Consider the following 65,954-nt stretch of genomic DNA (forward strand, 5'->3'; position numbering starts at 1 on the left):
TTCACCTTGCGCCCTGGTAAAGCACCTTCCCCGTGCCCAAGGCCTGAACAGATAACAAATTCTCATCAAATAGCAGTAACAATGGTTATCATGGCAGAGTTTGTGACAGAAGCTAGATTTGAAGCAATTGAAGGAACCCTAAGGACATTGTTAAGATGTAAAGATGAGGTTTGAGTGGGAAATTGAACCTTACCTGTGTGAGTGATGGGAAGGTTTTGGCCATTACCAACAGTTAGATGGTCCTGTCCAGTGTAAGGCTTTGGAAGGACAGTGCATTGAGGCTGGATGTGACATGATCCGTAGCAGCACTGTCAGCTAACCATGGTTGCTCTTGAGTGATTACAGCATTTGAAGTTGTTGCCATAGCAGCTAATTTTGTGGGAGGATGCTTCCCTTGGTATGCATAGTCCATGCGATGATAGCAGTCAATGGCTGTATGGCCATTCTTTCCACAAATCTGACATGAAGGTCTGTCATTCTTCAACCTTGAAACTGTGAAGATGAGGTAAATTGATTGGCCTGATTCTGATTTGAAGAGTATGGTGAGTATTGCTGCTGTGGATAGGCATTGAAACCTCTACCACCACCATTACCTCTTCCCCTATTGTTATTCCTTCCTCTACCTCTATTATTGTAATGATTATAACCACCATTGCCACCAGATCTAGGTGTAGTATTCACAGCCATAGCAAGGTTTCTTTAACATCATTTGAGTCATTCAAAGATTCTTCTTCTGAACCAAGCAAAGTGGTGAGTCATCAAAACTCACTGTGTACTCCTTGTACGTATGGCAGACCTGAATGCATTGTAATCTTTGGGAAGACCTTTGATGGCTATGTGGAGCAACTCTTCATCATCAAGAATTATTCCAACTGCCATCAACTTATCCCTCACAACTTTGATCTTCTGAAGATACACATCAACAGAATCACAGCCTTTCCTAATATTGTGAAGTTCTCCTTTCAGATTCATAATGTGTGATCTTGAGATTGAAGAAAAACGATTTTCAAGAACCTTCCAAACCTCTATTGCAGAGTGACATCCTACAGTGAGAGCAAGAATTGTAGGTGTCAATGTAGAACTAACAAGGTAAGAAGTGCTTTCTCTTTTGACTTCCAGATTGAGTAATCTGGATTGATGATTCCAGTGACAGATCCTGAAAGATCCTTGAGGAACTTCTCTGGAATTGATTGAGTTTCATCGAGTAACTCTAATAAAGAGTAAGTATCAAGCACCATTGAGATTTGATATTTCCACACTATATAGTTGGAACTATCAAGCTTTACTGTCATCATGTTGACATGTTTGACAGTAACAGAAGAGGTTGATTGATCAGATTGATTGAGGAAGTGGAAGTAGATCCCATGGACGCCATTGTTGGAGATGATGATGGCATTGTTGTAGAAGCCATTTGTTCAGTAGAAGCCATCTGTGGCTCTGATACCTTTCTCTTTCGGCTGACACAACTTTTCCCAACTCATCCAGGCCACCCTCTTCTCCTCCTTCTTCTGTCCCCACCAAAACTGACTTACCATGCTAGTTAACTCATCACAAATTGCATTCGGAAGCTTGAAGCAGCTCATAGTGTAGGTAGGGACAGCTTGTGCCACTGCCTTTATGAGAACTTCTTTTCCCGCTGCCGAGAGTAACTTCTCTTTCCATCCAGCCAGCTTCTTGGCCACCTTCGCTTTTAGTTACAAATCAAAAGATAATATTTATACTAAATAAGAATTTTACCTTCAATACTAAAGTTTTTTTTTAGCAGACTCCAATACTAAAGTTAAAAGAAATAAAAAGAAGAAGGCCCAAAAATTAATAATAAAAAGGTTCAAGCGTTAGAAAGGGAGTCAAAGAAAAGGTGCGCGGTTACTTTAGTATATGGTAGTGACGGCAATGACAAAAAGAAAAAAAAAAAATCATGTCTTATAAGCAATCATGTATCAAGTAATTAACTTATGCACACACACAAAAGATAGATTGGTTAGAAAGGATCTATACAGTCCAAAATGGTCACTTTGTCATGTTCAATCAATTTCAATATGAATTTGTTGACTTGTTATTTGTACAATAAAGTAGGCACTGTGCTGTTTCCCTAAAAAAGTGGGCACTGTGCTATTCCACTAAAATTGCGCTAAAAAGTCTCACCGATGTTTGTATGATTGTGTGGGTGGCTGCGGTGCAATGTATCCAATTCAAGCCACTAGTTTCCATACAAATTTGAATACGACAGTCAAGCAAGCAGTATCATTCCTATCTTTGTTTTTTTATCAAACGAAAAATATAGGAAAAAAAAAAAAAAGAGAAGAGAGAAATGTTACTTTCATATTATTTTCACAACAAATCTTAAATAACACGTTATTATTAATTATTATTAATAGGCAAAAAAAAAAAATTGTTTCAATTGTGAATTCAAATTAGAACCAGTGAAAACTTTACACCTAAGATTTTTTGTAAAAATGTTGTGAATATAACATTTCTCAAATAAGAACTAGTGATAACTTTCACACCAGTTGAGTTGGCAAGTTTTTATTAGTTCTCATCTAGGTTAACCACAAAATTACTTTTTTACTTACCACTATGAATTTGCCACATCATATGTAAAAAGTTTTGTCAAATTTGTTGTTATCTATAAATTTTCTCAAAAAAATCTAAATGATTCTACAAGTTTAGTAAAAACAAGAATGCAAAATTTTAATTAGTTATTTTGCATATGAAAAATACAAAATAATAGAGTTTATGTAATATTTAAATACTTTTTTCAAAATGTCATATTTAAATATATAAAATACCTCATGAACCCAAGTGCATCAAGATGTAGATCCCATACCAAACAACTGGAAAAAATATATATACAGATCCATCAAAATCAAAAGACGTAGTTAATTGGCATGGTTTGGGAAGTTAAAGGCCAAATAGAAACTGTACATAAACAGCGACACTTTTACCATTATCAGTTGTGCTATGCTTAAAAAAAAAGAATTTTTTTTTTTTTTTTTAATCAAGGTTACACCTCTTTGGTTGATGAGAAAGAATCTAATGGATTGACATACTTATTGTATGCGAGTCCAACATCTCTGTTGTCCACATAATACGAGTAGTATTTTAGAGTTGGCACATAAACGTGGTTTCGGACAAAAACATCTTTTGGGCCAGGTTCTAGCCCAAGGATTTCTCCGGAGATCCATAAGGCTTGGGCACCAAGAATCTATTGGTTCAGGATTCGGCTCAGAACTTAAGGGCTCCACTTTATCCCCTCTACTGCTGCACAAAAGAAAACATATAGGAGAAATAGAATGAATCTTATGGGGAGCAGAGGAAGAGACACTTGAGAATTTGTTCATAGATTCAACAACATCAAAAATCATATGGGCTCTCTCACCTTGGCCATCAATTTCTTTGAAATAAATTTCAATTCATCTTAAACTAGGTTGAATTGATTATCCAACCAGAGGATAGCCTAAGAATTCCAAAAAAAAAATATATATATATATATATATATATAGAGGCAATGAATTTCACCATATTCTTAGCAATCTATTGTGGCACTATTTGGAAGATAAGGAAAAATATCTTCTTCTTTTTGGTAAAAATCATGAACATTCAACACACCTTATTATCACACTGAGACTTACATGGATATCTGAAATAAAACTAGTGTAAAGAAAAATTTTGTAAGATTCAATTATAAAATGGTCATTCAATTGGAAAATAAAGTTGCCACTCTAATGTTAAAAATTATTTAATATATTTTTGCTTTTAGAGCTTTGACCATCTAGAGACTGTTGCTGGAAATCTCTTGAAAATGTGTTGATTGTAATGTGCAAAGTTTATTGGATTTGCAGGCACCTATAGAATTCAGTTCCTGTTCAAATCAAATGACGTGACCATGATCTAGATTCAATGGCTCAGACAAGAAAAGTTAAGCAAAATACAATCTGTAACAATTTTTGTACACGATATAGAATTTGAAAGGAAAAAATTATAGCATATCCCAAAGAATCATGAAATATCCACTGGTTCTAATCGTTGAGGAGTATTCTGACAAATGGGACATTTAGCATTCAAGCAAAGCCATTCATCAATGCATTTAGCATGGAAGCAACCCTAGCATTTAGGTATAATCGTTAAGAGTCTCCTTAGCCTAGTATTCAAATAGTCTATATATTGGGCAAGTGTTGTCATTGAGCTTGGGCAGATGCCAGTTCTCACCAAGAACTATTTTTAGGTAAGACTTTTGTTGATTCATCGAGGGTCACAATAATTTTGGGTTGTGGGTTGAATCCTGGGATTGAATGGTGTCTTCTAGCATTATAGGACTTGACCTTGCCATAAAGGAAACATAGTTTGCCCTAGCAAGCACATACTTGCCTGTACTCCAACACCTATGGTAAATATTAGTAATAGCATAGCGTGCGCTCCTTGAATTTCCTAAACATACCACATTCATTTTTACTAAGGCATCAAATTATACTTCTTTTTTAGTGCGACCGACCAAAGACTACAAAGAGTCACAGACTACAAGAGGAGCAATATCCTTAGGTACATATTTCATCCATACCTGAAGATCCTCAATAAATTTAGCCTTCTTGGCTAGACAATGAGCAACAGAGTTGCCAAGTCTTTTTACATGGGAAAAAGAAGCAAAACGAAAATCAGATGCTAGCAGTAGAGTATCATCCAACGCATGACCATATGCAGAGTTAAACGTGTCTTCTTAAAGAAGTGCTCGGATAATGAGCTTAGCATCACCCTCAGAGATAGCTTCAAAAATGCTGATTTCTTTAACAAATAGGACTGCTCTCCCACTCGCTAAAGCTTCCACTTTCCTCCACAGAGAAAGGTAATGAGATTCATTGGGACAAAGCACTAATGACAGGACCATTATAGTCCAAGATAACCACCCCAATGCCCAATACATTGATGTAAATAAAAATAGCCCCATCAAAGTTAACATTGTAGATCGACACTAATGACAGGACCATTATAGTCCAGGATAACCACCCCAATGCCCGATACATTGATGTAACTAAAAATAGCCCCATCAAAGTTAACATTGTAGATCGGATTGTTTGGAGGGTGCCACCCAATTGCACTCTATATGGGAATAGAAGAAAAAAAAGAGAGGGGGGGGGGGGGGGGGAGAGTTTTTATTTTTTTTTTTTTAAAGCATTGTCAATAAGAAAAGTATTGGAAGTTGTTCAATTATGAGGCACATTAAGAGTTTTCTTTGTAGTAAACTAAAAATAGTTCTACTAAATAAATCATATTATTTACATCTCTCTTTCATTATTTTTAGTATCTCTTATTTTATTTTTGTAGCTTCATATTTGACTTCTTTATATATATATATATATATATATCATACGATAACTCATTGAAAGAAAATCTAGAATATTTTTAGTTTCAAAATTTATACTACAAACAAAAAAGTATATATTATAACTTTCTATACCACAAATTTTTACTACTTATTTTTCGACATCTTGATGTTGCTCAACCAAAAAGACTTGTACAATAGCAACTTTCATTAGACTTCATCCTTGATTACATGAAATGGTTACAAATGACATTGAAAATAATTACATTGAAACTTTTGTTATTACAAGTAAACTTTTGTAGATATTACATGGAATTAGCAATACCTAAAATACCTTTCACTTTTCCACGTAAATCAACCAACTAACATATCACTTGGTTTGCATTTAAAATTGAGTTGATTACTTGATTGAATTGACGAGCAAGTTGGATTTAAGTTGTCTCTTATATCTGCTACTAATGATAGGAAAGGCTTAGAAGGCATTTGTAAACATTCAACTTCTCCTACAAGCATTTCTACAACTTTGTTCATTGAACAACGATCACTAGGCTTCATCTGTATGCACCACAATGCGACTATGATCATCTTTTTAACTATTTTCTTCTCCTCTATGGCATCTTCCATTGTTATGTCATTTCCTCCGCTAACATGTTCATAGACCCAAGTTGGAAAGTAAATTTGGCTTGAATGATCTGCTAATGCATTAAAGTTCTTTCTTCTGCTTGTCATTTCCAATAATAACATGCCAAAATTATAAACATCAGCTTTATAGGAAACACCCCCAAAGTTTTTATAGAATAACTCTAGATCCATATATCCTAATGTTCCTCTTGCAGCAATCAAAGATATTATACTATCATTTGCAAGATAAAGTTTCACAAGCTTGAAATCAGAAATTTTTGGAGCATCAAGAAGAATGTTATGGGGCTTTATACCAAAATGCAAAATTTATGGGATTCTTCCTTCTAGAGAAAAAATATATTTTTCAAGAGAACTATTGAGCATAAATTCACATATAAGGGCACGCTTTGGTCCCTTGGCACAGAAGCCAATGAGTTGCACCACATTCATGTGGTGAATCCTTCCAATTGTGGCAACTGCACTGATAAAATCTTGCCCATTAGCTTTGGACTTATCTAACATCTTTATAACTACAAGATGGCCACTTTGAAGCTTCCCTTTATATACAGAGCCATAGCCTCCTTCTCCCAGTTTGTCCTTAAAACCTTTGGTCATCTTCCAAATTTCTAAGAAAGAATAACTAATTGGCATGAAGTTATTTTGGCTTTGTAGAAATTCCTCAATAGTGTCATTTGTTGATAAATGCCTCATACACCACTTATTTATCAAAAAGGTAACCACCAATAGAGTACCCATGCCCACTTTTCCTATAAGGTATAAAAATACTGTACATGGACAACAGAAAAAGCTATGAGAAAACAAATTTCTTATTGCATTGCTTTCAGCTATTTTAATTTTTAGTTGAAAATATGGTTGAACTAACAACCAAGTGCCTTCCTAATCCAAGTAATTAAGAACAATATATGTTGCTTCCATTTAAATGTCACTAAAATTTAATTACATCTTGTTTAACAATACTCATGCACGGTTTTTAGGAATGATTTGCTAAAAAAAAGTTGAAGAAGATCAAAGGAGATTCAGGTTCTTACCGATGTTTGGTAGTATGTACAAATGATAATATCCTGCAACCAAAAAGAAAGGTTGAAATTACATTTTTCTAATTAAAGATAAATTACTAATTAAGACCATCACACACCATTGGTGTGTTAATCACTCCACAAGTATAAATGCTTATAGGTTGTGGGTTGTGGGGAACAAGGGTCAAGATTCAAGTTTCTAGGAGGAAACTTCACACACATACACACTTAGATTAAACTAGAGTAGAATTTATATCTTGTAAAAAAATATAAAAAAAATAAAAGGATAAATTACTGATTAGGGAAACCATTTCCCTTTCGAAGCTCGCGCTTAGCACGGGAAACCATTTCCCTTTCGAAGCTCGCACTTAGCACGCTATCAGACGGGCTTCCCTCGTCTCTTAGGATCAACTAACTCATGTGCAAATGCCGTTCACATGGAACCTTTCCCCTCTTCGACCTTCAAAGTTCTCATTTGAATATTAGGTGACCTGAAAAACTTGAGAAGTCTAGGCATAATAAGAAACCTCTAAGTTGTTATCAACGGCAACCACGGGCCCAAGACCAAACACCGTCGACCCACAAAGCAAACCCACCCCCATCAAGAAAGCCACAAACCCACAATAATCTAATTAACTCGTGCCCACAAAACCTAGACCAGTCCAAATTTTGTGTAGATCTTAAGAAATTCGATTATCTTACTTTTCATTTTCTTAAGCCTAAAAAATCAACCGATCGATTGCCCAAAGTACATGGTTATTCATCTACTAGTGTCATCTTCACATCAGGCCCAATTACTCAATGCAATTCTATGTCATTTTTCATTCTGCATTATCTTTACCCCTTCAAACAACTTTTTTGAGATAGAAAACTCACCTTGCGGGAATGATATACATATAGGCATTCAAGATACCACCTTTCTGCATTTCACAAAGAAGAGAATAATTATAACATCAGAGTTTGGAGCTTTATAATTAATTTTGTCATCATACAAAAACTACAACAAATATATATATTTGCATGTCTATAGTACATTGGAATGGATGGAGAATGCAACAAAAAGCTATCTTCTAATTAAAAATTCAATAATTTTTACTTTTCATTTCCTCAAACCTAAATGATTGAGATCAGCCAATTGTCCAAGTACATGGTTATTCCTTTACTTGTGTCATAATTGTAATATTTCATTTTGAGATAGAAACCTCACCTGTTAAAAGGTGATATAGACTTATAATCCATCCTGCAGTTTTGACAAAGAAAAGAATAACATCATTACTGTTTCAAACTTTAAAATTAATTTAGTCTTTATGCTGAAACTACCCTAGCATGTCTTTTACATTGGAATGGATGTGGTATGCATCAAGAAGCTTTCTTCTTCAGAAATTAGATAATTTTTACTTTCATTTCCTCAAGCCAAATAAAAGATTGTGATCATCCAGTTGTCCAAATAAATAAGTTATTCCTCACGTACAATTACTCGTGCAATTCTATATCATAGTCGATTCTATATATATTATCCCTCAAAGTTCAAACTACTTTTTTGAGATAGAAACCACATCCAAGAAAAAAATATATAGTTTTTCACCCAATCCTGCATTTTTTTACAAAGAAAAGAATAACATCGGCATTTGAAACCTTGAAATTAAATCTATTAAATTTCAATAACATCACCAAGAAGTTTCTTCTTATAGCTAGAAGTTCGATATTGCGAGAGGAAGATAATGGTCAACATGTAAGGTATTTAATTAGAGAATGGAAAGTGCTATGCAATTTCTCACTATATTTACCCACCAATCTTGCCGCTGTAGCATTGGACAAGGTTCAAGTTATCAAAGTAGCAACTGCGCCCTCTTCCGCATTGACTTTCACAAAAAAGTCGATCCATGAAAGCTCAAAACCATATACCAATTTGTTGTGGACTTCTGTACAGGAAATATCTGGATTATCACTTCCTGGCCACGATGTCATAACCATCTGCTCTAATTTGCACGAGTCCTCCACATCCTTAGCTCTTATTGTACCAATTGTAACATATTTATACCTCTTGGAATGAGAAATTGAAGAGTTGGAAGAATACTCTCCATTGTCATTGCAAGTAGAAGTATCCAAATAGAATGGAGTATTCACTGGTTTTTCACAGCTCAAGAAAACCACAATCCGTGCATTGTAGTTTTGCCGGTAATAGTCATACGACAGAGAACTCCATTGAGAACTAAAATCATATCGATAAAAAAAATAACTCAGTGCAGAGAAGTAATTGTCCTTCTGTATACCTGAGTCCACCACCCGGATTGTGTAGTTATTGTAATTGATTTCCTGTACATAGTATTTTCCTTCAAATAAGTAACATTGTTCGATTGTTCTCACAAGACAGTTCATACCTTAGGTTGCAACAGGCTTCTGGATCGCTCGTCAATCGAAATGGATTGCTTATGTTCTGGATATTGCCACAGGAAGAGGGGCACACTGATGAATATTATTCTCAGTACTGCAAGTTTTATGGACAAATACAAGAACAATAAGGGCCGTGAGTCCTGCAGTGAAAGATAATTCTCTCACCATTATGAGAGAGTTTGAAATTTTTCATCTGGTACAACTAGCACAGTGGTTTGTTGACAAAGATGACTTGTTTTTCAGGTCTTTCAGAGTATCATCAATAAAATAGTAGTAAAATAAAATTGAGGAAAGTGATTAAAGAAAAAAATATATAGAGTTTTCTCGTTTTCACATAGAGAAACCAAAAATATATAGAGTTTTCTCGTTTCACATAGAGTTTTCAGGTCTTTGGATTCTATTCTTTGTCTTGTTTGTTTAGTAAGTTCTACTACATTCCTTTCATCGAAAAAATGAAGAAAAAAAGTTCAACTACATTCCTTGTTAGGCATGAGAGACGAACAAGATGTGGACTCCAATGCCATGTTTTGAGTATTATACCCCCAAGAAATGAAAGACCCTTTTTTTTTAATCACTGAAAAACAAACAGTAAATATATTCAACCCTGTTTCCACTATGACCTGCATCACATAGCCATGAGAGTTCAAACAACAGAGAGCTTTAACCAAAAAAAAAATACTCGTCCCACTATGTGTGTATTGAAAAAAAAAAGAGAAATGTTAATCATTGGCATCCAATAACTGTGGTCCTTGTAGAAGCAACAAACGAGCTTTGACCAAAAAAAAACATTTTTTGAATTTAAAGTTCTAATGAGGGTCCCTCCATAATTGATGGTCATGAGCCTACCAGCAATTTTATAACCAAACTCTTCTTCTTCTTCTTTTTCTTTAACTTCCTGATAAAAGACTTAGAATGAGTTTTTCATTCGGCTCCATTATGCAAGATGAATAAATTTTTTCTTTATGTCAAATGTGAACTAAATTACAAAAACAAAATAAAATAAAATATATTTCTGCCCATAACATCTATGTCAACTTTTCTCTTTAATTGCATTCATGCTCATCTTGTATCAATTGAGTATAGATTATAATTGTACAGCAGTATCTGAAAACATATTTGGGGCACCCTAAAGTGCTCCCATTATTTATAAATATACAAGCCAAAATTGTGAAAATCTTAAAATATACTTACCCAATTGATGTGGATATATGAAAGCATTCTCAATTGGTTCCTACTCTATATTTTTTACTTTTCTAAGTAATTATGGAGAATGGAAAATATAGATGAGGATCTTATAACTTTGTGTAAAACCTCAAGTCCACTACATAAGGAGTCCATAGTTAGTTCTCTACATTTTCTTCTCTCTCTCTTTCTTTTTTTATAGAAATTCAAATCCTCTTGTCCATTCTGGTGCAGGCTTTCAGCCTGGCTGAGCCTTTTGTAACTCCTATGGGTCCGATCTTACCTCCCCACCCTCTTTTATGCAGGTCCCCCTAGGTTCCTTCTCTTTCTTCAATAAATTTTATCTCTACTTAGCCCAAAAAAAAATTGTTGGACATAGAGTCAAGACAATCTATAGGTACTTTAGACTAGTGGTAATCTATGTGGGTTATTGAGTTATAGTAAAGTTTTTGTCATTGAATAAGAGATTTAGGATTCAAATCCTTTCTTACACTAAAAACCAATTAGTATCTTAACCTAATAATAAAATGCAATCAAATTCCATCTAAAATAAAGGGACTAGTGGTAATCTATATTCTCATTATGGAGTGTGTCCCGATCTGCATTCACAATAAAAAATCAAATGCATGCATGCAAAGTAAAGGTGAAATGTACAAATTTAGAAAATTTTCAATAGAAACCAAATCAAGAAAATTACATTATTGTTGACTTATCAATATTTTTTTCAGAATTCTTGAAAAGCGTAAATATGTATACAAAATTAGCTTACAACCTTTGTGGTGGGTTCTTTTTTCCCCATCAATCATAATTTTAATAATTTGTAAAATTTATTGTCTATAATATTGCTATTTAGAAAAATATAGATTCTAGTACTAAAGCAAAATATTCACTCATATGACTCAACATTTGTGGCCAAAACATTCACTCATTTCTCCTATCACTAACCCAAAATTTTACTTCTATTGAAACTACCAGTAATCTCCACAAGAACACGTACCTTCTCTAAAATGATGGAAACGAATTGAATCTCTAAGAATTATCTCTCTTTTTTCTACTCTCGACAAGAACTTAATCATTGTATGACAATCTTGACAAACTCTCAAGTTCTTCATAACCCTCACTGGTGCTGATGCTGGCAGACTGAGAATCCCATAAGTCACAGCTAACTTTTCACTGTGGTAGTTCATCACTGTGCTGGCATTGAGTTTTGGTTCAGAGATACTAGAAATAGGCCTCTCTTGACCTTCTATATAACCTAATTTCTCTATCCTCTTCATCATCTCTTCTAAGCGTGCATATATCACTTGACTCATTGGGTGAGATCGATCACCCACCACAAAGCAATGAACTTCGTTCCCTACCTCGATCCAACTTAAACCAGGTTCCTTCTTAACTCCTCGATCTTTCATCAATTCCCTAATTTTTGTCGCAGGTAAATTTATCCCGGCATCATTGTAGATGTTGTAAAGAAGCACATAAGATGCAGATCCCTGAGGTTCAAGCCCAATTACTCTCTCTGCAACACGTTTTCCTGTAACACTGTCCTTATAAACCCTGCAAGCGCTCAATAAGGCTCGCCACATCACTGGATCTTCCTCAAAGCCTGAGTTCAGAATGAATTTTTCAGCATCAGCCAACTTTCCCGCACGACCCAGGAGGTCAACAATGCAGGCACAGTGCCTTACATTAACTGCCATGCAGTAATCTTTCTTCATGCTTTCAAAGAATCTGCCATGGACAAGGATAGTGAAATGACAGTCATACAAGTTAAAAACCAAATGTGCGCACAACTATTTTAAAAAAAAATTCCCAAAAAAAAAAATCCCCCCCCCCCACCAAAAAAATTGAAATTTTCCTCTATATATATATATTAGTCGCTAGCCCGTGCAATGCACGGGAAAGTTTTGCAAAAGATATATATTATATAAAGGCAAATCACAATTTACCCACCTGTGGTTTGGTCGAAATTTAAGTTATCTACCTATGGTTTGAAATTTGACACTTTACTCACCTGAGGTTAATTCAGTTAAATTTCTATAACCCTCTTCTGTTAGAAACAGAGCTAAATATGTAATTTTGCTCCACTTTTATGTCTCTCTTCTCCAAAAACACAAAAAATATAAAAATACAAGATTAAATAAGATCAAAAACTATTCATCAAAACACTTTCATCATGGAATTTCAAACCACAAGTAGGCAACTTAAATTTTAGTCAAATCTCAGGTGGGTAAAGTATCAAATTTTAAACCACAAGTAAGCAACTTAAATTTCAGCCAAATCATAGGTGGGTAAGTTGTAATTTGCCCATTACATTATAATACATATTTAAATGATATGCAAGTACAAAATTTACAATAATCGCATTTCTCATGTTGAAACTCATTCAATAATACTTTCTCAAAAAAAAAAAAAACCTCATGCAATAATAAAAACACTAAATAAGAAATGTTGTATTAAAAAAAATGACAAAAACCACAAAACCAAAAATACAAACCCACTTTTGAGAAAGCCAAGAACCATTTGAAGAACTGGAACAATTAGAACATATGTCAGCTAACCCGTTCGATGCACAGTAAAATTGCTGATAAGGAAACATAAAGTAACATTGGGTTATTTTCTTATTCAATACAAATCTAAAGATATATTAGGTTATTTTCTTTTTCAGTTGAATATGTAATTTTTTTCCTTGTAGTTTTAGAGATTGTTAATAGAACCTATGGTTTAGGGGCTTTAAGTACCGTTGGGGTGTATAAAGGGACTTGTGAAGTTTCTATTTTGATATTCACCTAGATGTCAGGCTAAACTCTTCTTCTTCATAGATTCTATTATTAAACTTATGTTTTGCAGTAAATTACATTATACCCTTGTACACTTCACTGGAGGAACAATTCAGTTCAATCTGATGGTTGTATCCCAATTTGAGAAATGAAAGGCGTCATGTAAGCTTCGGCTTTGGCTTTGTACCCAATAACCACAATCTTAAGAAATTTTTTTTTTTTTTTTTTTAAATGGCTTCCATTAAAATTAAAGTGAACCAATCACATAAATTCAGAGTGGCAGCGGCAAACACAATATTAAAATAAAATAAAATAAAATAAAATAGAAAATTAGCCAAAGGAATCACAAATTATAACAAATATATATATATATATATATTTTTATGTTTTTGCATTTGAAGAAGCTTTATTGAAGAAAAAAGTTGGAATCTTGAAGAAACAAATCTCTCTCATTCTAATCTTTAGAGAAACTAATAAGTAAAACAGTAAGTGGATATAAGCTTTCAAAATTAATTATTTCATTTCAAAATGTAGAACTTATTCAAATTTCTTTCATCATGAAAACACCATGAATAAAACCTAATATCTTTTCCTAACTCTTCCTCAAAATATTTGTTTAATTGCTAAAATGAGAAAATTTCACTACATCCCAAAAAACTTTGGAAGTTAATCAAGATCGATTTCGTCTACTTTCTTAATGTATCATAGCGTCCAAATGTGGTATATAACCTCTAAGCTAAATAGAAACAAAAGAAGATAAGATTAGATGAGCATAAGGAATCAAAGTATATAGGGGAAATTGCACTTTACCCGCCTGTGGTTTGGCCCGTTTTAACAATGCCCACCCGTGGTTTAAAAGTTGTCACTTAACCTACCTGTGGTTTGGCCCGTTTTAACAATGCCTATCTGCGGTTTAAAAGTTGTCACTTAACCTACCTGAGGTGGCCTCCGTTAGACCCCCGTTACCCACCTCTGCCCTTTCTGTTAAAAAATCTCCTTTACTATATAAGCCAAAATTAGAACTGAATTAGAACCCTAAAAAAAATGGAACAAGCTCTCTCCCTCTCTCTACCTTAGAACCCCCAAAAATCCCCAAATTCATAATCCCTTTCACTCTTTACTTTGATTGCCAAAGTGAAATCCCCGAAAAATGAATAGCATATAACAAAAACTGGACCAATTCCAAGAATTGTTTCGTTTTGAGTCTCAGAAAAGCCGATAAACGCAGAATCCTCCGACCTTATCTCCAACACATCCACACGGTATCCAACGAAATCGAACAGCTAAAGCCTTGAGATTTGAGGCTGTACATGAACATCAAAGACCAGCAAGGCAACGGAGAGTGGAGATCTGTTCCTTTCACGCATCCTTCGACTTTCAAAACCATCTCCATGGAAGAAGATCTCAAAAACAAGGTAAAGTCCGACCTCGAATCTTTCCTCAAAGGCAAACAGTATTACCATCATCTAGGCCGTGTTTGGAGGCGCAGCTTTCTCTTGTACGGTCCTTCGTGGACAGGGAAATCGAGCTTCGTGGCAGCCATGGCTAACTTCTTGTCCTACGATGTTTACGACATCGATGTCTCCAAGGTCTCGAAAGATTCGGATCGGGTTTTGAACAGAGTTGGTCCAGCTGCAGCCGTCGCCAACACAGCAGTACTCCATCTATTGAAGCTCCTAGACCGGCTCAAAGTGGCGCCATTTTGAACAGAGTTGGGTTCGCTGCTGGATCTGTGGCTGTAGCAGTATTAACTCATTAACCCACAAATCCATTAAACCCAAAAAATTTGAACAAATTGCTGGGTTTATTTTGTGATTGTTCTATGAAGAATTATGTAGTAAATTTTTGGATTTAGTAGTGGAAGGCTAGCGAATCTGTGGGTGTATGTTCACATGGATTTGTGGCTTTATTTGTGACTGTAGGTGTATTGGTTTTCTTTTATTTTATGTGAAGAAGAAGAAGAAGAAGAAAGGGAGAAAAGAGAAGAGAGACATAAAATATAATGAAAAAGACATATTTACCCCTATATTTAACGGAGAAAAGAGAGACGTGGGTAACGGGAGTCTAACGAAGGCCACCTCAAGTGGGTTAAGTGACAACTTTTAAACCACAGGTGAGCATTGTTAAAACGGGCCAAACCACAGGTGGGTAAAGTGCAATTTTCCCAAGTATATATTAAGGCCTTTTATCTAACACCTAGCATATATAATCATTTGTTGTTACATTTGATCAAGATAAATAGCAGTTTGTTCTTCCTGACATAATCGTTTTGGAAGGAAAAAAAAAAAAAATAGAAAACTCAAAGCATGACAAAGATGCAATGGAAAAATTATGCATAAGCATTGTTAAAAGCATATAGTATGCGCAACAATTAATTAATTGAATTTTTAATAATAAAATGAAGTATATTTTTCTAAAGATTATCTAAAGCATATATTGCAGCCCTTAAATTGTAGTCCAGTGTTGAGCAGCAATGAATCCTCCATCATAAGCATGCATTACGTAAGACTGAGTAATAAATATAGAAGCAAAAATACTTCAAAAAGAAAAGTAAGTTCTATTCACTATAGATTAATTTGAAAATGCATATTATACCACATTCATTGTTCATCAAGCAGATGTAGCTCAGAATTTATTTTAAGCACATAAATTCTAGCTAAAATCCTAAACTTATGTAATCAATTATTTTCATAAAACTACACCTCAATATAGATTCAACCTATACAAAAGTCACACAGCATTGATCTCATTTAAAAAATTCTCTTGTGACCAGCAAATCCAATTGTGTGTGAATGTATACATATGAAGTTATGGATTTCCACTCAATTACAACTTAATTAAGATTCAACCTTTACAAAGTTACAGTGTTGTTAATTTAATAATTTCTCTTCTTACCATTAAATTCAATTGTGTGAATCTATACATCCAAAGTCATGGATCATCATAAGAGCAACTAAGTTCTAGATGTTAATTATGAGGAAGGTGCATTTCACATATTAAAAATATCAAAATTAAAATTCACTTAAGATACCAACAACAAAAGTAAGAAAGAAGTGTACAATCAAAACCATTCAAACCTCACAACCATTAGTAAGTAGTTAATGCTTCCATAGCCCAAAATCCAAACAACCACAAACAAAAGCAAATATGAAAAGTATGTACCAGCATAAATCTGACACAATAACCCATCTGCTACACTTGGTTATGAGTGATTTTATACCATGAAGGAAACGACCACAAAAAGAAAAATAATACATAGGACTCAAATTCAATTCATCTCCTTTTCATCCATTTTCAAAGCAACCAAACAGAAATTGATGCCGCAAATTTTCATAGAATCTTGCATTTGTAACCAAAAAACACAAGATTGAGAAGATAAACCACAATTCAAAATATTAAACATAAGTCAGATAATCGTGTAGGTTGCAAATCTTTCGAAAGATTTAACTTTTAGCACCAAAATAAACCCAAAAAAGAAAAAAGGAAACCAAAATTTCAGATATTAGAACTTCCAAAGGGCCAAACAAATTTAATAATCAAACTCAAAAATTATTGAAACTAATCCAAAAAATATGTATGGCTGCAAAACAGAGGAAAAAAAAAGAGATAAGAGCAGCTACCCTTAGAAGAATAATCCATAGTCATTGATTGCAAATCAGCCAATCAATTTCAGATATTAAAGAGTGACATGTTCCACGGGAAAGAAGTCCATGGTTGCACCAGGAGACATAATAGTATCATGGGCTGATAATGACAATGCACTCATGTCTTACCCTGCATAAGAGTGCATAGAGCAATATCTACTGTTAGATAGATTGCCAAAACAGGGAACAATGACTACAAAAATTGTTAAAATATAAATTGAACATACTCAATGCTAAAGTATGATTCAAACTACACCAGTTTGCAATTTAACATAAACGAAGCTTGGGTCTCACTTTGTAGTTAAGATATATTGGTGGATTTAGTGAAGTTTAGATACAAAATAACTTTAGGAAAGAATAGAAAACTAAGATTTTTTCCCGTGATGGAAAGTTTTGTCCAGGCATTTCCTCGAACACTTAAAGTTTTGTCCAGGCATTTCCTCGAACACTTAGAGGGAGCAGATAACACAAACCTCCAATGTAAATCTCCAACATTTAAAAAAAGGAAAGAAAAAAAAACGGTTAGTTTCAAATTTGGAAGTTGAAAGACAATTTCTTCAAAAGACAAAATTAGAATAAGCCTGGAGTTTTGTCTACAGTCGTTAGCACTAAAGTTGGCACTATAGTCTAATCACATATTTTCACTCAATTTTCAACAAAGTAGGACATAATGTGATCCTTTCTACGCTTACAACAGAGTAGCACAAAATACGAAGAATTTGAATGTAACTTTCAGATTAAACTTGGATTTTGGATAATCAAATGCAGTAGTTTCAAAATATTTACCTTTTCATCAAGGGGATAAAACGGAGATAACCTTCTCCCTTCTCACTATCTTTCTATTCTAAATCAGGATGTAGGGGTTGAAACTTGAAAGTGTATATGTACGATCAAAGAATACCTTTACCAGTTGCTGTTGTGGGATGCCGGCCTGAACCGGGGTGCTTACTTTGACCGTAGTAGTGCCTAGATTTATCATTGTCTTTCTTTCTCTCCCTACGCCTTATGTATGTTTTCTTCTGGTTTTGGCTGTTTTTTTTGTTTTAATATACATTTTACGAGAAACGGTGTTAAATACTGAATCTTAAATCAGCAAAACCTAAAGTCACAATTGTTTGGTGTTGTTTTAAAGTAAAAGTGGCAGTAATTTACGTAGCCATGTGACGCAATGAGGAGTAGTCAAACAAAAAGTCAAACATTTCGCTTTTATATTATACTAGTCGCTAACCCACGCAATGCACGAGAAAGTTCTTAGAAATGCTAAATTTTATTTTATCAAATTAAATGGTTTTTTTGTCAATTCAATGAGAAAATGAATGTCACTATTAATGGTGATTTCAGAAAGATCTTATTAAAAGCCAAATACAATAATTTAATTTGTATCCAAAAGACTAAATAATGTTTTTAGATGGTTGAGAGAAATTTAGTTAAGATAAATGAACATTTTCGCTACGGTTTTTTTTTTTTTTTTTTTTTTATAAGTAAAGAAAATTTTATTCAAAGACATAATAATGCAATTCGTCCTACTTTTGGAATTTGGGGGGGGGGGGGTTTGGGAAAGAGCATCAAAGGTAACATATAGATTTTTTCTCCTAAAAGTTTGATGGCTATTTCATATTATGATTTTTTTTAATATATAAATTATTATGAGATGCTATATCACCGAAATGCTACAGCGGCTATAGATTTTAGAGTAATGCACATTGATGCTTTTATAGGTCAAGTTATTGTACTACCTAGAGTGGTTGCTATTTTGTGTTTAAATATTGATTTTCTTATTTATCATTCTTTTGCTTCTGTTTCACTCATCAAAGTCTTGGAGTACATTGCTGATAGTTTCTGTGCCTTTACCATTGTAGATAATTTTATGTAAATTCTAGTTCTATTAAATAAGCTTTCTATGTGTTTAATTACTTTGGATCATCTAATGAAGCGACATACTTTTCATGCCCTTTTTACCTTTCCTGTAAACACCAAGTATCCTACTAAAGCTGATGAGCTCTAGCTCAAGACACATTTTCCCTTGTAAAATTGAGGTGGGAGGTCAAATCATAAGTTCAAGAACCACCAGGGTACGTGGGTAATTACCAATACAAAATTGTTTACTTGTTAAAAAACCATTCAATCTATCATTCAGTATTGAGAGTTATTTATTTTGCTAAGTGTCTATTGTGAATTTATTTTCATTGAGGGCAATTGCTAAATTTCAAAGGAGGAAGCTGGAGTTGATTATATGTTATAACAATAATATTGTGAAAGCTCTCAAATTTCGGGTAGTTAGTCACAGAAGGTCACCTGTAAAGCTATATGACTGATAGCATCTTTGACTCTGTGCATTATTTGTCACAATCAGGCAAACACACCATCTATCTGTGAGTTTGATTTGAAGTGTTAGTATTTGAATTCTACCCTTTTTTGTTCTGAACAATTTTCAACTATATCAAAATAGGTAAGTTTCACATTTTTCAATGTTATACACTTATAATTGCTGATGTCAATGCAAACATGCACGATCAACATTATGAAAAGATGTTTAGATGTTTGAATCTTCTGCAAAACATGTTCAAAACTCTATTGCAATTTTCCCAGTTCATTGGAGATGGTCATTTACTTGCTTGGTTAATATGACAGCTCTGCACCTTTTATTATTGGTTTGTACTCCATTTTTATCTCCTTGATATGTATCTCTTTTGTTTTACTATTTTGTAATATGAGAAGGATAAGAAATTGACCCATGTACAATTCAAAGCAAAATTAGAGAGGATGCTACTCATCTGCTTTTGAAAGGCCTCCTATGTTAAATAGACGAGGATTCCAACTCCATTTGGGAACAAGGCAGATAAAAACATGTTTCTCCAGGAAACAAAACCCACAAAACCAAACTTTCTCCCCCACAGCACCGAGTTTCCTGGGCTCATTCAACCTAGAATCCCTCCACCATATTGCCACCAACTATACCATTACATAACCTGCCACAACATGCTCAACCTTGTCATCAAAACTTTTCATTGGACTCTGTAGCTTATACAAAACTGGTCCAGTTCTCTACCAAATCTGGTCTCTTATTTATGGCAAGGCTGCTCATGGCCACATGATTAAAACTGCTTTCAGATCATGCCTGTTTTTGCTAAACAATCTTCTCCATATGTATTGCAAATGTGGTGAGATAAATAGCGCCCGTCAGATGTTTGATAGAATGCCAAAGCACAATGTTATTTCATATAATTCTCTTCTTTCTGGTTATTCCAGATGGGTCTTTTTGTTAAGGCCATGGAGGTGTTTAATGAAGCAAGAGTTGTTGGTTTGAAACTTGATAAGTTCACCTTTGCTGGTGCTTTAAATCTATGGGGTCAAACTGGGGATCTTCTGTTGGGTAAGCTGATTCATGGTTTGGTTATTGTTAGTGGGTTGGGTGATAAAGCTTTTTTAACCAATTCACTTATAAATATGTACTCAAAATGTGGTCAGGTCAATAGGGCGGCACTTTTGTTTGAGTGTTCTAATGACATGGATGAAGTTTCTTGGAATTCCTTGATTGCTGGTTATGTTAGAATTGGTGCCAATGAGGAAATGGTGAAACTTGTTGGAAAAATGCACCAATTAGGATTGAAGTTGAATACTTATGCACTGGGAAGTGTACTGAAGGCATGTGGCACAAATTATAAGGATTCAAATCAACATGGAAATGCACTTCATGCCTTCTCAGTCAAACTTGGATTGGATTTGGATGATGTGGTTGCAACTGCATTACTTGATATGTATGCAAAGACTGGGGATTTGGTTGATGCAATCCAATTTTCAAACTGATGTCCGACCAAAGCATCTTCATCTATAATGCCATGATCTCTGGATTCCTCCATGGTGAGTTAGTGATGAATATGCAAATGAAGCTTTTGATCTTTTCTCTAAGATGCAAAAGAAAGGAATGAAACCCTCAAAGTTTACGTTCTCTAGCATGCTTAAAGCTTGTAATGCTGTTGAAGCATTTGATTATGGAAAGCAAATTCATGCTCAAATTTGCAAGTGGAACCTACAGTCAGATGAGTTCATTGGAAGTGCACTTACTGATTTGTACTTTTTGTCAGGTTCAGTTGAGGATGGGGCTAAATGTTTTGCTGTAACTCCTAAGCTGGATATCGTCTCATGGACATCCATCATCTCAGGTTATATTCAAAATGGGCATTTTGGAAGTGCATTGGCTTTGTTCTATGAACTTCTCTCATTTGGAATGAAACCTGATGAGTTCATAATATCAAGTATGATGGGTGCTTGTTCTAATTTGGCATCCCAAGATCTGGACAGCAGATTCAGGGATATGCAATAAAAACTAGCATTGGCAAATTTACTATTATTCAAAATTCACAATTTGCATGTATGCAAAGTCTGGAGACATTGATTCTTCTCATCTGACCTTTGAAGAGATGGAAAATCCAGATGTGGTGTCCTGGTCCGTGATGATTAGTAGCAATGCGCAACATGGGTGTGCAAGAAAAGCATTGAGTCTTTTGAGTTGATGAAGGGTTATGGAATTGCATCCAACCACATTACGTTCCTTGGAGTTTTAATGGCCTATAGTCATGGAGGTCTTGTTAAAGAAGGACTCCGGTATGTTAATAAATCCTTTTACATTTCATAAATGTGTGATTTTTTTTTTGATTTTTTTTGTTTGTTTGGAGAGAGGGGGGGGGGGGGGGGATGGTATCCTTCATCCTCAGATTTTATTTATTTATTTTCCATGAGTTGTTTTCTGAAACTAGGACTTGATGAAGAAAGTAATTTTAATAAGTTGTGAATTGAATTTGATTGGTGCATAAGGGTAAATTGTACACTAGGGAGAAGTAAATGCAGATGTACTCCTTTTTATCAATTTATTATTCAACATCAATAATATTTTAGATAGAATATGAAGTTTATTTGTTATACCGTGAATTAATTGCTTCCACAACCTGCNCAAATTCCAAAAGTAGGACGAATTGCAAGCTTGGTTGATCCATGTTACCTGTGACTTTGGGTCTTCCCAACTGATTTAAAAAACAGAAAAGGAAAAATATATAAAGAAGTTGAAAGCCAAAGAAACAAGCATATAATCCTATACGGCAATCCCCCCCAATTTTGAAATTTGCCTCTATATATATATATATATATATAGACTAGTCAATAACCCATTGCACGGGAAAGTTTTACAAAAGATAAATATTATATTAGAGCAAATCACAATTTACCCACCTGTGTTTTGGTCAATATTTAAGTCGCTTACCAGTGGTTTGAAATTTAACATTTTACCCACCTAAGATGTTGTTTTAAAGTAAAAGTGGTAGTAATTTACGTAGTCATGTGGCGCAATAAGAAGTGGTCAACAAAAAGTCAAACATTTCTCTTTTATATTATACTACTCACTAACCAGCCATGCGATGCACAAGAAAGTTATTAGAGAAGCTAAATTTTAATTTATCAAATTAAATGGTTTTTTTGTCAATTCAGTGAGAAAATGAATGTCACTATTAATGGTGATTTCAGAAAGATCTTATTAAAAGCCAATACAATAATTAAATCTGTATCCAAATGACTAAATAATGTTTTTCGATGGTTGAGAGAAATTTAATTAAGATAAACGAACCTTTTCGCTATGGATTTTAAGGAATAAGTTACATAAATTGTTAACTACAGCACTAATATTCAAAGGAATACACATAATTCATTAGAATGAAAAGGATTTGAGCTCAAACATCACTAGCAACCAAATAAATGAAATCTTCACTCAGTATTAACAGTAAAATTCTTATTAATCTAGTGCAATATAGAACAAATGTAGATTTTATAGAAATATCCTATAATACACATACAATATATCTTACTCTCATATTCATGTGTTAAAGCTTTAAAATTCAATCAAGATGCATCAACTACATATTATTCCAATGTTTTGAAAAAACAGGACTTTATATTGATTGAATCAAGATGCATCAACTCCATATTATTTCAATGTGTAATGCCATCACTGAGCAATTTCTTTGTGAAAAATTCAAATCATGAGTATGAGTTCGAGGATAATCCGATAATAGCCTAAACAAACTGTTTTGTGTGCCTAAAAACAATAAGCAAATATATTTCATCAATATCAAAACAAATAAACACCAAAAAAGATAGAATTCTTTTTTCAAACCGAATAAACAGCCTTTTGGAATTGCAGTAGACAAAAGAAAAAGTAACAGAAAAAGGCTTCTAGAAACTAATTATAAATCAAAACCTTAATCAAAAATTTAAAACCAAATCTAACCCATAAGAAAATGGTAATTATATTATAAAGAAAGAGAGATAAACATTGGGTTATTGCCTAAACAGAACCTTGTCTTGTAGGCTGTGAAGCACCGACGCGGCTCTAGAGGAGCCGCACCAGAGTCAGACTCGGCCGGACGCGACGACGCGGCAGGGACGCCGCTGACTGTGAGACTATGCCGCGTCGGGCCGCGTCCTGCTCATATCGGCCGATTCGGCCAAATCCGAAATTTCCAGTTCAGGCCGAAATTAAAAAAAAAAAAAAAAAAAGGTGCGAAACGCACCGTTTGATCTAACCTAAAAATACATCAGACACTCACGCACTCTCACTTGTCCAAAACCCACCCTTTCAGTCCGTCCCTCATCTCTCTTTCTCTCTGTGCTCTCCGCGCGCGACTCTGCCTCCGGCCTTTCCCTCTCTGCCGTGTTCTCTCCTTCAGGTGTGCTCTCTCTTTTCTTTACTTCCCTTTTTTTCTCTATTTCTCTCTTCTCTGTGCTGTGTTTGTTGTGTTTGTGTGCTTGTTTTTTAACCCAATTTCATCCCTCTCTGTTGTGTTTGATTGTGAATCTGAGTTTGCTATTCTACTTATTATGAAATTTTAGCAGTGACTTGTTGCACTTGTTAGTAAATAATGATAGGTGTGCTGATGATTGTTTAGATACTCATTTTGTGTGTATTTTGGAAATGATTGTGGGATTTGTGTGTATTGTTAATTTGTTATTCTACTTATAAATTATGTAAAAAACAAGTGCATTTTCTTAATTTTTTTGTAACTTTTATCTTAGGCTTGTAGGCTGACTGACTGACTGGGTGAGGACTTGAAGTTTTGTTATTATAATTATTAATATGGCTGCTGTGGACCTGTGGTTTACAAATTTTATCAGTTAGGATAAGAATCTTATCTTATCCTAATTGATAAAATTTGTAAATTAGTTAGAAGTGATTTGTGAACATGTGAATTTGTTATTTGTGAATCTTAGTTTCTTATTAATCTTAGTTCTATTTAGTTAATAGTTATTAATTATTACTTATTGTGATTTGTGAATTTGTGAAATTGGGTTTGATTTATTATTAATTTATTTAGTTAATAGTTATTATTTGTAGGTTAAATTGAATCTATTGAATTTGCAATGGACGAAGTTACTAGCACAAAAACTTCACCTTCATCTAATCAAGAAGTAAATGATGAATCTTCTCTTTGGCAGTATGTGACTAAAGTAGAAAAACCACCCGGTGCTTCTGTTAAATCAGGTGGAAACACATACTTTAAGTGCAACTATTGTGATGTAGTTTTTATGGGATCCTATTCTAGGGTTAAGGCTCATTTATTATCAATTTCTGGCAAAGGTATTAGAGCATGCCCTAAGGCGAAGAGCCATATGCAGGAAATGCAGCGAATGCATGATCAAGTTGAGAATGATAAGAAAGAGAGAGAACGGAGAAGTGAAATTCCCTTACCCCCACCTCCCCCAGGCCGTGGGCTTGCTCCTATTTCTCCATTTCGAAGACAAGAAGGGACTGATAGTATAAATCCGGTTGATAGTAAGAGGAGGAAGGTGGATTCTCCTTTGGAGAGAGCATTCCAGAATAGTGCTAGACATGATTTGGATAGCAGAATTGCTAGGATGTTTTCCACCGGTGGGTTTTCGTTTAACTTTGCAAGGAACCCATATTATTGTAGTTCCTATGCATATGCTGCTACCCATAACATTCCGGGTTATCTTCCTCCTGGATACAATGCCTTGAGAACAACACTTTTGCAAAAAGAAAGAGCCAATGTTGAAAGGCTTTTGAAACCAATTAAGGACTCTTGGCTTGAAAATGGTGTAAGTATAGTTTCTGATGGATGGTCAGATCCACAAAGGAGGCCTCTTATTAATATTATGGCTGTATCAGATGGGGGTCCAGTGTTTATAAAGGCAGTTGATGGGTCAGGTGAGTTCAAAGACAAACATTATATTGCTGGGGTGTTGAAGGATGCTATAAAAGAGATTGGACATGAAAAAGTTGTCCAAGTCATCACTGATAATGCTATTGTGATGAAATCTGATGGAGCTCTTATTGAAGGTGAGTATCCTAAAATATTTTGGACACCTTGTGTTGTCCATACTCTCAATTTAGCCTTGAAGAATATTTGCGCAGCAAAAAACACTGAAAGAATGAAGTTACATATGAGGAATGTAATTGGATTACACATATTGGTGATGATGCATCTTTCATACGTGTTTTTATCATGAACCATTCAATGAGGTTGGCAATGTTTAATGAATTTTATCCACTAAAATTGCTCCAAGTTGCTGATACTAGATTTGCTTCGATTGTTGTAATGCTGAAAAGATTGAAGTTGATAAAAAGATGCCTTCAAGCTATGGCTATTAGTGACCAATGGGCTTCTTATAAAGAGGATGATGTTGAAAAAGCTCAAAAGGTGAAAGATATGATTCTAAGTGATCTTTGGTGGGATAAGGTTGATTATATTCTTGAATTCACAGGGCCCATTTATGATATGCTACGAATAGCCGACACAGATAAGTTTTGTCTTCATCTTGTGTATGAGATGTGGGATTCAATGATAGAGAAGGTGAAGGCAATAATATATCGGCACGAAGACTTGGAAGATGATCAGTATAGCTCATTTTGGGCTGTGGTGTATGATATACTCATTGATCGATGGACCAAAAATTGTACACCAATACATTGCTTGGCTCATTCCTTAAATCCTAAGTAAGTACATTTATTTTCTATTTTCCTTAGTTCACCCTTTTAGTAAAACACACGTTTCATCTATATTTGTTTTTTAATCTTTAACTAGGTATTACTCCATTGAATGGCTTTCGGGGAATCCAAAACGCATTCCTCCACGTCGGGATCATGAAATTTCTATGGAAAGGAGCAAGTGTTTGGATCGATACTTTCAAGATGAGAGTGAATTAAAGCTGGTGGTGAAGTCTGAGTTTGCTACATTTTCAGGAGAGAGGTTTCCTTCACTAGATGCCTTGACAGATAGGTGGGCCTTACAACCTTTGGTTTGGTGGCAATATCATGGCTCCGCATTTCCAACTCTTCAAACCCTTGCCCTTAAACTTCTTGGACAACCTTGTTCATCCTCATGCGCTAAGAGAAATTGGAGCACATACAAATTCATGCATTCCTTAAAAAGAAACAAAATGACTCCTGCACGTGCTGAGGATTTGGTATATGTGCATTCTAATCTTCGACTCTTGTCAAGGCGCAATGAGGAGTACGTCCATACAGCAACAAAGATGTGGGATATTGCAGGAGACTCTTGGAATGCGAGCGACATACAGGGAGGAGCTGGAATTCTTGAGAATGCAGCCCTTACACTTGATGAGCCAGAGTTGGAGGCCATGGTTATTGGGAATGCTAACACTAGTGCTACTACTAGTGAAAGTGAAGTTCGAAATGGAGCTCGAAGTGAAGCTATTGATATTGAGGATGATGATGTTGGTGTTTGATTGTCTTGTTGATTGTCTTGTTGATTATCTTTTATTTTGTTTTAGTTTCGAACTTGTGAGTTGTAGTCTAATTTCCAAACATTATGGAATGTTTTAGTTTTAATCTTATGGGTTGTATTGAATTTATGAACATCTTGTTTTAATTATTATCTACTATTGCTCTTAAACTTGGTATATGTTTATATAATGTGAAAAAGTGTGCTTAGCAATATATTAAAAATATAAATAAATATATTTTTAATAATTTTTTAATTGCCGAGTCGCGCCGCACCCGCACCCACCTTTTTCAAAAATTGCCGAGTCCCGCACCTGCACCCGCACCCGAGTCCCGAAAAGCCTATCAAATGTAATGCGATAGTAATATACACATGAATTATTCACCTGATTTTTCCTAATAAATGAAAAATAAATTCTAAACTTAAATTGCCACTATGAAAATTCTTAAATTATGCAATCAAAAAACCTTTGCATTTAATTCCCAATTCAAACATAATTTACATTTTTTTGTGCATTCTAGTTGAAAATTTGATTAAACTTGTTTTAAAATGGGAATCCGGTACCTTAAGTATTCAACAAATTTCTTTTATTTTATAAACATACACGAATTTTGAGCCTCCTTTAAAGATACATGTTTTCTTCTAAATGAAAATCCAAATGAAAAAGTTTTTATTCCCCTAGAACATGAAATTTATTCCTCCAGTGAGTCGTTTAATATTATAGTTGAAAACTCCCTAAATCCTGCATATTATAGTCTATTGTCAACTGTACAGAGATATATTCTCCTACAGATCAAGGATATGATGAAAAGGGCAAACTATTATCAAGTTTAAGGGAAAAGAAAATGAATGTCATAACAATCTTATGCAAAACTAAAACGCACATTTTTTCTTAAAGAAAAAATAGTGGTATGAGCCTAAGGGACAGTCATGCATAATTTTACATGATAAGCTACAACTTGAAAAGGCAAAAAATAACCCTCTTACTAATTAGCCAAAAAGGTCAAATTACCATGTTTTAACTTAATTTTTCCTGAGAGAAAAATCAGTTAACATGCATCCTAAAATAACCATTCCTAAGTCCTAACAAATCCAATAAGTAGGAATGCTTCAACATTAAATTATTCAAATCTAAAAGGGAAATCAAATTAGACACAGACTGAGGATGATGAAACATGGGAGTCAAGCTTGAATTCAGGCCAATTAGCCTCTACATACTCAATAATAGAACATGTGTTTTGTTTACCCAAAGTTTTAGGCCATTGTCCATGATGAAGCATTCTGGACTCTAAATATATTTTGTAACTTCTCCTTAAGTCAGAGTTTGTGTTCAATATTGATCTTCAATAGCTTACTATTGAGTTCCTTTATCTAATAATAGTTTATGATTTTTTTTAAATCTATATTCCATTAAATAGAGTAGTAATAGGGAGAACCAATAGTATAATAGAGACTGTGTTTTAAAAAAAAAAACAGGTACATTATACCTTTGTATGTAACGCGTGGTTGAAAAAGGAAGAAAACTTTTTTGTAATTTATTAACCCTGATTAGACTGTGTATATACTGTAGGAAGGAGAATAAGTGTCCATTTATTAGATCTTCATAATGGACACTGTACAGCATTCAATCAAATTCTGGAATAAGAACAAAGCAGCCGGGTATTTTATTTTAAAGGTGCTGTCTAACACAAAACAGATTGGGTTGCCGGGCTGTTTGGTTTTTCCTTTGTAGATAATGTACTGTAGTTGTTTTCCTTTCTTTCTGATTACCAAAATTAGTATCGTTTCTAAGAAAAGTTTGAACTTTGTGCAATTGAAGAATAGCTTAATTTTATCATTCTGAGTATGATACAAATTATAAGCAGCAAAAAAACTTTTTAAGTTAACTGAAAGGGAAAACTATTATGCTTACTTTTAAACACCAAGAATTATGTGCTTCGGCAATAGTTTGATAAGGATTGTGTGTTTTAAATGGCTTTAAATACATTGTAATCTCAAAGGTTTTCAAACAAAAATGCATGCTAACAACTTCTATCCTTTTAAGATTCATTACAACAATATGGGCAACTCACAATGGAGAGAAAGAGAGAGATTTTACCTGTCAAAGTCTCTGTTTCAACTGCTCTATAAAATAATATCCATTGGATTAATAATAATGCCACAGTCCCTGCACAATAAACCATATGTTCCAACCGTTTATAAGAAATACTTTATCTTCTCCCAATGAGTTATTGAAAAAATAGACTCTTAAGCAACAAACTTTTATTTTGTCTAACAACTTTACTACATTAAATATACTTTCTAAAAATTTTAAAAATGGGAAATAGTCTAACAACAGAAGAGTCTTTTTTTTTTCTCTTTTTTCTTTAATTTAGCAAGCAAACAGAACAATGAACCAATATAGATTCCATAATCAAAACTATCTACATCACACTAATAGTACAAACACCATTCAGAATTTAATTATATACATTACGCCAACTATTCCTTCGCACTTACTTTGTAAGGTCAGCTATGCATTCTCCACTCAAAACAGAACACCTTGTAATGGTGATTACATTATTGTAAGAAAAGTTTAAAATGATTTGTAACACAAGTTTTAACAGTTTAAAGGATTCCTTGGTTCCTCTTCCTCTTTTGTCGATCTGCAATAGTCAATGAATAGTTTTTTTGTTCTTCATAGTTGCAGATTTAGCTGTGTGTTGTACATCACATGCATCATCTACTTTTTGAAATTTAACAGAATCAGCATCTTCTTCACTTGGTAAGTTGTTGACAAAATCTTTGTAGCATCACTCATATAAAACTGTTAATAGAATATGATGTAAAATGTATTATGAAATGTATAAGTAACATTAAAAATGTTTAACATTATTATTTAAATGTAATATAAAAGTACTCACATCAGTTATTTTATCAAAGTTTAATTGAATATGAAACTTTATATCCAACTAAACTGAAAATACTCAAAGAAAATATGAAATTAAAACCAAAATAAGAATATCAAAATACTATGTTCTTCTTAAACCCCTATCATTCACTTCACTGAACCCACAACTCGTTCTCAATGATAAATTTCAAATTTGCAAAGAAAATAAAAAAATTTAATCTCAATGCACAAACCTACCATGAAATAAATTATAATCAAATCAGATCCACTTCTCAGTTTCCCAACCCCTCTCATTCACAAAGCCTGAAATTGTCTTCTAATATCATATACCAAATGGCTAGAACCAAGTATTATTCTTATTGTCGTTGTCGGTTTTGAAAGATAATGAGAAGCGACAACAATATGGTCAGGTTTCACATTTAATCTCCCCCTCCCCACTAAGTTATAGATTTTGTTAACTTACAATTATTTGTTGACTGGCTTTCTGCTGGAATATTTCTGGAGGATCTGAATAATAGTAATTTCCTGTTACCATGCAAACTCCTTGTGTTTGAAATTCTTGTTGATCCTATTATTTGAAAAGTAATTGGATAGATGTCATTTTCTGGATAACACAAAAAAGGAAAGGAAAAACTTGCATGGAATTAAACCTTTACATTCACATACACAGTTCATTTCAAAATTTACATTCAAGAACACCAAGCGACCTCTAAATCAAACCCAAATTCATTCTCAATGAAAATTTTCAAATTTGCAAAGAAATTCCCAAACTCTAATGTCAATGCACAAACCCACCATAAATGAATCATAAAAAAACCATACCTATTTTTTAGTTTTCCCTAAACTTTCAAATACACAATCTCAAAGACTATTATAATTCAATTATATTTGTATACATATTAAGCGATTATAAATTGGATCAAATGTAAACTTGAAATCCCTAATGGAACCCAATAAAAATTATAATCTAAAACTTCCTTTCAAATTTTGAATTTATCTCTATATCAAAGGCTCACAGATCAGTACCTACACAGAAACCTAAAAATAAAATAAAATAAAATTCAAATTTACAAAGGGAAGGAAATCCCTTCGAAAAACTAAGCAGAGAAACAGATCAAAATTTACAACGGGGTTGTGATAAATTTTTTGACTTATTTTTTAGCTCAACTACATATTCTTTTTTATTATAAAGCTATTAGCAACATGACAATAGATAAACAAACCATTAACCTAAAAAGGTTTTAGTTCCATTGATTTCAATGTTAATTCAAACCATAAAATATTCAATGCCAAAAAACATTGTCATTCTACAAAGAAAAAATTTGTAAACAAAAGAGCCCAAGCTTTGGTGAAGCTCTTGTGAACTATACAACCCTTCCCCCATCAGGCATGCAATTGATTCCATACCAATGTGTTTATGCTTTCTCACTCTATTGCTTATTAGGACAATCAGATTTCTAATTACTACTGATGAAACAAAGTATTGATACAAACAAAACAATTGGTGAAGAATAAAGAGACAAATTGAAACTGCTAAATACACAAAGTTAACAATTGGAATAAGATCCTTTATTTGCAAAATTGATATAACTAATATAGTGATAATTGCCATAAGAGTTCCCCATCATGTCTACTTACTTTTCCAACATCAAAATCAATACAGAGCAATTATAATCATCCTTAACATTCAAACTCTCTCATGTACCCCCAAAATCAAACAACAAAAATGATAAGAATTCTTAAGATAATTTAGGACAACATCAAATTAATCTAAACCAAATTAGTCATTGGGGAATTTAAACAAACATATAGACAAAAAAGCACAAAGATGTCAATAACAATGAACTAAGACAAAACCTTTAAACCCACATTACTAATTTCTCACACACAGATACTTTCATGAAAAACAAAAAGTGGATGAAGTTACCAAGTATTATCCAAAATTACAGAATAAAGAGATTCCAGTGGGCACCGTTCAAGTCACTGTTACAATATAGAGAATATAGTTAATCTAAATCAAATTATTCACTGGGGAATTTCAACAAACATATAGAGAACAAAAATAAAGATGTCAATAACAATGAAATCTTTGAACAAAAACAAAGAGACACCAAAATTACGCAAACATTCACCCAGAAGGAGAAGAATTTTAAGAAAGAAAATCTCAAGCACTACAACTGCAAAAGGAAAAACAAAAGAGCTCAGTTTTACCGGCATTGGGTTCGCTGGCTGACGGTGGCGGCAGGCATCGCAGAGGAAAAGGGCATGAGAAGGAAAAAATTTGAAGAGAAGTAAGATAGATACAGACAAAGTGGTTACCCACTGAAACGGTGTGGTTTTCTTTTCTTTTCTTTTTTTTTACCAGTGCGAGGGTGAGGTTAAAAATAATTGATTTGGCCTTTTTTTTTTTTTTTTAATATATAAGAAGGTTTGTTTGCTGATTTGTCACAGTTGTTTTAAACAAGTGTTTGTGGTTCTTTTTTTTCTTTTTTTTTGAAAATGGTACTAAGGATATTAAAAGGTTTTACGTAAACAGCCAAAGAAAAGTCTAGGTTTTTAAATGTAAACGTGATGGTAATTTATGTAACCACATGGCATAATGAGGAGTGATCAACAAAAATTAAACATTTTGCTTTTATATTATATATATATATATGTAATTATTTTAATGTTTTCAAAATTTAGTATACAAAAATAAAAGTCCCTGAACATTTGAATTAGTCCAATGATACTCTTAAAAAAAATATTTTGTCTACTAGTTATAGACACATAACTTTGTTTTTTACAATTTTATTTTTTATTATAAAATATGATCTTATATCTGTTAAATATTTCATAAATTTTGACACCAAACGTATTTGGATCTATTTTTTTCAACCTGTTATGTGACAATTAATAAGCCATTGACTTTTTTAAAAAATCTTATCATTAAAACTATACATGAAATGTCTCTTTAGTTGCCACATAATGAATTAGAATAAGATAGTTTCAAATATGTTTAGAGTATAACTTATTCCTCAAATTGCAAAAAGAAGAATTCTGAATATGCAAGACTCAACTGATCGAGAATCGTATTCTGTAGAATTTTAATCAAGCCCAAAGCCCGCAAAAACGTTTAGCGTTTGTGCTCAACACTACTAAGTATAAAAGGAAAACTCTAAATACGTTTCAGAAGTTCTAAAGAAGACTAACAAGTTACTCCTAGAAGATTTGTGAGGCTTTGTAACCTTCTAACTCAAAAAAAACATCTACCGAAAGGAAGATCCATTTAAAAGAACCGATGGAGATAAATTGTTGCATACAGATCAACAATTGCTAATGATCTAAAATTTTGAGTGGGATTTCAGAGTCACAAATGTGGGTGTTTGTGTTCAACAAATTCAAATAAAAGAGTCCGTAAATTCGGAGTTACGTGTAATCACGTAAGTAAGTACTACAAGAGATAGCATTAGATTTAGGGAAAATTTTATTGTAAACATTTCATTCTATTTAGTGAATTTTTTGTCTTGATGATAGTTTCAATTAAATCCTCCCTAGGTTTTTTACCTTGAAATTGGATGATTTCATTGATTTTCCTAAGTCATCATATCGCTTGCCTTTTTTACATTCCACACTTAGTGATATGATTGTTTGTGTTTAACTTAGATTTGAATAATAAACTTAATTATCAACTTAGTTAATTAATTGGTTAAACAATCTAAGTATACACGGTTTAAACAAACTAACAAATAATGTGCTTCTACTATCGATTATTTTTGAAAATACTTAGGGTCTGTTTAGAATCCACTTATTTTGCTAAAATTGAAAACTTTTTTTTTTAAATACTATAAATAAAGGTAAAAGTTAGCTAAAATAGTATAGTGAGACTCATGAATAGTACCAAAAAGTGCAGTGGAGCTCATGAATAGTAGTAAAAATAAGCTGAATAGAAAAATAAATTGACTTTTTAATTTAGAGCCAAACGCGCACCTAGTGAATAATACTAACCCAAAATAATAATTCTAAAGTTCTGTTATTTAAAAAAAAGTTATATTTATTTTCACGATAATTTTACCATTGTTTGAAAAACTAGACCGAGGCAAAACCGGATTTGCTTCCATTTTTCGATTTTCATCGATTTTAGACATTTTTTGGGATCAGATTGGTGATCAATTCAACCGGTCCAGTTTTTAAAACATAAAATTATACTGAACAAATGATATTCCGCTATAGAATAATCATCACCACGTCACCCCCAAACTATACATAATCAGTTGTTTAGACTTTAGTTCTCACCCACGTTTCTCAGGCATTTCCGTTAAAGCCGCAATCCTTCCCTACATTTGCATTTAGCATGCATTGACTTTTCCTTGGTCAAATTTCTTACCTTAGAAAGATTTATTCATAGTGGAAAAACGTTGCCACTCTTTTTGTTGAAAGAGAATTTCCTTCCATTTTCACCAACCCAATTGCAGATTTGCAGCTCTTAGGATATTTCCTTATTGGATAATTGAGTGCTTTAATAATATTTTTTTAATTCTATAGGATAGTAAAGAAGGATCTATTTGGACCAAAACAATGTTTAATTTAACAATAAGGATCAAGATCATTCATATAAAGTTAATTATTTCCATCTTGAACTTCTTTTTATTATAAAAGAAATTATATCATGTTATCAATCCATTAATAATATCACTAAAATAATTGTTGAATAAGAGATCTAGGATTCAATCAATTAATGTTTTAGTTTGATGATAAAGAGTAAAAATCACAGAAATAGACATTATAGGTTGAAACTCTATAAAAAAAAAATCAAAAGAAAATCTCACAAACCACATTGATCCAATTTCCAAAAGGAGGCAAAGAATCCCAAAGGTCTTTCTAACCAAACTTCATATTTAGAATCATTCAAAAATATTCCCTAATTATGATATATTATTAGGTTGAACTCCACCCAGAAGAGCTAATAATTTCTCATAGAGTTATTTTCATCTTAACCTTATTTTTATTATAAAAGAAATTATGTTATGTTATAAATCCACCAATAATATCACTAAAATAATAGTTCAAATCAAAGGAAAATCTCGCAAACTAAGTTGACCCCATTTCCAAAAGGAGGTAAGAATTCCAAAGGTCTTTCCAACCAAACTTCATCTCTAAAACCATTCAAAAATATTCCTTAAATAGGAGAAATTATTAGGTCAAACTTCATCTAGAAGACCTAATAATATCTCTTAAAAGAGCTTAGCTCTATGTTTTGAAACTTTAACCTACCCAATCTTGAAAAATGTCAATTTGGCCATTTTGCACAATCTCTTTCTCACTACTCTCCCTTCCTTCTTTGGGGTAAGTGCTCACTACCTTCCTCTCCAGTCTTGCCTCTATGGCTATAAATACCAATGAACTCATCATCTTGTCAATGCCAACATCTATTTTTACACCGTCTCCTTTATAGTATCACCCTATAATTTCTCACCCCTTGAGTTGCAACTAGCACTCTAGTAGAAGATGGGTGGTTCCACTTTTTCATTGAGCCTTATCTTGATTCTAACTGCTTCCAATTTGGCTGCTAATATGGCCAACAAAGATTGGCATTTTGGCTTTAACTATACCAATTGGCCTTTCAAAGGAGGCCCTCCCCAAAGCCAAAATGATACACCAGGACCCAGAAAGATCGTTGTAGGTGGCTCAAAGAACTGGCAATTAAACTTTAACTACACCGATTGGGCTCTCAAAAATGGCCCCTTTTACCTAAATGATACTCTAGGTGAGTTGCCATTCCTTGTTTATTACTACTGTTTGTCAAAGTGTTGTCTAGGTTTTATCATCAATTTATGTTATTTTAATAAGTGTCCTAAAGACATCTTAAGAAATACTAATAAATAATCATATATGAGTTGTGAGTCTTTCAAAAAGAAAAATACTCTGTTGATAATGTGCTGATTTACATGATCAAGTTCACTATGATTGTTTGTACTTTTTTTGATAGTATGTGTGTAAAATTTAACTTAAAAAAAAAAAAAAGAAAAAAAAAAAGCCAAAGTGCAAAATACATTCATGAAGTTTGAAGGGTTTTGAATTTACATCCTAAATTTTCAGAATTTAGATTTTTTTCCCCTTAAATTATATTTCATTTGCATTAGCAGCTTTTCTATCCATATTTTCAATTAAATGTCACGTAATTAAGCTTGTCACGTGTGTTTAATTCTTTAAATAAAATGACGCTACATCATTTTTATGATGCCATTCCATTTTCATTTTATCACATGACATCATTTTATCAAACGAACAAACACAAATGGCAAGCTTATGTGGTATTTAACAAAAAATATGGACACATAGGCATTGTTGATATAAACAAAATATAATTTCAAAGGGTAAAATTTTAAATTTTGAAACTTTAAGGTGTAAAATTCAAAATCCTCCAAACTTTAGGGGTGTATTTTAAAATTTAACCAATATAATATAAACATTATTTAATGGAGAATGAAATATATTTTAATTTGTGCACTTAGGACACTCCTTAATAGAAGCCTTAATTAACTTATTACCAGCGAAGTCTTATATTTCCCTGGCTCAATGGCTCCCCATATCATATGCTATAACTTCGTTTTTTATATTTTTATTTTTTAAAATTTTTTTATATGATGACAATGTGGTGGTTGCAGTGTTCAAGTATGATCCACCAATAAACGACAGCATAATTCCTCACAGTGTATACTTGCTACCAAACCTTTCGAGCTTCTCAACGTGCAATTTGAGAAGGGCAACAATGGTGGCCAATGTAACTCAAGGAGGGGGTGAGGGATTTGAATTTGTGCTGAAAAAGTGGCAACCCTACTATTTTGCATGTGGTGAGCGTGATGGCTATCATTGCAATGCTGGGCAGATGAAGTTCTTTGTCATGCCACTGTTTCATCAATGGCATTGATGAAGGAGTTAAGGAAGTTGTATTGCTGCATTCTATACCTAGGGGGTTTTTTCCCCATATTTACATTCTAAAGTTGTTGCGAGCAAGACTTGTTTTTCGATTATTACCTAAAGATCATATGCAATGACTGCTAAATAAATCTATGAGATGAGAGAAATAAGTGTTCTTCTGTATGCTGATAGTCTTGCATTGATGCAATGCTTTGATGTAATATTGACTTCATATAGAAAAGCTTTTGAATTTTTTTGCAATTGGAAGGATTGACCATGTTTGGAGATTAAATTCAATAAGAATTCGGTGTAAATGCTCTATTTATGCTCTGCAATAAAACTGTGCCACATAATATTTTTTTTCAAATATATAAAAGAATAGAGACTAATACATGTACGAACACAGTCTCTAAACATTTATTCAACCAATATAATTTGAATATTAAAAACAAGATAACTACTTTAACATTGTCTAAAGACTGAACTGAAGAAACACCAGAGCAAGAAAGCTCTCAACGATGTCGATGGAAACTGGAAGAAAGAGCCGCTTAAAAAGCCGCCATCGACTGAGAACTCTCCATATATGCTGATTTGATTCACACTCAAAATTAGAGATGAAAACAATGCCACCAGTGGCCGGGCCGGCCGTGACAGACCTTGTTAGTTATGGTTGTTATTAAGTCAGTTAAATCAGTTGGAGTAGTTGTAGTAAGTAGAGTTGGTTTCAAGTCCGTTAAAAGTCGTTAAACGGATTCAATTGATGTAATTCTCACGAACTTCTCCAATGATTCAACTAGTGCATGTTAGAGTTACTCTTTGTCAGGACTGGCTCCATATCAAATGAATAAATATATTTAATATTCATCAAACATATAACTTGATGAATTAATACTATAGACTATAGAGTACCAAATATTTTAGTTCAAAGCATTAAATTTAACAAAAATAAACGATTTTTTCTAAATTTTTTTTATATTAAAAAAAAAGAGATTTATTTTATTTTGAAAAAGACAATGATCTATTTTTAATTTTGATTTTGGTGTTGAGAGAGAGATAAAGATTGTTTGTTGTGTGATCATCTAAGAGGTTAGGTGGTTAATATTGACAATTTAGCGAGTAAGTTTTTAAAAATTTAAGTTTCAAGTTGTTAAAGGGAATTAATTGTCATTGTTGATGTAGTATATTTACAATTTTATTTTTGCCAAATATCTTAAGGTTTTCAATTAGGTTGGTTTCTATTGGCATAATATTTTGGAGGCCTTCATATATGGGTAAAAAGTGAACAACATTTTTTAAAACAAATTATTATCATGATTTTTTAGAACTTTTTCAATTCAGTCTTCAAATGATGCCTAGTTTTTATCTAGTTTTGTTTTGTTTTTTTATATTTGCATTATATTTGTAGAATAGGTTTTAATGAGATGGTTATCGTGGGTATTAATCCTTTTTTTTTTAATTATTATTATTTGAAAGAAATTGATATGGTGTTTTTTTTTTTTTTTTGGGTTGGTGTAAATAGAATCCTTTACATCAAGGACAACCCTCTACCTCTCCAAAACTCCCTTAATATAGGAGGGAAGATTAGTTCGCCTAAGTGATAACTATAAGTATAAGTTTATCCCAAAAAAAAAAAGTGATAAGTATAAATAATTAAATATTATTTTAAAAAAAAAACAAACCAACAGATAACATACATTGATACATACATTGCAACAATTAAAAATCTATTATCTAGAATCTAATTTTTCTGAACTTGTTGATTTTTGTTGATTTCTTAAAGACAGATAGAATTTGCTCTCTAAAAGTTGCTTGCAGTTTGAGAATAGTAAGCTTATTTGTGAGATTTTTGTTGATATATCATTTGTTAGTATTCTTTTACGATTTAATAGCATGTTGCTCTAACTCTTGCTAATACTATAAAAAAGGTCATTGCTTAATCAGAAGAATGTCCATCTTTTCTCTTTCACATTGTACAACATAATTTTGAATAAATAAAATCTATATTATCATTTCTACTAAGAACAACAATTATCTCATATAATGGCATTTTTTAAAGTTAAAATCAATTCATTTCTCTCACTAGTCACTACATTATAACTCAAAATAGTAGGTCCAATATTTGAAACTTAAAATAACTACAAAAATAAAAAAATACAACACTAAATCCTTGTTGCTATCATCCTCCTCTAGTCTTTGTTTCCTTAATTCTTGACTCTTTTACAGTTTTACACACTAAGTTTTTACTATAAACTCAAATTTTAAATAGTAATTAGAAGAACAAATAAAGAAATTTGAATTTATATATTTTTACAAGCAACCAAGTTAGTGAAATGCTTTTACATTGATTTGTTTTTCCATTCATTTTGAGTAATCAAATTATATGTTTAAAAAATTTTATGTAATCAAATGGGAGATCAATAGATAAATAATTGTTTTATCACATATATCAAGAAATATAAGAAAACATGAAACAATTTCAAAATATGAAAAATCGTTAATGACAACTAAACAAATTAACCTAGGTAGAGTTTACATTTTTTTATGGCAATTATATTATTATTAGTTGTTTATTTATTTATTTATTTTAATGTCAATTAGTATTTCGGAATAATTTTGTTTCAAATCTTGTTTTTTAATGTTGTCCTCTCTAACCTCAAATCCTAGCTCCGTCATTGTGAATACTTGTACATATACTTATATAGCACATGATTTCGAGGTAATCAATAAATATCTTAATAAGTGGCTTCACCTAACTAGGTTTAGTTACTTTCAGTAGATTCCAATTAACTCAACTGAAAAAATCTCTGATATGATTGAATAAGAGATTTGAGGGTTCAATCCCTGTCTACACCAAAAACTAATTAATATCTTGATTTGATAATAAAAAGTTATCATTAGAACTGAACGCTATAGGTTAAAGCTCTCTCTCTTGAAAAAAAAAAAATATATATATATATATATATATATATAGCTACTTCCATATTCATATAAATGGTTCTTATTTAATTTAGTTTACCAACGGTCATTGAGTGCTTTTCTGGACCCTTTGCAGCGATTTTGGCCGCTGAAAAATGCCTATTTTCCTGTTGGCATGTTTATTTATGTCCGCATACTGCATTTCTGCATGAAATACATGTTGAAAGAACCAAAGACTGAGGGAGATGAGATGCACGAGAAGAGTTGGGATATACATGCATGTTCACATTAAGCAAGTAAAATGTGTTAGTATGATGGGAAAACTCATTACAAGCTAGCATGCGATGATCACTCATTCCCTCTTCCATTAAAGTTCATGATTTCTTGGTTAATATATTAAGAGAATCTAGAATGAATTCAATCTGGAAGGAAAATATTACTATTTTCTATATATAATATACACGAATGAAGGCATGTGTATATATATATATATATAGTGCAATTTAACCATCATCATCACATCACTCAGTTGAATCATACGGTAGTCTCTCATCAGCATGACGAAGACTTAGTATCATTTTTTTTTTTAGAAATAATATGTTTATAATATTTTTACAATATTTTTACAATAAATTTTAAATGGCGGGTTGTTACTGGCTGTTATTGTTAATGCAAAAAAATAATCTTAGTGTTAGGTTCAAATTTGAACCAATAACAATTAATCACTTATAATTTATTGTAAAAATATTGTAGTTGTAACATTTTTTTTCCACAATTTTTATACTTTTTTTTCTATTTCAGTCAAATTTTGTCAGTTCAAAGTGCAATAAATGTCTTTATTAATTTCCAGCACGTAGTGGTCCAAAAATGCGTCTTTAAAATAAATAAAAGAAAGGACTATTGCCTTATTGCGTACCGGCAGGAAATTTAAGAGGAATTAATTAGGAACCAGTGCCATTGTGCCACTATCAGTTGTGTAGCCCATATTCATAAATATCCACGTGGTCCAATGAAATTATTTCGAAATTTTTTTTTTTTAATTCACTGCATGATGTTTTAAGCTATCTGTTTCAACTTACTACATACATGACAATTTATAAAATTATATATTCATGTTTATTATTTAAATGTGTTTTATTGCTCATTTAAAAAATTAAGTGACTAAAACTACGTATGGATGATTTATTTAAGGGAAATGTTAACGAGTGTCGTTAGGGCATTGGTTAAGAATCTATTTTAAGAAAGTTTTGATATCATTTTTATGAAAAATGAAAAAAAAACTGTCAAAACATTAATTTTTTTTTTCTTTTTTCATAAAAACCCTTTATTTAATAGGATCACGTAATGATTTTTTTTTTTTTTTTATTGGAGATCACGTAATGAATTGGAGGAAGATAACTCCAACTTTTTCATTTTATTATATGATTTGCAAATTAAACTTAGTTATTGTATAACTAATGTTGTTGAAGATGTTAGTTAATTTGCATGTTATAAAGTCTTTTGATATCATACTAGCTTTATTTTGGGCAAATTACAATTTACCTATTTGTGATTTGACCCGAAAAAAAAATTGATACAATTTAACCGAAATTTAAGTTGTTTATCTGTGGGTTAAAATTTGACACTTTACTTGAGGTTATCTCAGTTAAAGTTTTGTAACCCACCTTAGTTTAAAATAAGGCTAAATATGTAATTTTACTTCACTTTTAGTCTCTTTCCTCCAAAAACATAAAAATACAAGATCAAAAAAGAAAAAAAAAAAGAATCTAGTGAAATACTTACATCATGAGATTTCAAACTACATATAGGCAATTTAAATTTTAATCAAACCTCAGGTGGGTAAAATGTCAAATTTCAAATCATAAATAAGCAACTTAAATTTCGATCAAACCACAGGTGGATAAGTTGCAATTTACTCCCTTTTTTTAGTGGTTGAGGAATTTAAGATTAGAACCGTTTACCAAACTACCAATGTCTTCTTAAAAATAAATAAATAAATAAATAAAACACTAACAATGTCTTAAAAGCGCAAAAAATTGCTAGGGCATAATATGATATCTCTTTTTTATTATTCTGTATTATTTATAATTACAATATGACGTTCTAAAATAATACTTAAAAAGGAAATGCAAAAGAAAGATGTTATATATGGAAAAATTCATTATATCTTTTATATTTCTTTTTAGTATCATTGGCTAAAGACTAAACCCATATATCAATCTGTATAATGCGTCGACTAGAGTAGTGAGTTTCAATTAACTCAACTGATAAAACCTCTGATAATTGAATAAGAGATTTATGATTCAAACTCCGTCTACACCAAAAATCAATTGGTGTCTTGGTGTAATAATAAATAATTATCATCAGAAATAGATGTCATGGGTTGAAACTCTATCTTAAAATAAATAAATTATTAAAAAAAAAAAAAGCATTGACTAATTACAAGTGAAGAATTGAAAACAAAACATATTAATGGAGCTTTTACGTTATATTTTCTGTCTTTAAGTCTTGCCTACTCAATTTCCAGTTTGCAATTCTCTCTCGCCCTCTCTCTCTCAACATAAATACCCATTTAAGTAACGCTATCATCGCTAGCTAACATCTGACTTCACCATCTCTTTTCTTGTGTCTCACCTTCTAATTTCACTCTCTAGTCTCTCTCCTAAGCTGAAAATCATACTATGGGTTTCACAGTTGCACAAGGACTCATGCTATTGCTGCTAATTGCTTCCACAATGGCAGTTAGCAAGGCCAACAGGGGTTGCAAATTTGGGAATCAGCCTTTCCATCACTCTCATCACCCCAATAATACACGAACTTCCAACAGGATCATCGTGGGTGACTCCTACCATTTGAAACTCTATCTTAAAATAAATAAATTATTAAAAAAAAAAAAAGCATTGACTAATTACAAGTGAAGAATTGAAAACAAAACATATTAATGGAGCTTTTACGTTATATTTTCTGTCTTTAAGTCTTGCCTACTCAATTTCCAGTTTGCAATTCTCTCTCGCCCTCTCTCTCTCAACATAAATACCCATTTAAGTAACGCTATCATCGCTAGCTAACATCTGACTTCACCATCTCTTTTCTTGTGTCTCACCTTCTAATTTCACTCTCTAGTCTCTCTCCTAAGCTGAAAATCATACTATGGGTTTCACAGTTGCACAAGGACTCATGCTATTGCTGCTAATTGCTTCCACAATGGCAGTTAGCAAGGCCAACAGGGGTTGCAAATTTGGGAATCAGCCTTTCCATCACTCTCATCACCCCAATAATACACGAACTTCCAACAGGATCATCGTGGGTGACTCCTACCATTGGAACTTTGGCTTTAACTACACCGATTGGGCCATCAAACATGGCCCTTTCTACCTGAATGACACTCTAAGTGAGCTTACTTTGTATTGCTACTTGTTACATATTTAAGTTTAAAATAGTCAGTTCTAAGTTTGAACTTTGTCTCTACTCTATTTAAGCATAAATTATCAATTTGGATCCTTACGGTGCATGAAAAATGTGTGCATTTATTTTTTTTACTGAATTCAAATATGCATGAAATTAAAATAACTCTTTGTATGTTGTTGATTGCAGTTTTCAAATATGATCCACCATCTCCAAACACATTTCCTCACAGTGTTTACTTGCTACCAAACCTCCGGAGCTTCACAAAATGTAACTTGAGAAAGGCCACGATGGTGGGAAATGTGACACAAGGCAGCGGGAAAGGCTTCGAGTTTAAGCTGAAAAGGCCACAGAAGCCTCACTACTTTGCCTGCGGTGAGCGCAATGGCTTTCATTGCGTGAATGGAACCATGAAGTTCTTTGTGAAGCCAATATTCCGCTAGTATAGATAATTACTATACAATGTGCATGTCATGGGAAACACTACTTGCTGTTATATCCTTTTATGTCTTTTGTTGTGTTGTAGTAGATAATGTGTCCTTCACTTCTTCTTTTTATATTATTAAATTAAAGACTATTTGTAATTTTGAATTAATATTAAGGGATTGATTGCTTATTTTATAATTTATGAGTTACATTCTAAATCAGGTGATTTTCTATCATTAATATTAACGGATTGATTGATTAAAGACTGTGTTTAGAATAATTGAGATGATAGATAATAAAAGTACCAGCTGTGACTGGGTATTGAGGTTCCATAGGGGTGCCATTTTGCATCCTAGCTGGTTTTACTGTAATATTTACTATTGTATATTGAAAGTATTGGAAACTTTTACAATTGGAAAGGTTTATGAGACTTAATGATCAATGTTGGTATATATATGCACAAAATCATTACTTGAGTGTAACACATGTAAATAGTATTGAATGTGATTTACATCCCAATTTTAGCTTATTTAATTTGATGGTGATTCCCAGAAAAAATTTAAAAAATTGGTTTGAAGGTGTGCTAAGACCTCAGTGGACGGTGACCTGAGGAAAACAAAACATGATGATTCATGTTTCAGCGCAAAATGTCTTGTTTGGTTTAGTCATTCGAATTGTAAAGATTAAATTTCATAAAAATTTGAGTGTAACTTGTAAGTAAGGACTTTTGCATCCTCAAAATACTAACATTTTTTTCTCCAAATAAAAGAATAGAAAATATCATGTAAAATCATAACCCTAGCTATTAAATGCCTATTCACCATAAAATTATTATATTCTGTATTAAAAAGTATGCAAGAAGATCATCCATTGTCCGAGTTAGCTAGCTAGATGCCTAGATGGTACTGCGGTTGGGAAGATAACATCTTGGCAAGATTTTAATTAAAGAGTTAATATAACATATAAGTTTAAGTCAATGAGTTTAGGTACAATTATGTTGTATTAACCACGTACTTTTATTATGATTATCCAATTCATTACTTAATAACTAACCAATTACTCACACATAAAGATTCCAATAATGGCTCTATTTTCGTTTTCATTTTCCTTTGCTCAATTTTTTATCTAAATCCTTATTCCACTTGAAATATATGCTCATATTGAGGGTCAAAATAAGATAAATTGTCCACCAAAAACAAATCATACTTATTATATTAGAGTGAAAGTTGAGAGAAAATTCAATAAAACATTCTAATTTCGTGTTAAGTGCTTTTACATGTAGATTCATGAATATCAACTTAAACAATATAATGAAAAAAATTTAATTAAAATTTATTTTACTTCTACGTAAAACTTTGAATGTAAAACTAATCCAAATTTTGATATTTGTTGCTACACATACTCTTGCACACAACTGAACACTTGAGCAAAATTTACACTAAAATTGTGACAATTTCAATGCAAATATTGTGTGTATACAGTTGTGTATATTACACACACTCCCAAATTTTCTTACCAATATATATTATCATTTCAAAAATAAATTTCAATTAAAAAATTTATAGTGTTCAAAAAAATAGTTGTTCATATCTTATTCGAAAAATGAAAATATGAAATAAATTTATTATAGCACAATAACACAAATTTAGTAAGGTAACATACTAACATAATTATTTTTTTTCTAAAAATAAAAGGAGCAAAAATAAACAATTTACATGCTCTATCAAATATTATCCTTAGGTTTTTTTTAAGAGTCGACAAAAATAAACAAATGATCATCAATAGTGTTCAACTTGGGTAAAAATTTCAATATGCATCTAATTATTATTTAAAAACTTTAATGTATATGCTTGTGGGGATAAATGAGCCAAGTAGAAGTATTGGGCCATGGTCCATGCCTGAGGATGGTCAAACATTAAGAGAAGTGTGTGGAACAATGGGTCAAGGACAAGGACAACTAATAACAAACAAATGGTGTCTCCCGAGGATCCAAACTTCCTCGGGAAGCGTTGTGGAAGGTTAAAGCCCGGTCTCTTAGAGAATACCATGCAAGAGGCTACCATACTTCTAAGGATAAGTTTCAGATAAAAGAGTCCACAGTAAAGCAAGAAATATCTAAGAAGAAGGTTGCTACCACCACATTAAATGTTCTGCACCTAACCAACTAGCCACATTTATGTGAAAATTACCCCTGAGCAAGGATATCTCAACTCACAAAGCTTTTAGGAGGTTTTTGATGGGACAAGCATCCAAAAGATCGCCTACATGATCAACAAGTGGAAGGTTGAGATTGAAAACAATACGATTATATAAGGAAATGGCCCCGTGAAAAATGGGGTATGTAATCTGAAAGGAAAAGGAGAAAAAGAATAGAACACTTTGTACTTAGATAAACTTGAGTGAATATAAGAACACTTCATCCTTGGACTTGACCGAGGAGTATTATTTCCTTCAAATTGTGTTTTCTTATCTTTCTGGCACGAATCCAATCTATTGTGACTCATACTTAATTTGTTTAGTCTTTACCTATAAAATCCACTCTCTAACAAATATATTGTTTTAGGCTTGTTAGGCCATCATCAATTTCTAATGAGCTGAGGGTCTAATTCTAGTCCTTACAATGCATGTGATTACAGACTAGTAATTATAATAGAGCTGTACGCATTTAAGCTCAATAAAAACTTCCACATCTTCAATTTGAACTAAGGTTGTACCATCTACTGATTTTTTTTTTTTTTAATAAAAAAAGAAAAAAGAAAAGTTCGGATGCATCAAGCCGCCTTCACATCCCTAGCTATGTATTCTAATTTTGCAACAAATTATTATAAAAGTGTGCCAGAAGAATTGAAGGGCAGAAAGGCTCAATTACACAAATTTTGATTTTAACATTCTGATGGTAATGCATTCTCAAATCATCTCACCAATTCTTTGATCTTGTTTGAATGATAAATCTATTAATTATAGCGGTCACGAAAACAAAACCTGTGTATACGTAATACATATGAACCATAACGCAATTCTTGCTATGTTTTGTTCTTTTTATATATATATATATATATATAATAGTAACGCTATAAACACACAAAAATTTTACATTATTTTAAAAATTATTAATGAGTAAATTATTACTAATTCTCATTTAAGGTCTGGACTCACCATTAAAATAATTTTTTTATTTACCAATAACTACTTGATCACAACATCTGTACAGTTTGTAAAAAGATTTGTAATTCTAACATTTTCCTTTTTTGGGGGACATTTTGCTGCGATTTTGGACGCTACAAAAGGCCTATTTTCCTGTAGTGATATGACATTTTTATTTATGTCTGCATAAAATATGTGTTGGCAAGAACCAAAGGTTGAGAGAGATGAGATGCACTAATGCATGCACGAGAAGAAGAGTTGAGATATATATGTTCACATGAAGCAAAGTAAAAATCATATTCATGTATGATGGGAAAACTCATTAAACATATGGAAAATTATTGAATATTCGGGAATACCTTAATATTAGCTGTAGATCTAACAACAAAAATATTCATACTTGAAAATTGCACCTTAAATTAGGGAATAATTTCTTCACTATTTTCATTTACAATATAAAATTTTAATATAACTTTAGTATACAATGAAAATGAGTCAATAAAGAACTAAAATTTTATAACTATGACTATTTTTTTATAACTTAATTATTACCCTCAAATCCTTGGAACTAACTTCGAGTGCAAATCAAAAAATAATATTGATATTAAATAAGACAAAAGAAAAAGACTCAGAGATAAATAAATAAATAAAAGGTTCATGTGTTAAAAAGGGGATCAAAGGAAGGCTGCTTGGTCACTGATTAGTGCAAATAACTGAATAAGTATTTTGATCGGCAAGGTAAAGTAGAAGAAGTAAAGACTTAATTGTGGTTTCGGACCAAACATTTTTTGGGCCAGGTCATAGCCCAAGGATTTCTCCTGTGGTCCGTTGGGCTTGGGCACCAAGAATCCCTTGGATGCTTTGGGCTCTGGCCTCAAGGGCCCCACTTTATTGCTTTGTTCAATTGTTTGCCAATTGAAAGAATCTAGTCTACTATTGTTTTTACTTGCTTAGCTACCAGATTAAAGCCTCTTCCAAGCTATGGCACTGGCCAATGAGCTCTATGATCTTGTCTTGGCAATCACTATTTAGGTTTATGACTTTTTTTTTGTCTTTTATTTGATACATATAGCTTATGTTATGGATATTGTTGTAGGTAGAAGGGGCACAATGATAATTCTGCATAATGGTTTCATGGACTTGGACACAAACATCAGATATATATTCAAATTCCAACAAGCTCAGTGCTACAAAAAAGGGAAAATGTTAACTTAAGGTGCAAAAAAGACCAAAAAATTGTTAGAAAAAAGTCAAAAAGACACCAAGCATTACTTATAAAGCTGAAAAAATGAGATAAAGCAATATAAAAGACAAAAAAAATTTGTTAGAAAAATTTCAAAAAAGTTGTTAACGGACACCTTGCAGTGCCCATTAACACAACTCATAGAAAAAATATAAGAGAAATGGAATGTATCTTATGTGGAGCAGAGGAAACACTTGACCCATCAAATTCCTTGAAATTGTAAACTTTTAATGCATCTCAAACTGGATTAAATTGGTTATCCAGCCAAAAGATAGCTTGAGAAATCCAAAACAAAGAGGTGATGAATATCAACATATTCATAGCAATATGTTGTGGCACTAATTGGATGATAAGGAAAAAGATGTTGCGACAACAATTAATAAAGAGAAGAAATAGACCTTATAAAATTGAAACTTAGTCATCTTTAATTTACATTTAATCTCCTCTTAATCATCATTGGTGCAGGTACCTGTAAAATTCAGTTTATGCTCAAATCAAATGACGTGATCATTCAAGAAACAATGGGTCAAACAAGAGAAGATAAGTAAAATTCAATTTGCAAAAAAATTTGTACACAATCTAGAATTGAAAGGGAAAAATAGTATATCCCAAAGCATCATGAAATATCCACCAGTGGTAATTCGTCAGGGAGAATTCCAACAAATGGGGCACGTAGCATTCAAGCTAAGCCATTCATCGATGCATAGTGTGGAAGCAATGCTGGCATTTTTTTTTTTTTTTTTTTTTTTTTGAGAATCAACATAGTGCCTTTTATTCAATAAATACCATCAAAGTTTGCTAAAAACACAAGAATGAAACCATGGTAGAACATCCTCCATCCACACACTATAATCTAAAACATTTAAAGCAAAACGAGCTAAAACATGAGCAACCATATTACCCTCTCTCTTAACATGAGAGTAGTGTAATTTACTAAAACATCTAGCCATAACAACTCCAATCCCTGATTTTTGCTCCCTACTGAATAGTGTACCATCAAAATTGACCTTTACCATATCCAAGATAGGAGCTCTCCAAAGAACTCGGATCGGTGTGGACTGTGGTAGAGAAGGTTGCTGCACTACCTGGAATTCTGTTAGGAGTTCTTTGGCCATGTTTGTGAGCTGATTTGGACTACAACAAGGTTGGTTAGTTCTGACTCAATTCCGGTGTGTCCATATTTTCCAAACTGTGACCGAGAACAAAGTGATTTTCTTGTCCATGAAAGCTACGCCCTGACCTTTACTATCTCGGATTACAAATCCTACACCCACAGAATTTTGCTCTCGGAAAATAGCATCATCAAAGTTCACCTTCAGAATCAGCCATGGAGGTGGTTTCTAGATGGCACGGTGTGGAGGCTGATTGGACTGATCCGACTCATTACCCTTCATTGCTGTTGTTGAGATTTTTTCCTTATCTGGAATATTGACCATATCAAGCACTTGTCATTGGGATTGCTGGGAATTAAAGTTATAGAAGCAAAAATGGTGAGTTGTCATGCGTGATTAATGCTGCTTCAATATCACTTATTTTTGCTACCAATGTATCACGCTTTACTTCCACAACCGAAATAAGAGATGCATTAAACAGGCTAGACTCGTTAATGATTGGCTGGGATTTTGGACTTCCTATAGTAGTTGTAGAGTTTAAAACCACTGCCAGCTTTGAACTCAATGTCGGCATTAATGAGGAATCAATCCCACAAAGCTCGATTTCCATAACTGTTGTAACGTCCGTTTGCACCGTCGCAATAGTTTCTTGCACCATTTCATTTCTGCCTCCCTCCGTTGAAGCTGCATCGTCGGATTCACTAGTGTTGAAAACACCCTCAGAAAACAAAGATTTGCTTTCACTTTCTGTCCGTTGGCCAGCTGTATTGGGTAATAACTCACTCCGTGATCCTTGCAAGGAATCTGGCATTACCATCACCTCATTAATATCCCTTGATTGTGCTTTTATTGGACCCTCCTTCAGCGACAACTCCCCTGAGCCTTGTTCCGTTTGGGCAGCTCCGATACCCTGCGCATATGGATTCAAATGAACATCAAAGAAATCTGATTTGTTTGACTGCGTTGATGGCCTTACTTTCGACTTGTAAAAGCCAGAAATCAAGATAACTGATTTGCATGAAGTAGAAACTCTAACCCGAATAAACAGAAAATTGTTTCCACAACTCCACAACAAAAAAAACCCCACAAGCTCCACGAATACTCTTGATATCCCTAGAGAGACAAAAGGACAACCCCAAAACAAAACACTCCTTCGTGTAGAAGGGACAAACAACTTCTACTACTGAAGACAAGCATATTGGGCAAGTGTTGTCATTGGGCTTGGGCGAGCTCCAACTCTCACCAAGAACAAGCACTTGTGGGATTGAATTATGGGATTTCAAGGCATCTTCTAGCATTATAGGACTTGACCTTGCCAATGAGAAAATCAGAAATTTCAATCCAAAATTTTTTTATTTTGGTCTAGCCAAGTTGTGTGCAAAGGGTCAAAGTGTAGTGTCCATGACTGCAGCGAAGGGGACCATCGGTTACATTCTGCCCGAAGTGTTCTCTAGGAACTTTGGGAAAGTGTCTTACAAATAAGATATTTATAGTTTTGGAATATTGTTGCTTAAAATTATTGGAGGGAGGAAAAATGATGATGCAAACGGGGAGACCACTGGCCAAATATATTTCCTAGAATGGATCTACAATCTATTAGAGCAAAAGGAAGATCTACAGATCTATGTTGAGGATAATGAAGATGCTAAAATTGCAAAAAAAATTAGCAATTGTGGGACTTTGGTGCACCCAGTGGCACCCGATAGGTCACCCTTCCATGAAAGTTGTGGTTCAAATGTTGGAGGGAAAAGGCAATAAATTAACCATGCCTCCTAATCCCTTTGCCTCTACCGACAAGAGTCAATGCAAGTATACCTACAAGGCATCTAAACCAATAGTTAGAAGTCATCCCAAAATTAGACTAAATACTTAAATGATAATATAGGTAGCAATTATGTTGTACTTGAGGATTGAAATTATTAATATTGTGGTCATTGTAGGGACAGTTTCTTTTATATCAAGTATGAGTAAGGTGATGCTTATAAAAAAAGTATCTTTTAATTTCTTGTTGAGGTAGGAAAAAAATATAAGATTTAAATTTTTATGTTTATTAATTTTTTTTTTTACAATTTTTTTTAAATAAAGTAAAAAATATAAGATTTAAATTTTTATGTTTATTAATTTTTTTTTTTACAATTTTTTTTAAATAAAGCTTTATTCCTTATTTTGGAGAATTTTTAAAAGTAGCCAAAACTGAGCCCTTATATGGAATGGTATAAATTAAGATTTGTTTAAGAATATTTTTTTAGAAAAATTTCTTATATTTTAGCTTAATTCCGTTCTTAACACTAATGAAGTTTCCAGCATTAAGACTTCCTTCGTGCTTTCCAATATAACTTAGGAGTAGTGCTTACAGTACTACAAGTTTTACTATATTAAGTTTATGAATTGATGTGTTACCAATCACAAAGAAACAATTCAAATATTCATTTACAATGTGGTTTAAGTCCATCAATCTTATTCATTGCCACATCAAATAAATTGCACAAGTGATGTAGAGGGAAATGATGAAGGCAAACTAAATGGAACTTACTCAATTTTGTACTTAGCAAGTAGCCCTCATTGTAACTATTAAATTATCAACAAAAAAAATCTTAAATTTACAAAACCTAACCTTTTTTTTTTGGTTATAAAATGATAGTTGGGGTGACGGGATTTAACCCTGGATGTCTCCGTTTATAACATTAGGATGTGTTAGTTGAGCTACAAAGCTCTTGGCAATCCAAGTCAAATAATATATAAATACTTAAGATTATACAATTCAAAGTTATTCATTAATCTTATCATCACCACAAAAGAACCCAAAAAATAAACAAAAACTAGATGTGGAGCATCTAATATTATCGATTTTGCCAGCTACACATGTGCATGTAAAATATAAAAATTTGGATTACCTACAAAAGATAACTAATTATCTAAAGCTTTAAAAATATAACATAACATATTAGATAAAGAAAAATAAGTAAATAATCATTATGAATTGCACTTTAATCTACTTAATATTAGTTGTAAATCTAACAATGAAAATATTCATATTCATATTTGAGAATTGCACCTTAAGTTAGTGAATAATTTCTTCAGTATTTTCATTTACAATATAAACTTTTAATATAACTTTTTTGTATACAATAAAATTGGGTCAATAAAAAACTAATATTGTATATCTATGATTATTCCCTATATGGCTTAAGTATTACCTTCAAATCATGGAACTAGAATTTTACTTCCAATACTAAGTGAAAAGAAACAAAAGCAAAAGGCCCAAAGAAGAAGGTTCATGTGTTAGCTAGGAAGCGGGTCGAAGGATCAGTGCAAATAAGTGTTTTTGATCGGCAAGGTAAGGTGGAGTAAGTAAGCACATAAATGTGGTTTCGGACCCAACATATTTGGGCCAGGTTCTAGCCCAAGGATTTCTCCTGTGGTCTGTTGGGCTTAGGCACCAAGAATCCCTTGGATGCATTGGGCTCCGGGCCTCAAGAGCACCACTATACCCACTCTAGCTTTGCTTTGCTCAATTGTTTGCCAATTGAAGGAGTCCAGTATTGTTGTAACTAGCTCGTTTTTTGTTTTACGAGTCCCGAGTAGCTACCAGATTAAGGCCTCTTTATTCACGTTATGGCATTGGCCAATGAGCTCTATGATCTTGTCTTTGCAATTACTATTTAGGCTTAGGACTTTTTTATAGTCTTTTAATTGAAACGTGTAGCTAATGTTATGGATATTTTTGTAGGTAGAAGGGGCACAGTGATAATTCTCCATAACAGTTTCATGGACTTGGTGACAAGCATAATGGCCCTGAGTTTTGTGCAAGGAAACGCATTCTTCTTGCCCCACATACACACACACAGATCACATTCCAACAAGCTCAGTGCTACAAAAAAGAAAACATATAAGAGAAATGGAATGCATCTTTTGTGGAGCAGAAGAAACACTTGCCCATCAAATTCCTTGAAATAATAAACTTTTAATGCATCTCAAACTGGATTAAATTGGTTATCCAGCCAAAAGATAGCCTAAGAAATCCAAAACAAAGAGTCGATGAATATCACCATATTCATAGCAATCTGTTGTGGCACTACTTGGATGATAAGGAAAAAAGATGTTGAGACAACAATTAAATAGAGGGAAGAAATGGACCCTATAAAATAGAAACTTTCTCTTACTCATCTTTACTTTACAAATCTCCTCCTAACCTACTAATCCATGTGGTCACGACTTACGAGTCGAGTAAAATCCAACTCAATTTATAACAAAATTAAAATTAATTTACGATACATAAGTCTTGATAAAAGAATGTTTGGGAAAAGTTGTCAACGCACCTTATAATCACATTGAGAATTGCATGGATACCTTAAATAATATAAGTGTAATAAAAAAAATATTGTAAGATTCAATTATAAAATAAGGAAGGATCATTCAATTTGAAATTAAAGTTGCCACCCTAATGTTTAGAAATTATTATTATTATTATTATTATTATTATTTGAGCTTTAGCAATTTGGAAACTATTGCCAGGAAATATCTTGAAAATGTGTTGATTGGTGCAAACATTATTGGATTTGCAAATACCATTAAAATTTAGTTTATGCTCAAATCAAATGAGGTGACCATTCAAGAAACAATTGCTCAAACAAGGGAAGAAAAGTAAAGTACAATTTATAAAAAACATTTGTACAAAGTCTAGAATTGAAAGGGAAAAATAATATATCCCAAAGTATCATGAAATATCCACTGGTGGTAATCATTGGGGAGAATTCCGACAAATGGGGCATGTAGCATTCAAGCTAAGCCATTCATCAATGCATTCAATGTGAAAACAATGCTGGCATTTAGGTATGGTCTTTAGAGTCTCCTTAGGCTGGTATTCTGACAAACATATTGGGCAAGTGTTGTCATTGGGCTTGGGTAGGCACCAGCTCTCACCAAGAACTATTTTTGGGTATGACTCTATTGTGGACCCATCAAGGCCCACCATAATTTTGGGCGGTGGAGCAATTGTAGGATTGAATTCTGGGATTTCAACGTGTCTTCTTGCATTGTAGGACTCGATCTTGCCAAAGAGAAAACATAGTAGCCCTAGCAAGCACATACTTCCCGGTACTCCAACACCTATGGTAATGGCGTAGCGTGCGCTCCATGTAAATCCTAAACATACCACATTAATCTTTATTAAGGCATCAAGTTATACTTTAAATATCAACTAAACTACAACCCATTCGCATGCACAAAAATATTGAACAATAATGTTAATTAAAAAAGAAAAAAGAAAAATTCATTTCATATTTATTAACTTTACAATAAATATACAGCTACACAGTAACTTAAAATTCATTGAGATAATTGTAAAATTGTGCTACATTACTTTTTGTAAAATACTATAAAAATGATCAATTTTATCATAAAAAGTTTACAAAATTAACTTATTGTTTATAAAACCCATATAATAATATTAGCATAATCTCTATAACAATTTAAACATTTATTTTCCATCATAAAACAATCAATTTTCTTCTCCAAAAAAAAAAAAATCAATTTGTTGTCAAAATATGTATTCACACAACTGTTGAGCACCCAACGGCCCAACCCCCAATGCCCAACCCCAAATATGAAGCAAAAAGCATACCAGGTTTGAAAGCAAAAAACCCACCCAACCTCGGGCAAAAAGCATTGCTTCAAAGACAACTGAATGGACCAAGCAGAGTCCAATATCAGGTTTGAAAGTGCAGGCCTAATCACCTAGCCCCGCATACCAAGATCATTAAAACAAAACTTACCCATCATCAGTGCATCTGAGTCAATTTAGGTTGGCTAGACTTGATTAAAGAAGCAAAAAGAACTTATAGAGTGCGTTTTGGGACCCAATTCTAGACGTGACTCAAGAACTGAGAATTCGTTGCCTAAATCATGCCCATTATATACAAGCCCATAAAAATCAAACCCCTAATAGAAATATAATGATGCTTATAAGCTTGGACCAGTAGTGATTGTTTGTGTCTTTATCTGAGTGTGCATAAATGGGTAGTTGCTTATAGGGTATTTCAATATAAAATTAGGTCAATTGTGATATCCTGGATTTTATGGACAAGTTAAGGTTTAACAATAATTCAAAAATTCGAGAAATTAAAGCCAGCAATTACAATTTGAATCTTAAAAGAAAGACAATGCAGTTAATAAATTTATGCGTATTTTTTCTTTTTTAGTCTTGTAAATTTTGATTTTTGAGGAAATTAATGTTGATTATTAAGTTTTCATTACATGTACACATAAATTTCAAAATAAGTTTCAACTTGAATTTAAATAAATTACATAACAAATCCAAATAAGTTTAAACTTGACCAATTTTATTTCAAGACCAATTTATATAGATCAAATCTAAGCCATTTACTTTCTCAAAAAAAAAAAAATCTATGCCATTTATATTGTTTGCCACACAACCCTTATCTTGATGTCCACATTTATATTTGTCTTGACCCTAACCAAGTGCAATTTTCTAGTCTCCCTTTCTTTTGTTTTTTTTTTTTTTTTTTTTGGCCTCAAGAAAAAGCTTTAAAAGAAAAATTAACAAAACAGAGCAGAACCCAAAAGCATCCTTAGCCTTACAAGGAGCACCTCTAAATTCAAATCAACAAAATTTTCCTCCAAACCCATTTGGAGAAATTCTTCAACTCATTATGTAACGATTCTTTCATTAAGTCATATAACTTTTTAATAAATAATGTAACTAAAAATACGTGCAAATAATTTTCTCAATCATCACACAACAAGTTGAATAAATTTTCTTTCAAACTAGTTTTGAAGTAAACGTTTTCCATTAGTAAATGACTAGAATTACAAGGAAGACTCATTTACTAAGTTATTAGCATTATTGATGCAATTACGACTATGTCGGTCAACATAGTGTAAAATTATTATGAACAGGGAAAGATCCCAAATGTCTATCAATAATTAGTTGATTTCTCGAGAGGGGGTCTAGAAGACTAGAATGGCTATTCTTAGTCTTCTTACTATGGACTTCTTCTTCCTTTTTTTTTTTTTTTTTTTTTTAGAAATAAAGAAATAGGTGCAACACGAGGAGAAGGTATGATGAGGCATTGAAAAAATTCCAAATCCCATAAGCCATAGTGCTGGGTATTTGAAAGTGAACCAAATAAAAAGCTATGATTGCAGTGCGGAAAGCGTTGAGAGAACTTAAAATAAGTAGTAATTCACAGCTTTTATTGCTCCAAAATTTTGGAGTATATAATACTTCGTCAACACTTATCTTGAAACTTACCAATTCACTAGCTTTATTTAAAAACCAAAATGTTGACCTCTTGCAATGTAGGTACCACAAAATTGGCTTAAGGTAAGTCACATTTTATATAAATTAACTCCACAATCATTCATTCATCTTCTTTTATTATCGACTAATATTATTCTTTAAGTATTAAGTATTATTGTTAACAAAAACTAAGTGACTCAGGCAGCAGGACGTTGACATTTTAAAATGATATAATCGAATTAAAAATGACAGATTAAGCTTATCATAACAATTATATCATCTGTACGTACATTAGCGATTTAATTTACAAACTAATTAGTTTCGTATCAGTTTAGATCCATGAAATCTGTCTTAATCTGAATATTTTCATATAACTACTAATTAGTTAGAGATTTTTTTTTTTTTTGGGAGAAAAAGTATATTTGGTTCTTTTTTTTTTTTTTTATAGCAAAGTTTCGTAATTGACAAGTGCATAATATTATTACTATTTTTTTAGTAGGCATAATATTATGGACAAAGTTTACCTACAAAATTAGTTATAACCTTAGACTACAACCTTATTCAATATTTTTTTTATTGGAAATAAATTTTGATAAATCCATCATTAGATTACATCTAATTCTTATATCCTTCATACTTACAAAATTTCAAAAAAATTAAAGATTAATAGTTATGTCATCATACAAGTTTTTGTAGTTTAAAATTATGCATAAAATATAAGCTTATAGATTATATAGTAAATAATATCCGATTGACACAAAATTTGACAAGTGTATTAAGAACATAAAAAACATGCAATTAAACAGTTAGATTTTCAAAATATATAGTAATGTTTATTTTATTGAGTAAGATTGTAATCTTATACTACAGCCAATTTTGTAGTTAAACTTTGTCTTAATATTACTACTTATCTAAAAAAAAAGTGCATGATATTTATTAATTATTTATAATATATCCTCTTTCAAGATAAAAAAATCACTTGCTTTTGGATATAAGATATAGTTAATATGTAATCCATGTCCAAGTAATAAATTAACCCTTTGATTTTCTGAAAAGCCTTAGTATGCTAACGGTCTAAATTAAGCTAATTTAAATTGTGAATATTTTCTCTAAAAAATTAAATTAAATTGCTAAAATAACAAACATAATAGAACATTTGGATTTCCTCAACAAAAATAAATAAAATAAAAATAGAACATTTGGAGGACCAACTAGAAACTTACCAGACTGATGAGGAACATTAGAGCACACAATTTCATGGCTTGAATTGGTCTTGAACCCACACTGCCCTCCTCGTGACTCACACTTTCCACAACCAGAAGGTTCATCCCAAGTTAGCCAGAGATCATCATTAAGGTCTGAGGATAATATTTGCTCATAAAATGGCCACTGAACTGGAACCGAAACATTTGTAATGAACTCGCAAGTTGATAACAAAAGTGCAGCAACTCTTCTAGACGAGGTAGCAAATATTGTGTGATTTGAATCGCTAAGACAAATAATAGGTGTTAATTGATCTTTCAATAAAACAGAGGAGCAGTTAAAGAATGAAAATTCTTGATGATATACACCCTTAAAGGGAGAACCAGAGAGATTAAGCGAAAGAAGCTGTTTAGGGAGGCAGTTTTTTGGATCATTGATCCATATTTGCTGTGTGGTATAGTCTATCCCTTGGACAATGAACTGTCCTGAATAAGGCAGGTTCAGAAGCACTGTTTGGGTTGCATTATTGCAGGATAAGTCAAAACCCGGATAGCCACATGACTCCGGCTGACGGCTTTGTATCCGGAACGGGAAGTGAATTGCCGGGCCGTTGGGGCTGCAAACGGAGTTTTTGCATGACTCTGTGCTGGTTGCAAGGTATGAGGAGGAGGAGAAGAAGAGGAAGAAGAGGATGGAGGAAGTGACTTTGAGAATGTTCATTTGGTGTTAGGATATTTTGATGTTTGGATGCAAAGCTATATTCTACTCTACACAAGCAATATAAATACTACGTATATTTATTGTTGAAAAAATAACATGGAGTGTGTAAGAAATTGATATTTTGTTTGAAGATATTATTAAAAGTGGTGAAAATTTTGAGTTTTAAGAAATGAAAGAGATAATATATGAATTTATATGCTCATGAGTTGGACATAAGTTGAACTTTTGACATATGTGGACTCGCCTTCGTTTCCTACTTAAAGCAGAATTTAAGTCGAGTTGATGATGGTTACGGCTATTGCGTCGGTAAGATTCCTATTACTGTTGTAGAGTTGTAATTGGATTTCAGTGTATAACTGTTTTCTTTGATTGCCAGGTACACGTGCAAACACTTTCTGCAAAGGCGGCTTATATATATGTTTATATATAATTGTTATATTTGGTGTTTAGCCGATTGAATTATAATTATCCATTTTCAAATGGACACAATGTATACCGTATCTATTTATTGCTTTATCTATCACATTTATTTATGTTATTGCTCATAATTAAATTAGTATTTTGTTCCCTTTTACTTAATCACAAAAGTAAGTTGTTGAAATATAACCAACTACTGTTTTATTAAAAAGTCTACAGTCATAAATATTTTAATACCATACTAAATTAAAGTTCTAGAAAACAAAAAGTCAAACTAAAAACAAAAGGCCATAACGAGCATGGTTCCACTCGGGGTCATGTCGGGCCATGTACAATAAAATTGAAGTACACATGTTACATGGTCTTTTGATCCTAAATCTGAAGAAACAATAAGTGTAAGGAGGAAAAAAAAATTTCACATTTGCTCATATCGTTTGTTGATGCTATATAATAAAAGTGACGTCAATTATAAACAATAGAAAACTAATACTTACTTTAATCATTAACATGTAGAGAAAATATAAATTTGAATTCTAGTTCTTCTAGTAAAGAAAAGTAAAAAATGTCACTAAGTTAGCATTCCCATTACTACAACTTACTTTAATCATTAACATGTAGAGAAAATATAAATTAGAATTCTAGTTCTTCTAGTAAAGAAAAGTAAAAAATGTCACTAAGTTAGCATTCCCATTACTACAACTTAAATAATGCTTACAAGTGCAGGACTGTCGCGAAGTAATAACTTAGGAAGTCCAAGATCAAATCCACAGGAAAAGGGGAATTGAATAGCAAACCACAAGAGAATAAAACTAAAATAATAGAGTTTAATTTAAGAGATTTTTGATATTTTAGTAAAGTTAATTTAAATTGAGAGAAAATAATAATATATTAAGGCGCTAAGGTTTAGGGATCCACATACAACATATCTATTGGTAATCTTAACAATATTTATTTTATAACTCAACTAAAATTCATATGAATGATGATCTTTGTAGGATAATTTAACAATAAAAACTCAAGAATTAATTTTCTAAGGTAGTTTCATGAAATTGATTGATTTTAGGCAAAACAAAACTAGTGAATTAGTTCGCAGGGAATACTAAGCATTTAACGTGCCCGGAGTCTACGATAAATCAAAAAATTATACAGAACTAAACACTTTTCTAGATGAGTAAAACAATCAAAAACATAAGTAGTAAAACCAATAAATAATTGTTAAGAATATACCAATATATGGTTGGATTTCACCCTTTGCCTTAGCAAGGCTTCTAGCAAGCCATAACACAAATAAAAATCTAAAAAAAAAAAAAATTAAGAAAACCTAAATTATGTTCTACAGCAGCTCTCACCTCAATTTTGCCCTAAGAAGCCTTTAAATAGGTCGAGGAATCCTATTACAAGTTAAATTCCTGTTTGGAGAAATTCCCAGGTTTTTAGGCTTTATTTAACTGACATTTTTGGCCCATCTAACTTCAGAATTTGGACTTTTGGTAAACTACAAAGTTGTATCCCTTTAAGTTAGCTTTCCAGCCCAACTTATTTCCTCAATTCTTGACTCTTTTACAGTTTTGCACACTAAGTTTTTACTATAAACTCAAATTTTAAATAGTAATTAGAAGAATAAAGAAAGAAATTTGAATTTTATATATTTTTAGAAGCAACCAAGTTAGTGAAACGCTTTTACATTGATTTGTTTTTTCAATTCATTTTGAGTAATCAAATTATATGTTTAAAAATTTTATGTAATCAAATGGGAGATCAATGGATAAATGATTGTTTTATCACATATATCAAGAAATATAAGAAATCATGAAACAATTTCAAATTGGCATGGCTAACATGATAACGACCTGATGACAATATTTATTAAGATTAAGACTAATGCAAACAATTCAAATTGCAAGGCCAACATGGCAAAGAATGATATCTTTCTATTCGTTATGGTCTTAAAAACTTTTTTCGTGTGTAATTAAAGCTTGGACTCTTTCTTTTTTCTCTCTTATCACGCCACTTTGCCCCAGCAAGTACAACAGCAACACATGGTTATTGAACTCCGAGTGAAATTGCTTCTTCTTTGGTTCGTTATGGTGAAAAATGACCATTGCATTTAAAAGAGATCTATTTAATGATTTAGATTTTTTTAAAGAGAGTTTCAACTTATGATGTCCGCTTCTAATGATTACTCTTTATCATCAAATTAAAACACCAATCAGTTTTTGGTGTAGGCTGTAATTGAACCTCAAATCTCTTATTCATCCATCAAAAACTTCACTAGTTGATTTATCATCAAATTAAAACACCAATCAGTTTTTGGTGTAGGCGGGAATTGAATCTTAAATCTCTTATTCATCCATCAGAAACTTCACTAGTTGAGCTAACTGGAACCCATATTTAATTATCAGGGCCGGCTCAACGAATTTGGGGGCCCTAGGCGAAAGCTTTAAAAAACGTGTAGGACTAGAATCAATGCTTTAAGTGGGTCCATTCCATAGTCTTCTAGAAAATACTAAAGAAATCAAAATTTAAGAGTAAAAACAAAGAAGAGTAAAGACTAAAGAGTACAACAAAAGTTAAGCAAAAATGGAGAATAAAAACCCAGCAGCAAACCATGAGGAAGACCAAAGAGGCAAAGGGAAGACTAAAGATAAAAAAAAAATTAAAAAAAAAAAAAAAAAAGGAACCTGAAATGAAGATTTGTGAACACACCAAGTCTATTGCCAACACTAATTAATGAGTATGCCAACTAAAAAGAGTTTTTTTTTTTTTTTAGGATCAAGATGGAAAGAGTGAGTGTTTTTTTCTTCTTTCTTTTTTTGGCCTTTTGTTATCTTTTCTTTTGCATTTTGTTACTTGTATATTGAGAAAATCAGTATCTCTCTTTCTCTCCCTCTCTACATTTCAAGTAATAAACATGGGTTTTCTTAATAAAATGTGGTACAAAAGTTTGATCTAGAAGATACTTGGATATGATGATTTTTTTTTTCCTAAGAAAGTTAAAGATTTGGTAATTTGATTGGACTTCATGTCCTTTCAGCCTTTTTGCTTTGTGAGAAAGGGTTAGAAATAACTTGTTTCTTCTCAATTTTCAATTAAGAGCTTAAATAATTTGGACGGGTCTTAAATCTTTTGTGCAGGCCTTACTTTTTTTTTTTTTTTTCACAACATTATATAATATATTAGTACTATTGGAGGCCCTCTTACAAGTGGGGGCCTTAGATGGTGGCCTAAATGGCCTATAGGTTCAGCCGACACTATTAATGATATAGATTAAGTGTATGTTTGGTATAACTTATTTGATATATAGTCTAGAAAAGATAGATAAAGACTTAGAACACACCCATACGATGATGGTCCAAGTGAGTTGTTCAAAGTTTGTCTAAAAATTCTTGACACTTAATGGGCTTATGCCCTCACCCGTCTGTTGCTTTCTTTGCCTTGGGCATTCAATTCAAACGGAAGTCAAAGAAAATGTGAAGGATTTAACTCGAACCACAACTCAATTGCTAGTTCAATGTTTTTATGTGGAAAATATTTGTATGCATCAACAAGTCCCATGCACATTCCTCTACTGTTCCGCGCTTCTTTTCTTTTCTTTTTTGCTTCCTTGATTGGGTTTATGACAAGGTTTGATCAATCCAGAGACATGACTTTTACTACAAACCTTGATGTAACTGATTGTGAGTGGTGAAAAAAAAAACAATAAGTGCATGTAAAAGTAATAGGCAGCTATTCACAGTATGACACATTAAAGTTATGACAAAAATTGTGATCTTAGAAAAACTTGTTTATACCTAGACATAAGACCACCATAGGCATAGAGTGCCGAAATTTTAGACACTAAACATAGGCTCCAGCCTCTGTGTTGGAGTTCATAGCTTTATTATAAGAGTCTAACATAACTGGACTTTAGGGTGAGAGTCTAGTGATTGAGCACCTCATCTGCCTTGATCACCTTAGCATTTTGATTCAAGTTGTGTGACACATATTAGTACCAGGTTTGGTAGGACCAACTAGCTTGGGATGAAAAGTGACTTGCTCCTAGGATTGCACATTTTTCATTCAAGAAAAATATAATAATAATAATAATAATAAATAAATAAATAAATAAAAATTAGACTTTGCTCCTTCATACGATGCTGTTATATATACATATGTGTGTGTGTGTATTATAAAAGATTGTCTTTACTAGTTTCCTCCACTATTTTTTTCCTTTTTTTTATACGATGTTTACCANAAAAAAAAAAAAAAAAAAACATATTAATGGAGCTTTTACATTGTATTTTCTGTCTTTAAGTCTTACCTACTCAATTTCCAGTTTGCAACTCTCTCTCTCTCTCTCAACATAAATACCCATTTAAGTAATGCTATCATCACTACCTAATATCTGACTTCACCATCTCTTCACTTGTGTCTCACCTTCTAATTTCACCCCCTAGTCTCTCTCCCAAGCTGCAAATGGGTTTCACAGTTGCACAAGGACTCATGCTATTGCTGCTAATTGCTTCCACAATGGCAGTTAGCAAGGCCAACAGGGGTTGCAAATTTGGGAATCGGCCTTTCTGTCACCCTCATCACCCCAATAATACACGAACTTCCAACAGGATCATCGTGGGTGACTCCTACCATTGGAACTTCGGCTTTAACTACACCGATTGGGCCATCAAACATGGTCCTTTCTACCTAAATGACACTCTAAGTGAGCTTACTTTGTATTGCTACTTGTTACATATTTAAGTTCAAAATAGTCAGTTCTAAGTTTGAACTTTGTCTCTACTCTATTTAAGCATAAATTATCAATTTGGATCCTTAAGGAACATGAAAAATGTGTGCATTTATTTTTTTTACTGAATTCAAATATGCATGAAATTAAAATAACTCTTTATATGTTGTTGATTGCAGTTTTCAAATATGATCCACCATCTCCAAACACATTTCCTCACAGTGTTTACTTGCTACCAAACCTCCGAAGTTTCACAAAATGTAACTTGAGAAAGGCCACGATGGTGGGAAATGTGACACAAGGCAGCGGGGAGGGCTTCGAGTTTGAGCTGAAAAGGCCACGGCAGCGTTACTACTTTGCCTGCGGTGAGCGCAATGGCTTTCATTGCGTGAATGGAACCATGAAGTTCTTTGTGAAACCAATATTCCGCTAGTATAGATAATTACTATACAATGTGCATGTCATGGGAAACACTACTTGCTGTTATCTCCTTTTATGTCTTTTGTTGTGTTGTAGTAGATAATGTGTCCTTCTTCACTTCTTCTTCTTATGTTATTAAATTAAAGACTATTTGTAATTTTGAATAAATATTAAGGGATTGATTGCTTATTTTATAATTTATGAGTTATATTCAAAATCAGGTGATTTTCTATCATTTATTTTTTCTTTTCCTATCCTTACAGATAATGTTATGTGTTTAGAATAACTGAGATGATAGATAATAAATGTACCAGCTGTGACTGGGTATTTATGTTGCATAGGGGTGCCATTTTGCATCCTAGCTGGTTTTACTGCAATATTTACTATTGTATATTGAAAGTAATAGAAACTTTTACAATTGGAAAGGTTTATGAGAATGATCAATGTTGGTTTATGCACAAAATCATTACATGAGTGTAACACATGTAAATGGTATTGAATGTGATTTACATCCCAATTTTAGCTTATTTAATTTGATGGTGATTGCCAGAAAAAATTTAAAAAATTGGTTTGAAGGTGAGCTAAGACCTAAGTGGACGGTGACCTGAGGAAAACAAAACATGATGATTCACGTTTCAGCGCAAAATGTCATGTTTGGTTTAGTCATTCGAATTGTAAAGATTAAATTTCATAAAGATTTGAGTGTGTAACTTGTAAGTATAGACTTTTGCATCCTCAAAATACTCACATTTTTTTCTCCAAATAAAAGAATAGAAAGTATCATGTAAAATCATAACCCTATTAAATGCCTATTCACCACATAATTATTATATTCGGTATTAAAAAATATGCAAGAAGACCCATTGTCCGAGTTAGCTAGCTAGCCTAGATGGTACTAAGGTTGGGAAGATAATATCTTGGCAAGATTTTAATTAAAGAGTTATTATAACATATAAGTTTAAGTCAATGGGTTTAGACACAATTATGTTACATTAACCACGTACTTTTATTATTATTATCCAATTCATTACTTAATAACTAACCAATCACTCACGCATAAAGATTCCAACAATGGCTCTATTTTCGTTTTCATTTTTCTTTGCTCAATTTTTTATCTCAATCCTTATTCCACTTGAAATATATGCTCATATTGAGGGTCAAAATAAGATAAATTGCCCACCAAAAACAAATCATACATATTATATTAAAGTGAAAGTTGAGAGAAAATTCAATAAAACATTCTAATTTCGTGTTAAGTGCTTTTACATGTAGATTCATGAATCTCAACTTAAAAAATTAAAAAATTAAAAAAAAATTAATCAAAATTTATTTTACTTCTACGTAAAACTTTGAATGTAAAACTAATCCAAATTTTGGTATTTGTTGTTACACACACTCTTGCACACAACCGAACACTTGGGCAAAATTTACACTGAAATTGTGACGATCTCATTGCAAATATTGTGTGTGTACAGTTGTGTATATTACACACACTCCCAAATTTTCTTACAAAAAAAATTTTTCATTTCAAAAATAAATTTCAATTAAAAATTTTATAGTGTTCAAAAAAATAGTTGTTCATATCTTATTTGAAAAATGAAAATATGAAATAAATTTATTGTAGCACAATAACACAAATTTAGTAAGGTAACATACTAACATAATTTTATTTTATTTTTCTAAAAATAAAAGGAGCAAAAATAAACAATTTACATACTCTATCAAATATTATCCTTAGGTTTTTTTAAGAGTCGACAAAAATAAACAAATGATCATCAATAGTGTTCAACTTGGGTAAGAATTTCAACATGCATCTAATTATTATTTAAAAACTTTCATGTATATGCATGTGGGGATAAATGAGCCGAGTAGGAGTATTGGGCCGTGGGTTATGCCCGAGAATGTAAGGGAGCCCGAGGATGGTCGAACAGTAAGATAAGTGTGTGGGACAATGGGTCGAGGATAAGGACAAGTAATAACAAATAAATGTTGTCTCCCGAGGATCCAAACTTCCTCGAAAAGCGTTGTGGAAGGTTGGAGGCCGGTCACCTAGAGAATACCGTGCAAGAGGCTACCATACTTCTAAGGATAAATTTCAGATAAAGGAGTCCACAGTAAACCAAGAAATATCTGAGAAGAAGGCTACTACCACCACATTAAATGTTTTGCACCTAACCAACTAGCCGCATTTATGTGGAAATGGCCCCTGAGCAAGGATATCTCAGCTCATAGCTACTCACAAAGCTTCCAGGAGGTTTCTAATGTGACAAACATCCAAAAGATCGCCTACATGATCAACAAGTGGAAGGTTGGGATTGAAAATAATAGGACTATATAAGGAAATGGCCCCCGTGAAAAATGGGGTATGTAATCTGAAAAGAAAATGAGAAAAAGAATAAAATATCTTGTACTTAGATAAACTTCAATGAATATAAGATTACTTCATCCTTGGACTT

The 65,954-nt window shown here is 32.6% G+C and overlaps 5 protein-coding genes, 1 long non-coding RNA gene and 1 pseudogene across 14 annotated transcripts; 4 read left to right on the top strand and 3 right to left on the bottom strand.

Moving 5' to 3' along the window:
* Positions 1 to 6,987: 6,987 nt before the first annotated feature.
* On the bottom strand, positions 6,988 to 12,300 carry LOC112017970 (pentatricopeptide repeat-containing protein At4g02750). Of its 8 annotated transcripts, none has more exons than XM_065774278.1 (6): positions 11,549 to 12,300; positions 9,357 to 9,463; positions 8,767 to 9,248; positions 8,183 to 8,215; positions 7,852 to 7,895; positions 6,988 to 7,020 (listed from the first exon to the last, which is right to left on the bottom strand). In XM_065774278.1, exons 1-3 carry the CDS (start codon positions 12,264 to 12,266, stop codon positions 9,216 to 9,218), a joined length of 858 nt encoding a protein of 285 aa, XP_065630350.1. In that variant the 5' UTR covers positions 12,267 to 12,300; the 3' UTR covers positions 6,988 to 7,020; positions 7,852 to 7,895; positions 8,183 to 8,215; positions 8,767 to 9,215. The 8 variants fall into 8 exon arrangements, with proteins under 8 accessions (XP_065630350.1, XP_065630349.1, XP_065630351.1 ...); XM_065774277.1 differs by having other exon boundaries at positions 7,271 to 7,895; XM_065774279.1 differs by having other exon boundaries at positions 6,988 to 7,895; positions 8,767 to 9,187.
* Positions 12,301 to 12,970: 670 nt separating this feature from the next.
* Positions 12,971 to 31,965, bottom strand: LOC136067882 (uncharacterized). Of its 2 annotated transcripts, XR_010629291.1 has the most exons (6): positions 31,823 to 31,965; positions 31,539 to 31,594; positions 30,075 to 30,179; positions 28,820 to 28,888; positions 16,949 to 17,102; positions 12,971 to 13,132 (listed from the first exon to the last, which is right to left on the bottom strand). It is a non-coding gene; the product is annotated as an uncharacterized LOC136067882 (long non-coding RNA). The 2 variants fall into 2 exon arrangements; XR_010629292.1 differs by lacking the exon at positions 31,539 to 31,594.
* On the top strand, positions 20,222 to 21,608 carry LOC112027973 (pentatricopeptide repeat-containing protein At3g13880-like; annotated as a pseudogene).
* A 3,098-nt stretch (positions 31,966 to 35,063) lies between the features above and the next one.
* LOC112017953 (blue copper protein 1a) lies at positions 35,064 to 36,772 on the top strand. Its single transcript, XM_024050409.2, has 2 exons — positions 35,064 to 35,357; positions 36,259 to 36,772. The coding sequence occupies exons 1-2, from the start codon at positions 35,099 to 35,101 to the stop codon at positions 36,519 to 36,521; spliced, it is 522 nt and encodes a 173-aa protein (XP_023906177.1). The 5' UTR covers positions 35,064 to 35,098; the 3' UTR covers positions 36,522 to 36,772.
* A 5,805-nt stretch (positions 36,773 to 42,577) lies between these two features.
* LOC111985832 (early nodulin-like protein 20) lies at positions 42,578 to 43,275 on the top strand. The gene is made up of 2 exons (XM_024017491.2): positions 42,578 to 42,818; positions 43,022 to 43,275. The coding sequence occupies exons 1-2, from the start codon at positions 42,578 to 42,580 to the stop codon at positions 43,273 to 43,275; spliced, it is 495 nt and encodes a 164-aa protein (XP_023873259.1).
* A 10,117-nt stretch (positions 43,276 to 53,392) lies between these two features.
* Positions 53,393 to 58,083, bottom strand: LOC112017995 (putative RING-H2 finger protein ATL21B). The gene is made up of 2 exons (XM_024050501.2): positions 57,242 to 58,083; positions 53,393 to 53,902 (listed from the first exon to the last, which is right to left on the bottom strand). The coding sequence occupies exons 1-2, from the start codon at positions 57,939 to 57,941 to the stop codon at positions 53,499 to 53,501; spliced, it is 1,104 nt and encodes a 367-aa protein (XP_023906269.1). The 5' UTR covers positions 57,942 to 58,083; the 3' UTR covers positions 53,393 to 53,498.
* A 4,656-nt stretch (positions 58,084 to 62,739) lies between these two features.
* Positions 62,740 to 63,669, top strand: LOC112017960 (early nodulin-like protein 20). The gene is made up of 2 exons (XM_024050435.2): positions 62,740 to 63,054; positions 63,258 to 63,669. Exons 1-2 carry the CDS (start codon positions 62,814 to 62,816, stop codon positions 63,509 to 63,511), a joined length of 495 nt encoding a protein of 164 aa, XP_023906203.1. The 5' UTR covers positions 62,740 to 62,813; the 3' UTR covers positions 63,512 to 63,669.
* Positions 63,670 to 65,954: the final 2,285 nt, after the last annotated feature.

This window comes from Quercus suber, unplaced genomic scaffold (genome assembly GCF_002906115.3).
Source record: "Quercus suber isolate HL8 unplaced genomic scaffold, Cork oak 2.0 scaffold_89, whole genome shotgun sequence".
Taxonomy (NCBI): domain Eukaryota; kingdom Viridiplantae; phylum Streptophyta; class Magnoliopsida; order Fagales; family Fagaceae; genus Quercus; species Quercus suber.

What these genes read in the sequence shown, in the direction of transcription:
- LOC112017970 (XM_065774278.1), bottom strand. Translation starts at nt 12,266, where the DNA reads ATGAAGAAAGATTACTGCATGGCAGTTAATGTAAGGCACTGTGCCTGC. An exon ending in TTTCCATCATTTTAGAGAAG is followed by an intron (nt 9,464 to 11,548) that starts GTACGTGTTCTT and finishes TAAAACTTGCAG; the next exon opens with TACTGAGAATAATATTCATC. An exon ending in GAAGCCTGTTGCAACCTAAG is followed by an intron (nt 9,249 to 9,356) that starts GTATGAACTGTC and finishes TGGTGGACTCAG; the next exon opens with GTATACAGAAGGACAATTAC.
- LOC112017953 (XM_024050409.2), top strand. Translation starts at nt 35,099, where the DNA reads ATGGGTGGTTCCACTTTTTCATTGAGCCTTATCTTGATTCTAACTGCT. An exon ending in TTACCTAAATGATACTCTAG is followed by an intron (nt 35,358 to 36,258) that starts GTGAGTTGCCAT and finishes TGGTGGTTGCAG; the next exon opens with TGTTCAAGTATGATCCACCA.
- LOC111985832 (XM_024017491.2), top strand. Translation starts at nt 42,578, where the DNA reads ATGGGTTTCACAGTTGCACAAGGACTCATGCTATTGCTGCTAATTGCT. An exon ending in CTACCTGAATGACACTCTAA is followed by an intron (nt 42,819 to 43,021) that starts GTGAGCTTACTT and finishes TGTTGATTGCAG; the next exon opens with TTTTCAAATATGATCCACCA.
- LOC112017995 (XM_024050501.2), bottom strand. Translation starts at nt 57,941, where the DNA reads ATGAACATTCTCAAAGTCACTTCCTCCATCCTCTTCTTCCTCTTCTTC. An exon ending in TAATGTTCCTCATCAGTCTG is followed by an intron (nt 53,903 to 57,241) that starts GTAAGTTTCTAG and finishes TGGTATGTTTAG; the next exon opens with GATTTACATGGAGCGCACGC.
- LOC112017960 (XM_024050435.2), top strand. Translation starts at nt 62,814, where the DNA reads ATGGGTTTCACAGTTGCACAAGGACTCATGCTATTGCTGCTAATTGCT. An exon ending in CTACCTAAATGACACTCTAA is followed by an intron (nt 63,055 to 63,257) that starts GTGAGCTTACTT and finishes TGTTGATTGCAG; the next exon opens with TTTTCAAATATGATCCACCA.